The 72089-nt window shown below is 43.4% G+C and overlaps 2 protein-coding genes across 2 annotated transcripts in view; both read left to right on the forward strand.

The window, feature by feature from the left end:
- The first annotated feature begins 26457 nt into the window (after positions 1-26457).
- CHEK1 (checkpoint kinase 1) lies at positions 26458-45516 on the forward strand. Its single transcript, XM_082273494.1, has 12 exons — positions 26458-26554; positions 28867-29090; positions 34515-34579; positions 34990-35059; positions 37428-37616; positions 38602-38706; positions 39858-39953; positions 42296-42398; positions 43360-43543; positions 43685-43816; positions 44478-44579; positions 45073-45516. The coding sequence occupies exons 1-12, from the start codon at positions 26490-26492 to the stop codon at positions 45166-45168; spliced, it is 1431 nt and encodes a 476-aa protein (XP_082129620.1). The 5' UTR covers positions 26458-26489; the 3' UTR covers positions 45169-45516.
- Positions 45517-64266: 18750 nt separating this feature from the next.
- Positions 64267-72089, forward strand: part of LOC309568242 (uncharacterized protein) — a 49944-nt gene continuing 42121 nt past the window's right edge. Inside the window, exons 1-2 of the mRNA XM_082273908.1 lie at positions 64267-64785; positions 70480-70520. Of these exons, the coding sequence (XP_082130034.1) occupies positions 64525-64785; positions 70480-70520 (302 nt within the window). The 5' untranslated portion in view covers positions 64267-64524. The remainder of the gene's footprint in view (positions 64786-70479; positions 70521-72089) is intronic.

The following is a 72089-nucleotide window of genomic DNA, read 5'->3' on the forward strand; positions in this document are numbered from 1 at the left end:
CTACAGGGGGAGGAGTCCAGCGACGTAGGTCTACGTCGCTGGACGGGAACGAGCCACTTTGCCGCAGTACGCTCCATGTGAGCGGTCGGCAAGTGATTAAAGTGGATGTAAACTCCATTCATCTATCTGTAGTGTTTTCTTATCTCTCTTCAAAGCCCTATGTTCTGTTGCTTTCACCTGCTCCTGCTCCTTTCTTTTATCAGCATGACAACTTCTGACAAGTTCTCTGTCAACTGAGATAAAACCAGGCTGAATTTTGTGTCGGGGTGGGTGCTATAAATAGATTGGCAGAGAGCTGGTCTATTCTCAGCACAGCTCTGCATGATTGTGCCTGTGTGGAAAGGTGGTGTGTGCCTTTCCTTCAATCAGCTGTCTTACAGTGTATAGCCAAAGCAGGGACTAGGATCCATGTCTTCCCCTAGTAAAAGCATCTTCCACAGTGTAGAAAATACTGGCTAGGCACACAGTAAAGCCTTTGAGGGCCCCTGATGTTAACCCCTTCCCGGCCAGTGTCAGTACAGTGACAGTGGAATCAAGAGATGTCAGCGCTGCTAAATTTAAATGTGCATAATCCAATATGCTGAGGACTGAAATAAAGTGCTAATGTGCAATAAGGTGATTGGGTGCAATCCTGTAAACCAGTGGTCCTCAACTCCGGTCCTCGGGGCCCACTAACAGGCCAGATTTTAAGTATTTCCTTGGGGAGATGCAGACTACAATACTGCAATCACTGAGCAGCAAATGAGATCACCCGTGATGTAATTTAGTTATCTTGCAAATCTGGCCTGTTAGTGGGCCCCGAGGACCGGAGTTGAGGACCAATGCTGTAAACCATATAAACACAATTCCAGTATATTACATATACAATAGCACAAATACAAAACACAATTAATTAAAGTCCATATAAAGTGCTCTTGGTGCTTAAAAATTCACTCCTTAAGGTGCTGCAATCATGCTTGGAATGTGCTCCCCTGTGGTGTCCCCACTCGCCGGAAAGACTTAGTATTAAGCCTGTGTAATCATATGCTGCTCCTAGTCATGTCTGGGTTGGTGGTTATGCATGGTGTTATGTCTCGGTGTTGGCTGTTAAATGTTCTCCATGACCCAAATGAAAAAAAGGAATCTCCATGGTGAAGTACATAGCAAAAGTTTTATTGAAAATAAGTATCCGCTCTGGTTTCACTAGACGTGTTTCGCCCTCCCACAGAGCGTACAACGTCATTTCCGGTTGGTGGAACGCACGCTGGAACCACCATACCGTGCAAAACTAGGAGGAAAAGTGTGATTTTTAATGTAAGTGGATACTTATTTTCAATAAAACTTTTGCTATGTACAGTGCCTTGCGAAAGTATTCGACCCCCTTGAACTTTTCGACCTTTTGCCACATTTCAGACTTCAAACATAAAGATATAAAACTGTAATTTTTTGTGAAGAATCAACAACAAGTGGGACGCAATCATGAAGTGGAACAAAATTTATTGGATATTTCAAACTTTTTTAACAAATAAAAAACTGAAAAATTGGGCGTGCAAAATTATTCAGCCCCTTAAGTTAATACTTTGTAGCGCCACCTTTTGCTGCGATTACAGCTGTAAGTCGCTTGGGGTACGTCTCTATCAGTTTTGCACATCGAGAGACTGAAATTTTTGCCCATTTCTCCTTGCAAAACAGCTCGAGCTCAGTGAGGTTGGATGGAGAGCGTTTGTGAACAGCAGTTTTTAGTTCTTGCCACAGATTCTCGATTGGATTCAGGTCTGGACTTTGACTTGGCCATTCTAACACCTGGATATGTTTATTTGTGAACCATTCCATTGTAGATTTTGCTTTATGTTTTGGATCATTGTCTTGTTGGAAGACAAATCTCCATCCCAGTCTCAGGTCTTTTGCAGACTCCATCAGGTTTTCTTCCAGAATGGTCCTGTATTTGGCTCCATCCATCTTCCCATCAATTTTAACCATCTTCCCTGTCCCTGCTGAAGAAAAGCCGGCCCAAACCATGATGCTGCCACCACCATGTTTGACAGTGGGGATGGTGTGTTCAGGGTGATGAGCTGTGTTGCTTTTACGCCAAACATAACGTTTTGCATTGTTGCCAAAAAGTTTGATTTTGGTTTCATCTGACCAGAGCACCTTCTTCCACATGTTTGGTGTCTCCCAGGTGGCTTGTGGCAAACTTTAAACGACACTTTTTATGGATATCTTTAAGAAATGGATTTCTTCTTGCCACTCTTCCATAAAGGCCAGATTTGTGCAGTATACGACTGATTGTTGTCCTATGGACAGAGTCTCCCACCTCAGCTGTAGATCTCTGCAGTTCATCCAGAGTGATCATGGGCCTCTTGGCTGCATCTCTGATCAGTCTTCTTCTTGTATGAGCTGAAAGTTTAGAGGGACAGCCAGGTCTTCGTAGATTTGCAGTGGTCTGATACTCCTTCCACTTCAATATTATCGCTTGCACAGTGCTCCTTGGGATGTTTAAAGCTTGGGAAATCTTTTTGTATCCAAATCCGGCTTTAAACTTCTCCACAACAGTATCTCGGACCTGCCTGGTGTGTTCCTTGTTCTTCATGATGCTCTCTGCGCTTTAAACGGACCTCTGAGACTATCACAGTGCAGGTGCATTTATACAGAGGCTTGATTACACACAGGTGGATTCTATTTATCATCATTAGTCATTTAGGTCAACATTGGATCATTCAGAGATCCTCACTGAACTTCTGGAGAGAGTTTGCTGCACTGAAAGTAAAGGGGCTGAATAATTTTGCACGCCCAATTTTTCAGTTTTCTATTTGTTAAAAAAGTTTGAAATATCCAATAAATTTCGTTCCACTTCATGATTGTGTCCCACTTGTTGTTGATTCTTCACAAAAAATTACAGTTTTATATCTTTATGTTTGAAGCCTGAAATGTGGCAAAAGGTCGCAAAGTTCAAGAGGGCCGAATACTTTCGCAAGGCACTGTACTTCACCATGGAGATTCCTTTTGTCATTTGGGTCATGGAGAACATTTAACAGCCAACTTACTGTAAAGAATCCAGCCTGACGTCTGAAAGGGATTCTGCCGAGGAGAATGTAACTGTCAGGAGGTGGGGGAAGGTAAACAGGTGATTTCCAGGCTGGGGGGGGGGCACGGTCATTAACCTCTAATAAATCAGTATTTTTTTCTAGAAAATTACTTAGAACCCCCAAACATTCCCGATGTCCGCCGCTCACTCTGCGATCGGCGGGGGAGAGGGAGAAAGTCAGGCGGCTTGTGTAAACAAGCTGCTTGTCATTCTCCCCTGTGTATGACAGATGATCATAGGGTTCTACTATGTAGAACCGTTGATCACCGTTCATACAGCTGAAGCCACAGCCAATCACAGTAGAAAGCACGCCCCTAGGGACACACACAGCCCCTCCCTCTCAAATAAAGTTAACCCCTTCACTACCAGTGTATTTTTACAGTAACAGTGCATATATATAGCACTGATTACTATAGAAATGTCACTGGTAACCCCAAAAGTGTCAAAAATGTCAGTCAAGGGTCCGATCTGTCCGCCGCAATGTCGCAGTACCGCAAAAAAAATCACAGATCGCCGCCATTACGCGTTAAAAAAAACAACAACAAAAATGACAAAAATCTTTCCCTTTGTTAGTAAACGTGATAACTTTTGCGCAAACCAATCAAAATACGCTTTTTGCGATTTTTTTTACCAAACATATGTAGCATAAAACAAATTGGCCGAAAATGTTAAAAAATTTTGATTTTTACATTTTTTTGGGGGGGAATTTCATATAAAAAAATGTGAGAAATATTGTTATTTTTGCAAAATTTACGCTCTTTTTTTGTTTATAGCGCGTGATCAAAAAATCGCAGAGGTGATCAAATACCACCAAAAGAAAGCTCTGTTTGTGGGAAAAAAAAGGACGCCAAATTCATTTAGGTACAGCATCGCACGACCGCGCAATTGTCTGTTAAAGTCACGCAGTGCCGAATCGCAAAATACCCCCTGGTCGTTTAGCAGCCAAATCCTCCGGGGCTTAAGTGGTTAATGAAAAAAAAAAAAAAAACACAACATATACCCAAATTTGTTTGTAAAATATGAAAGATGATGTTATGGCGAGTAAATAGATACCTAACATGTAACGCTCGTAGAATGACGACAAACTATGATACATGAAAATCTCCATTGGCAACGCTTTAAAAAAAATGATAACGGTTACCAGTTTAGAGTTACAGAGGAGATCTAGCGCTAGAATTATTGCTCTCACTCTAACGTTGGCGGTGATGTGTGGTGGGAACACTGTTTACATTCGCATGCGCGGCTTAGTTATGCATTCGCTTCTGCTGGAGAGCTGGGGGGAGGGGGGCACTTTCATTTTTTTTTTTTTTTTTATTGTTTATTTGTACACCGTCCCTTTATTTATTTATTTTTGGAAAGTAAACATCCCCTGTGATAGAAAAAAAGGGTGACCGGCGGTCCTCTTTATGGAGAGATCTGCCATCTATAAGACCCCACATCCCCAAAAGGCAAAAGATCCAAAAATAAAAACATATTTTTTTTTTTTTTTTACTTTTAAATTTTTAAATTATTATTTATTTGGAATTTTAATTTAACAATTTCAACGATAACATTTACAATTGTTTGTTACTTCTGACTCATTGCTTGGTACATGTAACAACAGTTAAGAAAATTACAGGAGCACAAGGTAACAGTTAAAGGAGAAAAAAAATACAAAAAAATTGTATTTTTTTTAATTAAATCCATTTGATGAATAAAATCAGACCAATCAGGGTGCAGATTGCAGAAGCTCCTCCCCTCTATGGACCAGTTTGGCCAGCAGGGGGCTCTGTGTATGGACTACATCTCCCAGCATTCCCCGCTCTCCCCATAGAGCTCTTTGCTAATGTTGTGCAGATATGGGAACATAATTACCCCTCCCCACCTCCCTTATCCCCCCAATGGAGGGTCTCCGGGGGTACACACACTATTGCTAACTCCAGGAGCTCACATTATATTACTATAGATTAGGAAATAGAAACTCAGCCTGGCACTGGCCATTAACAAAGATGGCCGCCGGGTGATGGTAAGGGGGCGGACCCTTCACTTTGCTGTCATGGAAACCAGGAAGTAGAGTGATATCAACTGGGTCACATGACCCTCCTGCACGGCAGGCGTCCGTACTGGCGTCATGACGTCAGCGCGCTTAGCCTTCGAAGCCGAATGGGCGGGAAAAGCCGGCAGAGAGGAGATCTGAGGAGAAAAGTCACCCGGCCGGGTGTGAGGTGAGTGTGACAGAGGCATGAAGAGGATAGGGGGAGGGGCAGCTGCTGTCCCCGAGCAACAGAGTGTCTGTGTGTCCTGACTAAGGGGGGGGGGGGGCGCTCCTTCCCTCACCCACAGCCTGGTGCTGCCAGTAGGGGGACTTCCTTGATTTTTGTTGCCTCTGGGGATTTAAATGAGCCTGGAGGGAACTTTTGGGAAAAATCGCTGCCAAGCTTGCCATACGCGCTGCAATCTGATTGGATGATCCGCTTTAAGCACAACTAGGGCGTCTTGTGCATAAGCGTGTATAATGCGCCAACGCACGCGTTCATGTGACAGAAAATAAGGCTCCGGCCTGGTTCACGACATCGCGTGTCCGGATTGTGTGCAAAAATTGTGCTCTTTCCTGATGCGCACAGAAACGCGCTGCCCCTTTATAATATGTGCGGCGGTACATGTCCGTTTCCACGCATCGCCGAGCGTTTCATCACCTCCTCCAAACGCCTCTTCCCTGCCCCGGAGAAAAGCTGGGAAACCTCTTTAGCTCCAGAAGATTTACCCCCCCCCCCTTCATGACCAGGCTGTTTTTTTGCGATTTGGCACTGCGCCGCTTCAATACCGGGCAGTTACACCCCCTTCCTGCCCACACCAGCTTTCAGCGCTGTTGCATTTTGAATGACAATTGCGCGGTCATGTAACACTGTACCTACACCAAATCTATGCCATTCTCCCCCACAAATAGAGATTTATTTTGGTGGTAATTGATCACAGCAAGGTTTTTTTCTTTTTTTGCTAAACAAATAAAAAAAGACCCAAAAATGGAAATGATGGGCACTGGTGGGCTGCACTGATGGATGGAAATGATGGGCACTGATGGATGGAAATGATGGGCACTGGTAGGTGGCACTGATGGATGGAAATGATGGGCACTGATGGATGGAAATGATGGGCACTGGTGGGCTGCACTGATGGATGGAAATGATGGGCACTGGTGGGCGGCACTGATGATGGAAATGATGGGCACTGATGGATGGAAATGATGGGCACTGGTAGGTGGCACTGATGGATGGAAATGGTGGGCGGCACTGATGATGGAAATGATGGGCACTGATGGATGGAAATGATGGGCAGCTTTGATGAGGAGGGCACTGAAAGGGTCCCTGAGCCCTGATTGGCATCCCTGGTGGCTCTAGTGGCACCCCCCAAGGGTCTGCACTGGTATTTAATGCTCTCATTACCAGCACAGACCCCCCCCCTCCCTCCCTGTCAGGAGAGCAACCGATTGACTCTCCTCTATTCGCTGTCAGGCACGAACTGAGGAAAGCCAATCAACAGCACTTCCTATTTACTATGTGATCAGCTGTAATTGGACACAGCTGGTCACATGATAAAGAGCCTACGTCATTGGGCTCTTTACCAGGATCGGAGATGCAGCGAGCCAAAGTGACACACCATAAATGGAAAAAAGTAGCGCACAAAATCACTGTTAGATGACTCAAAAAGTTGTAAGCATACTGTCAAAGATACTGCTTGACAAACACTCAAAACGAATTTTTATAAAAAAGAAGAAACAATGTCCTTTCAGTCCATGAAATCCAGGGGTGCGTGAAGTTTGTTAATGGATCACCATCCACCACCAGGTGTCACACCAAAGAATAGTAAGAATGGCCACTCACCAGAAACCAATGCTCAAGTGTTCTCACACAAGAGCAAACTGAGCAGGAATGTTATATGGATATAAGATCAGAGTCTGTTCACCACTGCTGCATCACAATCCCTTGCACACACTCCCTCGGTATCACGGTATCATAGAGAGAAAGAATGGCTCCAAATAGTGAAGTACCGTTACCACAATTTTCCCTAAAACGTCTTTCAGGACAGCACCTTAGAGAGATGGCTCCTCCCTCTCCTCATCAGGAAACACCCCATCCACCAGATTTTAAAAGGAGGCTTCTCTCACCATTCGTCAGTTTTTGTGTTTCCTCCGGCCGAGGAACACCTCTGTGGGGAGCTGGGCTCTTAAGGTGCTATCCTGAGAGACCGGGCTTCCTACGTCCACCTACCCTTTTTTGGAGACGATTGCTTCTCCCATTCACGCGACCGACAGCAGTGCATGGGCTCCTTCTTCCTCTTCAGTGCTCTAGGCTGAGTCAGGACCCCACAGAGCACAGCCCTGGGAAGGCATCTTGGAGGAGCGGAACGATTTTTCTTAGACTTCCGCCGCCATTTCTCCGGATCGAGTGACGCTCGTCCGGACCAGAAGTGAGGTTCCGGAAAGGGCAGCGTTCTGCAGGGGGCATATGGCGTCATTTCCGCCGGACGCAGAGGAAGAAGGGAGGAGCAAGCTGGTGCCTTATTCCGGATCCGGTCCAGTGCAGGTGCGCTTTGGTCTCCGGAACCGGTACCGAAGCCACGGGTGATACCGCTGCCAAGCGATGGAAGCTTCATCAGCGAGTGGGACAGGCACAGGCACCAGTAAGGCCCAGGTAAGGGGTATCTTTATATGGCCTATCTTACTGTGGGGTCTCTCTCCATCCCTTTTTATCTTTCCCCCCGGTGGCTGGGGGCCTGTCAGGGCACATGGGACTTCCCTTAAAATGTCTTCCTGTGCACCTTTGGTGGCCCTGAGAATCAGGCTGACTCTTAAGAAGCATGTGTATGTTTTCCCATTTCATGTCTTCCAGGCTAAAAGCTCTGAAACTGGTTTCAAGAGAAAGTGTCCTTCATGCAAAGCAAAGTTGTCCGAAAGCTGGAAAAAGACACTTTGCCAGGGATGTATTGATGCACTAGTCAAAGAAGAAGCATCGGCAGTTTGTGGCGACTTAGTCGCATCTGTGAGGAAGGAATTGGATGCTACCATTCAATCCTTTCGGTCATCCCTGCAGGATCCTGCCCTGAGTCAGCCATCAGCCTCACTGTCCTCTCAGGGTTCACAATTGGTTCCTTCGGTGGGGACAGAAGGGGTTCCTTCCACCCAAGGAGATCATTCCCCCTCACATTCCAAAGAGGATTCAGAGGAAGAAGAGGAGGGAGGGGCACAAAGTAGGCCCACTAAATACAAACTATCCTTAGAGCAAGTAGATGGTCTTCTGAGGGCAGGAGCTCCCTGGAATAAGATGCCAAAGATTGATGCAGCCTTCTCCCAGGTTTCTAGGTCAACAGACCTAGCTAGGGCTGCAACTAACGATTATTTTAATAATCGATTAGTTGCAGATTATTTTTTCGATTAATCGATTAATCGGATAAAATCATAAAAAAACTCAATATGCCTTTTTTTCATTTATTTAAAATAATAATGAACAAACAGAGTGTTAGTGCCGGTTCACACTTGTGCGGTTTGCGAGATCGCATGTAATTCGGAGCGCACTGCTCCTAAATTACATGCGAGTTCAGCCATACACTTTGTATGGCTGAATTCGCAGCGCATCCGCAGCAAACTCGCACATGAGGCTTTTTTTTGAGCCGGAATCGGATCGCACAGTGGTTCACACTAGTGCGATCCGATTCTGTGCGAACTTGCAGATCGCACTGCAATATGCAATTGGGGGTGTCGTTAACTTTTAATTGACACCCCCTGCGTGTGAACTGCCAGAAGTGTGAACTGCCGGATGTGCGGATGCGATGCGGGAACACGCTGCATATTCGCAGCATTCCCGCATCGCACAAATGTGAACCGAGCCTAAGGCCATCGCATCCGCACATTTGGCAGTTCACACTGCCATATGTGATACGCAGGGGGTGTAAATTAAATGTTAAGGACACCCCCAGTTGCGATCGCATATTGCAGTGCGATCTGCAAGTTCGCACAGAATCGGATCGCACAAGTGTGAACCACTGTGCGATCCGACTCTGAGGCGGCTCAAAAAAAGCCTCATGTGCGAGTTTGCTGCGGATGCGCTGCGAATTCAGCCATACAAAGTGTATAGTTGAACTCGCATCCGCACATGAGATCGCATGTAATTTAGGAGCAGTGCGCTCCGAATTACATGCGATCTCGCAAACCGCACAAGTGTGAACCGGCACTTATACCAAAACTTTTTTTTTTTTTTTTAAATTAAGCTCCTATATACTGTAAATAATATAATAAATGCTTATCTAGATAAAAGTTAATATTCCTTATAAGGTGCAATATTATAATAGAAAAATAAGTGAATAAAAACGTCCAGGTCAGCCATAGATATGAAATAGGGAGCATAGAAAGACCCCCATATGTGCTATATGGACGATTTTAATCACTTATTTTTCTATTATAATATTGCACTTTATAAGGAATATTAACTCTTTTATCTGGATAAGCTTTTATTCTATTTTTTGGCGGGCTGCTTTGTATGTACAGGCAGGGCTGCTGTTAGAAACCACGGGGCCCCGTACAGCCTACCTGACAGGGCCCTGCACTGCAAAACTCGCATAGTGCTTGTGGTGCCATTAATTGTTAATGGCACCCCAAAAACAGTTAGCAGAATGTGGCAAACTTAAAATTAGGATGCCTTAAAATGTTCTAGAGCTTCTATGGTGCATTTGTCAAATGTAGCGCTGTCCATTTAAATAAATAGCCTGCCTTATGTGTGAAAAACAAGCTTAAAAAAAAATTAGTGTAGGAACATGCATTCCCACTACGATGTGAATGGGACCTCAGGGGTGCCAAATAGAAATGTCTGGTCAGGTGTATTCACTGGCCCCTAGCTCCAGCACTGCAGTGGTGGCCAGTGTCTACCAGCAGCAGGCACATTTCCCCCTCTCTCAGCTTTCTGCAGCTACATTCCCACTTACACCCTTCCAGCAGAATGACTTCTTTATTCAGGCCCTACAACCACTGCAGGTTACAATGTCTGCACACAGAGAACGGTGTGGAGGTTGGCAGAGCAGAGCTCAGGACTCAGGGAGGAGGTGGAGCAGGCAGAGAGTTTCCTATCTCCTCGATCTTTCTTCTTTGCAATAGATAACACTGCCGATTACAGGGGGAGGGGAGGGGGAGTTTCAGGACCTGGCCAGCAGTAACGATTTCATAGCAAATGCAGAGAGAGACTCTGCAGCTGTCCCTGACACACAGAAAGAAAGGGGGTTCCACAGCCTGGAGTCACAAGGCAGTACAGCCGACTCTCCTTTCCTGCAGATGCCCGGGCCCCTCTTCTGAAGTGACTGTTTCTTTTCTCCCTGACCTCGATATGACTCACTCCCTCACTGACGTCAGGAAATGGGCTGAGAGGAAAGGCAGAGAGGAAAGGAGGAGGGAGGGGGGAGGTCACGGAAGCCGTGCTGTGAGAGAGAGAGAGACAGTGTGTGCACGCTGCAGCTTCACAGAGAAGACGGAGCTCGCTGACAGTCGGGGAAAGCAGCACAACTAATCGACGGAGCAACTAATCGATAATGACAATCGTTGACAACGATTGTAATTATCGATTATTATCGATTTCGTCGATTAGTTGTTTCAGCCCTAGACCTAGCATTTGAAGACATGGGAGTCCTGAGGGATCCCATGGATAAGAAGATGGACCAGCAACTTAAGAGATCCTGGCAAACCATCATGGGGAATCTGAAACCTGCCATGGCAGTAACCTGTGTGTCTAGGAATCTGGAATACTGGCTTAGCCAGCTTAAAGCACACATCACAGCAGATTCACCTAAACAGGAAATTTTAGATTCCTTCTCCACGGCCATAGCCTTCATTGCTGACGCTTCAGCAGAGTCAGTGAAGATGACAGCAAGATCTGCAGCTTTATCCAACTCAGCCAGAAGGGCTCTTTGGTTAAAGACATGGCCTGGAGATACGGCTTCTAAAAATAAGCTGTGTGGACTTCCTTTTCAAGGGGATCTACTATTCGGGCCTGGGCTAGACTCTGTTCTAGATAGAACAGCGGACAAAAAGAAGTCTTTTCCTGTGAAGAAGAAACAGGCAGCAAAGAAGCTTTTTCGACCTCAAAAAGCTCAGCAAAATAGCAGACCCCAGGAGAAAAGAAGAAACTGGCCGACACAAAAACCCAAAGGGAAAGGAGGTGTTCTCTTCCATCCTCCTGTGTCAACCAACCAAACACAATGACAAAGCATTGCCGGTGGGAGGAAGATTGAGGGAATTCCTCCCCTATTGGGCAGCCATGACAGAAAGTCAATACATTCTGGATATGCTGTCACAAGGCTACAACATAGTTTGCAGAGACGCCACCCGAAAGGTTTTTTGTCACAAGCCTCCCAAGAGATGCAGAAAAAGCCCTGGCTATGATGGACCTGCTAAAGGACCTGAGGCGACAGGGAGTTGTCTGTCCAGTACCAGTGGAGGAACAACATCAGGGATTTTATTCCCACATATTTTTGATAAAGAAACCATCGGGGGATTTTCGTCTTATATTGAATCTGAAACCACTAAACAGGTCAGTTCTGTACAAAAAGTTTCGAATGGACTCAATTCTTACAGTCAGAACCCTGTTAACAAAAGGATGCTTCATGGCATCAATCGATTTAAGGGATGCTTACCTACATATCCCTATTGCCCCTCGCTCACAGAAATTCCTAAGGTTGGCAGTAAATCTGGGAAAGGAAATGCTTCACATCCAATTCAAAGCACTCCCTTTCGGGCTATCATCCTCCCCTCGTATTTTTACGAAGGTTATGGCAGAGTGTTTAGCCCCCCTCCGCCTTCAGGGAATCTCTGTGGTGCCCTACCTGGACAACCTGCTTTTCTTTGCCCCGTCAAAGGAAAAACTTCAAGAGGACCTGCACAAGGCAAGAGGTCATCTAGAGTCTCTGGGATGGATAGTAAATATCAAGAAGTCAAATCTCACACCGGCTCAACGGGTTCAGTTCCTAGGGTTTCAGATATGCTCTGTGGAACAAAGAATCTTCCTAGCAGAAGACAAACAGGTCAAAATACAAAATTTGGTAGCAAGACTACAAACAAATCAGTGGTGGTCGATCAGAGAGATCATGTCAGTCCTTGGAAATCTGACTGCATCAATTCCAGCCGTCCAATGGGCGAGGCTTCATTTTCGACCACTCCAATATTTCCTCCTCAGAATCTGGGATCACAATCCAGAGACTTTGGACTTAAAGGTAATGATCCCCACCAAGGTCAAGAGGTCCCTTTGGTGGTGGAGAAATCAGATAACCTTGTCCCAGGGATTGGCCTGGTCCTTCCCAACAGACCAGAGGTTAACAACGGATGCCAGCAGATGGGGGTGGGGAGCCCACTGGAACCAAAACCTGGCACAGGGGGTTTGGTCTCACACCGAGACAAGGAAATCCTCAAATTGGAAGGAGTTGAAGGCAGTCGGCCTAGCCCTAGCTGCCTTCTCTCAAAATCTTCAGGGGACTCATGTTCAAGTCCTTTCAGACAATGCCACTACAGTGGCATATCTAAACAAGCAAGGGGGCACAAGAAGCAAAACCCTACAGCTTTTGGCAACGGAAATTCTGCAATGGGCGGAAAGTCAGTTACTTTCCTTGTCAGCAATCCACCTAAAAGGTACACTAAACAGTGTGGCGGATTATTTAAGCAGGCAGAAGATCCGAGAAGCAGAATGGAGCTTGAACCCAGAAGTCTTTATGTTGATAACCAAGACTTGGGGAAAGCCAGAGGTGGATCTGTTTGCAACAAAAGAAAACGCAAAACTTCCACTTTACTTCTCACTCCACAGAAACGACAACTCTCTGGGAGTAGATTCCCTGGCACATCCCTGGCGGTTCAGGTTGGGGTATGCCTTTCCCCCCCTTCCAGCTCATTCCGTTGGTATTGAGAAAAATCCAAATGGAAAGAGCCTCAGTGATCCTGATCACTCCTTATTGGCCCAAAAGGGTTTGGTTTTCGACTGTCCTTCAACTATCAGTCAAACCTGCTTTTCAGCTCCCTCTTCGTCAAGATCTACTGCTTCAAGGTCCAGTCTATCACCCAGAAGTGGAAAAGCTAAAGCTCACCGCCTGGTATCTGAGGAGCAACTGCTGAAAAGGAAAGGATTTTCAGACGCATTAATTGCTACTCTACTTTCCAGTAGGAAAAAAGTCACAAGGAATATATATGCAAAAGTTTGGAAGACATATAATACCTGGTGTGAATCGAAAGATCAAAAATTGGACAGTATTACTTCAATTTTGGAGTTCCTACAGGAGGGCGCAGGAAAAGGTTTGGCAGTAAGTACCCTCAAGGTACAAGTTACAGCCCTGGGGGTATTCTTGGAAAGGCCCATTTCTTCAGAATCTTTAATCATCAGATTCTTCAGGGCCCTTACCCGCTCCAGACCAGTGCCTATCAGAAGCTTCCCCAAATGGGACTTGTCGGTGGTCCTTCAGGCCTTCACAAAGGAACCTTTTGAACCACTAGAAACGGTTACACTAAAAAACCTTACCCTCAAGACAGTCTTCTTGGTGGCAATAACATCAGCAAGAAGAATCAGTGAATTACATGCTTTATCAGCTATCGAACCTTTCTTGTCCATATATCCAGATAGGATAATTCTCAAGACGGATCCAGGGTTTCTCCCAAAAGTAGCTTCAACGAGAAACCGATCACAAGAAATTGTGTTACCTACCTTCTGTCCTAATCCATCAGGAGATAAGGAAGAAAGCTTTCACTACCTAGATGTAAGAAGGGTTCTTATACACTACTTGGAGGTTACTAAAGAGTTTAGATCATCAAACTCTCTTTTTGTTCTTTTCTCTGGCAACAAAAAAGGTCGCCAGGCATCAAAAGGATCAATAGCCAGATGGCTCAGATCCGCTATTTCAGAGGCTTACTCCCAAATGAAATTGTCTCCCCCGCAGGGGATCAGAGCTCACTCTACTAGAGCGTTAGCCACTACATGGGCAGAAAAAGCTGGTGCCACTCCAGATCAAATCTGCAAAGCGGCTACGTGGTCAAGCTACTATACATTTGCAAGACACTATAGGTTGGACCTTTTGGCAGCTGAAGATCAGGCTTTTGGCAGAAAGGTCCTGCAAGCTGTGGTCCCTCCCTAAATTGAGTAAGTCTCGATAATCCTCTCTAAGGTGCTGTCCTGAAAGACGTTTTAGGGAAAATTCAAGTTAGACTTACCGGTAACTTGTTTTCCAATAGTCTTTCAGGACAGCAGGAGGATCCCGCCCTATTGTATAAAATATATTGCTGTGATTAACCATATCTGTTTATGTGTTCCAGCATGGGCCGGAGGTACTCTTCTACAAACTGATGAATGGTGGGAGAAGCCTCCTTTTAAAATCTGGTGGATGGGGTGTTTCCTGATGAGGAGAGGGAGGAGCCATCTCTCTAAGGTGCTGTCCTGAAAGACTATTGGAAAACAAGTTACCGGTAAGTCTAACTTGAATTTTCATCACAGTCCCGATGAAATCAATTTCCTGGATGTCACTTGGATTTTCGGGTTCCTACTTTTTTCAGGGTACAAGCTACAGGAGTTCAGCAAAACAGAGTCTGTCTCCAGAGAGTCCACACTTGTTGACAGCTGTAAACCACTCCACACCCTCTCACTGGATTTCATCATGGACTGAAAGGACATTGTTTCTTCTTTTTTATAAAAATTCTTTTTGAGTGTTTGTCAAGCAGTATCTTTGACAGTATGCTTACAACTTTTTGAGTCATCTAACAGTGATTTCGTGCGCTACTTTTTTTCCATTTATGCATCTTCAAATATTTCCAGTATTTGTCTAAGTAGCAGCAGTGTTTGTATATTATAGCAGTCAAATGACTGACTCCTAAAGCGCAAAGATATTTTACTTGACAGTGGGTGTCTAAGTGTATATATTTGTTTGCAAAGTGACACACCGATCGCCGCTCTGCGCCCCCCTCCCGGTCTATCCTGCTGGATGTCATGTGACAGCCAGTCAGGATAGAGCAACCACTCCCTGGCCATCATTTTGCTATATGCCGGGTGGGAAGTGGTTAACTGACAATTGCGCGGTCCTGCGACGCCGTACCTAAATACAATTTATATATAATTAGTTCATTGGCGGACACTGCTCCATATCTTCTTGACCCTTGGGTTTGTGCTGCCCCCTACAGGAGTAGGACACTAGGTGGAAAAAAGTTTGACTACCCCTATAGAGCAGTCCCAGGGGGTATACTCCCTCTCTCTGCTATAGCCGCTCAGTTTTTTTTTTTTTTTTTTTGCCTAGTCAGGAGTAATGACCTAGCTCCCTGCTGGGATCACTGATCCTAGAATTTTTTTCCATTTTTAACTTAATTTTTTCTTTTATTTTCTGTTCCTGTGAGAACTACAGTCAATTTGGTTCCTGTGAGCACTACAATCAACTGCCGGACTGGTTTCCCTAGATCCTTACGGTCTGGCCAGCGGGCATAACTCGACCTCAGCTCTGCACTAGGTTGGCCGCAACATAGCCCACGCGCGAAAACGTAGATTGCAATACATATGTTACATATTGCCGCATGCGCCAGAGTGAGAGCAATAATTCTAGCACCAGATCTCCTCTGTAACACTAAACTGGTGACCTATAGGGGGCTTTTAAAGTGTCGCCTATGGAAAATATAGGTTACTTAAGTTTGTCGCCATTTCACAGGCACACACACATTTAAGGTTTGACATGTTGGATATCTATTTACTCGATGCCACCTCATCTTTTATATTTTACCCAAAATTGGGTAATTTATTGCTTTTGTCTGCTGTAAAATTAACTTTGGTGTATTTTTTACCTTTGCAGTGATACCATGTAACACAAAAATTGGAACTACCACTATTTTATTCCCTAGGGTGTCTGCTTTCAGAAAATCATGTTTTTGGGTTGTTTTTTTTTTTTTTTTTTTGTAATCTTCAGGCTGTAAATTATTTTTTTATGCATGTGTGCAAAAAAATGGCTCTGGCAGTGAAAGGAGGAGTAGAGACAAAGCTCTTTGAGCCATACTTCTCCTATGGGTCACAGGAGTGCAGTTAGTTCTACAGTCCTGAGTTCCATATTCAACCAACAAGTGGGCTAAAGTCCACTGGCGACTGATGTCACAGAGCCACGCCAGGCTTAGCAGGAATCCAACAATAATGTTGGGATGCTCCCAGAATTTTGACTGGCAGCTGGCTCAACCTCTTGGTGTGCCTCTGAGAGCCTGAGTCAGCCGCTCCCGCCGCTCCACAGCCCCCCTCTTCAGTGATCGCTGGAGTGGCAGAGCCGAGAGACTGACAGTCACTGATCTGTGGTCAGAGCGGACCTGAGAACTAAGCGATCAGCAGTCTTTGATCACTTGGTTTTCGGTGTATAGCTGATGGTGCAGATGAAGCCTGGATCCAGACTGCAGCCATCTAGGTGAGCATGTAGGTTTGTTTTTCTTTTTTTATATCCCACACTATTATTTGTTACTGGCTAATGCACATGCCAAACCTCATGGTGCTGCCTGGTTTTGGAGAAGGCTTGTGCATAGGGCAACTCATTGAAATGAATAGGTTGTTCTATACGCAACGCACGGAAAAGCATGCAGTGGTAGGTGTGACCCTAGCCTCAGGTATTTTTTTTTTTTTTTTTTTTTTGAGCTTTGTGTCTGTATTCTTTTTTTTTCTTTTTGTGAATTTGCAAAAAATTGCATGTCATTCCTGCAGGTTCCGTACGTTGTTCATATGCTACACAAGTCTGAAAGCAGGCTAAGCCTAATAGGTTCACGTATTGTATGTGCGTTTGCACAGAAACACACATTTTCTTGGGCTGCTGTCCCTGCAAGAAACATGGAAGAGAAGTCCCTGACCCCTTTTGAAAACGTTCCACAGAGATCTGCATGGTGCTGTGACACTATACAGTTTCACACACAGGGGCCCATATGTGTGGGTGCTAATTAAGTGGTTGTAAACCCTTCCATATACCCAGTGAAATGATTGGCCTCAGGTGATACAGAGATTAATCAAACCCTCCTACATAAGTTGTAGTTGTTTATCTGCTTCCATCTCTCCTCCACAGCCATTCAAAAGGCTACATTTATAAAGATTATCTGAGCTGTCACAGAAAAAAAAGTGTGAGGAGAGCTGATCTTTGCAGAGATCTCTGAGAGCTGATTGGAGGGATAGTGACACACTCCCTTCTCACAGGAACAGAGCTGAGGCTGTCAATCAGGCTGTGTGCTAGAGATCTTTCTTCTGTCACCTTTTTTTCTTTTGATGTCAGGAAAACTTGTCAGAAGTGATTTTTGTAGATAGCAGAGGAATGAAGCAGCAGACAAAATAGCTTTTGTCCTCTGGATTGAGACAAGTACACACAATATAGAGTGAAATGCTTTGTTCATTTTTCATGTCTGAGGTTTACAACCACTTTAACCACTTAAGCCCCTGAAGATTTTACCCCCTTCCTGACCAGGTCCTATTTTGCGATTCGGCACTGCGTAACTTTAGCGGACAATTGCGCGGTCGTGCAACGCTTTACCCAAATGAAATTGACGTCCTTTTTTTCCCACAAACAGAGCTTTCTTTTGGTGGTATTTGATCACCTGTGCGATTTTTTTCTTTACGTGCTATAAACAAAAAAAGAGCGACAATTTTGCAAAAATAATATTTATTTTTCACATTTTTTTTATATGAAATTCCCCCAAAAAAATGTAAAAATCAAAATTTTTTTTAACATTTTAGGCCAATTTTTTTTTTTTACCATATGTTTGGTAAAAAAAAAAATCGCAAAAAGCATATTTTGATTGGTTTGCGCAAAAGTTATTGCGTTTACGAACTAAGGGAAAGATTTCTGTCATTTTTATTGTTTTTTTTTTTTTTTGGCGACGATCTGCGATTTTTGCGGAACTGCGACATTGCGGCGGACAGATCGGATCCTTGACTGACATTTTTGACACTTTTGGGGGTACCAGTGACATTACTACAGTAATCAGTGCTACAGTGCTATACATATGCACTGTTACTGTAAAAATGACACTGGCAGTGAAGGGGTTAACTTTATTTGAGAGGGAGGGGTTAAGTGTGTCCCTAGGGGCGTGATTCTAACTGTGATTGGATGTGGCTGTGTGTGTAACAGCAGAGATCTACGATCCTACATAGCAGGACCATATGATCTGTGCTGTTACACAGGGAAGAATGACAGGCGGCTTTGTTTACACTAGCCGCCTACCTTTCTCCAGCTGTACCGGAGGATCGCGAGTGAGCGGCGGACATCGGGTCCGCCGCTCACTCACGCGCGTGGGGGGTTGGGTCCGTGAGCAAGCGGGAGCGCGCCTCCGGCGGCGCGCGATCGCTCCCTAGAGCCTCACAGGATAGTGACGTACCTATATACGTCACTTTGCCTGTGAGGGGCTGACTGCCGCCGTATATAGTCGGGCGGCAGTCGGCAAGTGGTTAAGGTCTCATTGCACGCTGGACATTTTGCGATCTCTCCTAGACTACCTTCCTCCTGGCAGCGACGCTTTGCCAGAAAAAACACTTAATGCCTGTGTACGCGTTTAGGTACATCAAGTGCTTGGGCATTCATTTCATTGACAGGAATAATATATTATTTTGGCCATCAAAATGAATCAACACTCAAGCACTAAACTGACACGTAGCGCTCTCAGCAAACAACCTAGGACACCCATAGATGCATATGTGCACTGGCTGGAAGGTAAAGAGGATTTCCAGCTGTTATTGTGTTTATTAAAAGTTGGCAGTTACAAAAGTGTATCTGCTGACTTTTATTAATCACACACTCGCCTTAACACTCACCTGTCCCACAATCAAGCTATGCGGTTGCCCGAAGCCTTGATTCTCTCCCTCTCCTCTCTGTGGTGCCGGTGTTCCGTGAGAAAAACCTAACCGTGAGAAATACCTACCCTCGTCACTTCTGGTGGGTATGAAATGTTCACGGCAGTGTGTAACGCGCCGGTTACATTAAAACAGTTCGGCTGCAATATGAGTCATCTCCGCTCCTGTCCCTGTCACTTCCCTGATCTTGGCTAATATAGAAGCGGCTCTCGGCTCCGTGATTTATCTTTTCATACACACGCCGCCGATTTTATATTTACTAGCCCAGGGAAGTGCCAGGAACAGGAGTGGAGATGACTCATATTGCAGCCGAGCTGTTTTAATGTACCGGCGCGTTACACACACTGCCGTGAACATTTCATACCATCCGAGCATGCGCACTTGTCATCTCCTCTGCTTTTCAATGACGTATCCGGGGCTGTGAGCATGCGCACTGCTGCGCTGCTCAGCTGTTCCTGACAGGAAGTGACGAGGGTAGGCATTTCTCACGGGGTAGGTAATTCTCACGGAACACCGGCATCACTAGTGTGGGCACCCGGCTGTGACAGCTTGTCGCTACACAGGGGGGTGCGCATGCGCGAGCTGAATGGCCGGGCAATCTTCTGGGACCTGTGATGTGTCCCAGGAGATTGCAGGGAGGTAGAGAGATTTTCCGCTCTATCCCCCCCTCCCCCCCCAAAATGATATGCCAAATGTGGCATGTCAGGGGGTCAGGAGTCCATAAAGCGGAAGTTCCACTTTTGGGTGGAACCCCGCTTTAAGGCTCACCCATCCTGCTGCTGCATATATAAAGTATGTTACAATGAAGGGACGAAGGTAATGTTTAAAAAAAAAAAAAAAAACTGAAGCGCTGTAACAGCATTGCACTGCCCCCACACAACCATCACCAGTGGACACACGTTATACCAACCATACTGTGCACCTGCTGGAGTGCACGGGCCCTTAGATTTACCAACAACTATGTTATATGAGGACCTGCATTATATATCCAGGCAGACCCTTGTACTACTTAGTAGTTGGTAGATTGAAAGCGATTGTACATTTAGATTGTATTTTTGTGAGGAGCTTTAGGGTACATTCACACTTGCAAATGCACCCTGTCTGCAATTACATATGAGAGCCCAAGCAGGGGGTTCCCACGATTAGCTGCGAGTAGCCAGCCCCTTTGAAAGCTATAGGAGGCTGCTGGCTCTTTAGCTAATCGCACCCACTCACATGTAATGTCTCAAGCAGTGATTCATTGCAAGTGATCGCTACACGAGAGATTACATGCAAGTTGGCTGTTGCTTTCAATTGGACTGGCTACTCGCAGCTAATCACAGGAACTCTGAGCTAAAAAGAAAAGTAAATACAACTCGCGGCATACTCTGACCCATTGAGCTTAAAACATATATAATTATAAGGTACCAAAATAACCACCAGGGGGGTGTAAAGGGCTGGGAAATGGCCCTCACAGTAACCAAATTGTAACAAAGCATATTATTTACATATGTAAACAGACATGTCACACTAGGTGATGCTTATGATAAATAACAATGTGATAAAATAGAAATAAAAACCATAAAAATATCTCATAACCCGGAGGTAGCATTCTTTTCTTTACACTAATTGCTAACTATAGCTAATGGCTGTGCTGCCATCTTTTATAGTCTCTGGGAGGGAGGGGCAGAATCTTAAATGAAAAGAGGGGCGCAAACCAGCCTCATAGTGTAGAGCTTTATTGGTGTAGTCAATTGTAACATTTATAATATGCACAGTGAAAGAGAGCCGGATCGGCATATAACAGAGCTGGGGAACGCCTTCCCTGGTTCCTCCCTAATCAACGTAGTAATGGCATTTTTTAATAAGACCTTTCAGTTTTTAATAAATACCTAATTTTATATTTAACTACTTCCAGTCCAGGCATTTTCTGCCACTTTTTGTTCACTTGGGACAATCAGTGTTTTTTGCTTAACCACTTTACCACCGGAGGATTTTCCTGCTTTACGTCCAGGCCACTTTTTACGATTCGGCACTGTGCGACTTTAACTGACAATTGCGCGGTCATGCAATGCCGTACCCATACTAAATTTATGTCCTTTTTTTCCCACCAACAGAGCTTCCTTTTGGTTGTATTTGATCACCTCTGCGCTTTTCAATTTTTGCGATATTAATAAAAAAAGCGACAATTTTGAAAAAATAACAATATTTTTCTATTTTGACAGTTAAAAAATATCCAATATATTCAATTTTTGTCATATATTTAGGCCAAAATGTATTTAGCTACATGTCTTTGACAAAAAAAATTCTCAATGAGCGTATTTTTAACTGCTTTAAGACTGCTTTACGATTTTACCCCATTCCTGACCAGGCCATATTTTGCGATTCGGCACTGCGTTACTTTAACTGACAATTGCGCGGTCTTTCGATGCTGTACCCAAATTAAATTTATGTTCTTTTTTCACCACAAATAGAGCTTTCTTTTGGTGGTATTTGTTCACCTGTGAGATTTTTACTTTTTGCGCTATAAACAAAAAAAAAAGCGACAATTTTGAAAATAACATTTTTCACATTTTTTTATATGAAATTCCTTCCCCAAAAAAATCTAAAAATCAAAATTTTTTTAACATTTTAGGCCAATTTGTTTTCTGCTACATATTTTTGGTAAAAAAAAACGCAATAAGCGTATTTTGATTGGTTTGCGCAAAAGTTATCGCAGCTACTAACTACGGGAAATTTATGTCATTTTATTATTATTATTTTTTTTTTATTTTAACTAATAATGGCGGCGATCTGCGATTTTTTTTTTTTTTTTTTTTTTTTTTTTTTTTTTTTTTTGCGGGACTGCTACATTGCGGCGGACAGATCGGACCCTTGACTGACATTTTTGACACTTTTGGGGGTACCAGTGACATTACTACAGTAATCAGTGCTATAAATATGCACTGTCACTGTAAAAATGACACTGGCAGGGAAGGGGTTAACTTTTATTGGTGATCAAGGGGTTAATGTATGCCTGGTGCTTACTGACGTGTGGGGAGAGGGGATTGTGTGACACAGGGACAGATCGCAGGTTCAGCTATGCTGAATCCTGCAATCTGTCCCTGCCTGTCACTTAGGAGATCCGCTCGCTTTGTTTACACAAGCGGGCGGATCTCCACACTCGATCCCCGACGATCAGGGAAGAGCGGCGGTGATCTCCGCCGCTCCTCCCCTGGCCCGACTCCCGCTGTGACTGAATACAGCAGAAGCGAGCCTCCGGCGGCACGTGCGCGACGTCCACAAGGGGAGGAGACAATAATGAACCACTTTGCCGCAGTAGGCTCAACGTGAGCGGTCGGCAAGTGGTTAAATAACTTGGAACCCCCCAAACATATACTTTTTATAGCAGGGGCACTATAGCATATATTGGTGGGTTTTGCAATTTTATTTTTTTATTTTTTTTGGTATTTGCGCAGCGGTTTTTCATCTATAGGCTACGCTTTACAGGTTACCACTTTAGAGTTGCAGAGGAGGTCTGGTGCTATAATTGCTACCCATTATGTGCGTTTGCCTTTGTTTTTCAATTATTCATTTTTATTTTTACACTGTTGCTTTTATTTTATTTATTTATTTTTTAGTGCAGTCACAAGGAAAGCCTGAGAGAGCTGGGGGGTGGGTGGGGGGCGTCCACTCCCGCTGCTTGTAGTAGCTAGCAATAGAGCTCCTGGTGAGCCTCTTTGATCGCTATTACCAGAGAGCCAACCGCCACCCCCAAAAAAAGAGGATACCGGCATCGTTCCGGTATAAGCACCCGAAAGTCCAGCGATATACGGGCACGTCGCTGGACGGGAAAGTGGTACTCGCCCAAAATTTCAGAGATCCAGTAAATAGAGAACCTGACTAGGATACTAAAAGAACAGCAAGAGAAATATTAGAGAATCTAGACTTTTTTAGTAACTGCGATACTTTAACTGACAATTGCGTGGTCATGCAATGTTGTTCCTAAATTAAATTTGTAATATCCCTCCCACAAATTTTTTTTTTTGGCAAAAGATTTATTCGATCTGAAGAGAAACCAGAGTATCCCACAATTTTTTTTGGGTGGTATTTGATCACCGCCTGCATTTTTTTTTTTTCTTTTACATTTTTGCGCTATAAACAAAAAAAAAAGACAGTTTTGGAAAAAAATATATTTTAACACCTGTTAAAAATACTGACGTCTGCCGCTCCATAGAAAAGAATGGAGGTTCCAATCAGGTCCGCCTGAAAAACTGACCTGATCTGAATATCCGTGTGAAAGGAGCTTTGCACTGCAACCCAGCCTAGCGCTGTGCTGCAGCACCATGCTGCTTTTTATCACAGCCCACTGGCCCAAATCTCAAGGCATGGTCAGGCAGCACAGGGCACTGCACCGCCCGACATTGTGCTGAGTAAAGTGTACGTTTTGTAACCTTCAAATAAAGTTGGTACAAATAAATTTTAAAAATAAAAGGCGGAGTGCTGAATCATGCACCACACTGCTCCCTAGCCAGCCGGCGAATCAGAGAGATTGGAGTGTTGAATCACGCCGTCTGCTTTGTGTTTTAGCATTGTACATGTGTGAATTTGCCCTTAACCTTTTGAGCACCAGAGCCATTTATTAAAGTTGCAGGTATCAAGGGCTTTCAAAAACATTACCGGGTAATATAGCAGTTGGGAATGTTTGTACTTATGTCAAGCCATCTTCTCAGCTTTCAAATGGAAGTGATTTTGGACTGCTATGAAGTATCCTTATTGCTTCCACAACCCCTGTACCATGGCATCTGTTTGCTGATCTTCCCTCCGAGGAATGGACCAGGAAGCAATATGTGTTATGTCATTTCTTGGTCCAGAGCTGTCAGTTCCCTGAGCGCTGGCTGGGAAAGCAGCTAATGGGGCATGATCTGTGGAGTCTAGGGGACTTAGGTTAAATAGACCCCTGATGTCTCAAAAAAAAGCTGTCACAACCTATATGCTATCAGTTAGGAGGATATTGGTCCCCTATGTGATAGGAATAATCCTATGAAAAAAATCTTTAAAGAGATTGTAAAGTTAGAAGGTTTTTTATCTTAATGCATTCTATGCATTGATAAAAAGCCTTCTGTGTGCAGCAGCCCCCCTAATACTTACATGAGCCCCATCTTTATCCAGCAATGTTGCAGGAGTGTCTTGAGTGCCTGAGATTTTCCCTCCGGATTGGCTGAGAGGGCAGTGCAGCGCAATTGGCTCCCGCTGCTGTCAATCGGAAGAGGGGTGGGCCACGGCTCAGTGTCTGAATAGATACACGAAGCTGCAGCTTGGCTCTGGTGCCCCCATAGCAAGCTGTTTGCTGTGGGGGCACTCAACAGGAGGGAGGGGCCAGGAGCAGCAAAAAGGGACCTGAGAAGAGGAAGAGAAGGATTTGGGCCACTCTGTGCAAAACCACTTCACAGAGCAGGTAAATATAACGTATTTATTTTGAACCAAAAAAAAAAAAACTAGACTTTACAATCACTTTAAACATTTAAAGTGACAAAAAAATGTCAAACCACCCCACAAACACTAACACATGTGTTGGAGTGCCTGCCTATGAAAACCATGATTGCACTAAACATTATATATATTGCTGCAAACACTAATGCGAGCAATAATTCTAGGGATAATATTCATGATTTAATGATCTAAACTGATGACCTGTAGGGACGCCTATAGACCATTTTGAGTAACCTTTTTACTGACTCACATTGTTTTAAGGCTTGACATGAGGGGTGTGTGTGTGTGTGTGTGTATCGATTTACTTGGCTCAACTGGCTTCTGTATCTCACCAAACAATTTTTTACCAAAAATATGGGTTTGATAAACCATTGCGCTAATTTTATGCGACATAATATAAATTGCAATGACCACCATTTTATTCTCCGGGGTCTTTGCTTTCAGAAAAAAAAAATTGAAAATGGCTCCAGGACTGAAGTGGTTAATATCAGCTAAAAGTACCGGTTCAGAGAGGCTTTTGAAGGCTCCCTTTCTGCTATCACAGCATGCTTCAGAGCTACAGATAACAATGCTGAACACTGAAGTCACAAATGGGCTTTCCCATGTATAATGGTTCTGCAGGAGCCTGGTGCCACTGTAATGCAGCCATCTGTCCTCATGTTATTCTGCAGCTCCGCATTCTATTTCCTGTTCCTGCTGGTTCAACCTCTGCTCTTCTAACCTCTTAGAAGCCACCCCATGCAGCGCGACCTCAGCGTGGCTTGCAAACGACTTATCTAATACAAAGCCGATTCCAAAAAAGTTGGGACACTACAAATTGTGAATAAAAACAGAATGCAATGATGTGGAAGTTTCAAATTTCAATATTTTATTTAGAATACAACATAGATGACATATCAAATGTTTAAACCTCCTCCATTTCTCTCACAGCCTATTAATAAAAAGTTTTGTTTTGTGCCACAGTAAAAAAAGAAAATGCAGGTAATTGAAAAAAAATATTCAAATGTGTTAACTGTTTTTGTGTACAAAACATTTGTGTTGTAAAAAACATCCTTTTTTTTTTTTCTTAACACATAAGTTGGTTTACAAGCTTCAGTGTGCAAATAAGATTTTAAACAACTCTGTTGTTGGGTTAAAATGAAAAGGTTGCAAAACAGGACCTGCAAAAGTAGGGGGGCCTATACTGGGCCGGCCTGCTCCTTTCTCTGATCTTTGCTCTGTTCAATAACTGACTGCCAAGAAAACTTTTTTCGCATTCAACATTTCGGGAGTAAAATGCAAACACACTCCAAAGTTCTGCACTTCCATATCTACAACCCCCCCCCCTTCTTAAGACAAGCAGCTGTATAAGAATGCTAAGCTCTTCAGGAGCCTCTACTGTGTCCTATAGTGACGTAGGAGACCAGCTAGGAACCCACAGAGCAGGGACTAGGCATCTGACTGACCAGGAAGTGTCAGATGTTAAGAGGCTGCTACTCTCCACAAGAGTTAAGCCTAGTACACACGCAACGATTATCTGCCGACCGATCGTCCGTCTTTTGTCCAGAGGTGTTTTGTTGGTTGGAATGTGCCTAGACTGCACACGAATTTTCCCACCCGACAAAATTCTACTTCAGAAGTGATGTCATGTGTTGGTTTGCTTTCTTTGTGTTCTTTCTTCTCTGAGCATGCCCAGTCTTGCTCATAAGATTTTTCCCTGTCAAAATCTGTACTGACTGCACGAAAATCGGGCGTTATGTTGACGGCCAACAAAACTTTTATAGCATGTACACCAGATTTTTTTCGGCCGAAAAGTCTGAGTCGGTTGTCGGAAGCATCATACTAAAAAGCCGAAAATCGGCAGATTGGACGTTGGCCGAAAATTCCCTGCCAATTTTCGACGCGTGTGTACGGGGCTTAAGGATTGGAGGAACAGACAAGCAGAATCAGCGAGTATAAACCATCTACTTTTGCAGGCCTTGCTTTGTAACTTTTCTAACCCAATGACAGTCACTTTAACATCTTGTCACCTTATAGCTACAGCTTGTTATACAAACAGAATTTTTTTTTTTTTTTTGTGTTTTTTTTTTATTTATTTTTTTTTTTTAAAACCAACCTTTTTTAATTTTCTACAGTGAATCGGCCCTACATGAGTGATAAAAATCATGGCCGTTCCATTTGTTGAAGACTGGGATCTGGTACAGACACTAGGAGAGGGGGCTTATGGAGAGTAAGTATTACAATAAGCAGAATACATTTGGGATTCTTTAGTTGTTTTGGATCAGCCTTTCTCAACCAGCGTACCTCCAGAGCTTACTATGGATTTTTTTAAAGTGGTTGTAAACCTCAGACATTGGAACAAAGCATTTCCTATATAGTGTGTACTTGTCTCAGTTGAGAACATTAAGTGTCATTACTGTCCCCTGCTTCATTCCTCTTTTATCAGCATGAATCATATCTGACTAGTTTTTCTGACATCAATAGAAAAATGGTGACAGGGGACGGACCTCCAGCAAATTGACAGCCTCAGCTCTGTTCCTGTGTGGGAAGGGGTGTATCAGCTCTTTGTCCCCTTTTTTTTCTGAACTCTCAGACAAGCTTTAAAAATTAGGACCTTTTGGATGAAGAGAAGACTGCAAATAAGACAGGTACTGTCTACAACTTATGTAGGCTGATTTGTTTAATCTTTGTGTATCACCTGAGACCAGTCACTTCACTGGGAATATGTAAGGGTTTACAACCACATTAAAGAGGATGTCCACTCTGTTTAAAAAAAAAAAAAAAAAAAAAATAAATGAATAAAAGTCAGCAGCTACAAATCCTGTAGAATCCAGAGCTGTCCTCACCCAGTCTAGTTCTTAACTATCCTTCAGGTCCTCAGCATCTGCATCTGAACTGTGGGCAGCCAGCTATGTGGCTTTCGGCTTCACAGCCGGCTGCACACTGCGCTTGTGCAAGTCCCATTGTGAATGGTCCTGCAGCCTTCTGGGACCAGTGACGTGTCCAGGAAGACTGTAAGGGGAAAGGAGAATTTCTGCTCAGATCGCCTAGGCGATTTAAAGCGGAGTTCCACCCAAAAGTGGAACTTCCGCTTTAGGTATTCTAACCCCCTGACATGCCACATTTGGCATGTCATTTTTTGGGGGGGGGAGCGGGTACCTAGTTTTGACAGGTACCCGCTCCCACTTCCGCTTGGAGCGCCGCGGCGCCCTGAACGGCAGTTCTCCTCTCCCCCTCCCTCCCTGCAATCTTCTGGGACATGTCAGAGGTCCCAGAAGATTGCCGGCCAATCAAGACGCGCAGCGCGACTCGCGCAGTGGGTACCCGGCTGTGAAGCCGCAAACTGTCACAGCCGGGTGCCCACAGCAGTGATGCCGGCGCCGCCAAGACCAGAGGGAAGAGGATCGAGGCTTCGGGTGGCTGCATCGCTGGACTGTTGGACAGGTGAGTGAAAAGGCTGGAACTCCGCTTTAAGTGGAGGTGGGAGCCGATACCTGTCAAAACTAGGTACTTGCTCTCGCCCGAAAATGACATGCTAAACGTGGCAGGGGAGGAGGACTTAAAGCAGAACTTCCCCTTTTGGTGCAGTTCCACTTTAACCACTTCCCGGAGATTTACTGCTACAGGGTGGCCACGCTGTGCAGAATCACGTGTGTATGTATGTGTGTGTATATATATATATATATATATATATATATATATATATATATATAATTTTTTTTTTTTCTGCTATAAAACCTATCCAATGAAAAAAATATAGGTTCTTTTTAAATTTAGTCAAATATGTATTCAGCTACATATTTTTGGTAAACAAAAATTCCAATAAGCGTATATTGATTGGTTTGTGCAAAAGCTATAGCGACTGTCAAAGTGTCAAAAGATACTTTTGAATAAAAGGAAAACAGGAAAGTTAGCCCAATTTTTATATATAATGTAAAAGATAATGTTACAGCTAATAAATTGATACCTAACATGTCCACACTCAAGGAATGCCGACAAACTTTTGTACTTCTCTATAGGCGATACTTTAAATTTTTTTTACAGGTTACCAGTTTAGAGTTAGAGGAGGTCTGGTACTAGAATTATTACTCTCGCTTTAATGATCGTTGGCGGGGTGGGCCCCTCTCCCGCCTCCCATTAAAGTGATCCCGTGGCATACCTGCTGCTGGGACTACTTTTATGTGAAAGAGGACCGCCGGCGGTATAAGAAAAAAATATTGGGGTTATTGCAGCTGTCTGCTGCCATAACTCTGGTATTTAACTTTAAAGTAGCGACGTAAATACGTGGCGGGGGTCCGGAAGTGATTGGGCTCTACAAGGTTGACAAAAGCTTGTTTTGCCCCTAATTTGTAATGACTCTGTTACCAAAAAGGGGAAGCACTTGTTCAAGCTGCCATATTTTTCAGTGCAGGTTTGAGAATTTAGTTACCATGGACAGCTGACCCTTAAAAAATGTATTTATTTGTCTGGCAGATTTTTAAATGTTTGGAATGAGCCTTTTTATCATGAGCAGCTTAATATTTGGAATTATTTTCCGGTCAGAGTACAGCTAGCTGTGAACCGGAAGACTGAAGAGGCAGTGGCAGTAAAGATTGTGGATATGAAACGAGCAGCGGATTGTCCAGAAAACATAAAGAAAGAGATTTGTATCAATAAAATGCTCAACCATGCCAATATTGTCAAGTTCTACGGGCACCGCAAAGAGGGCACTATTCAGTATCTGTTCCTGGAGTACTGCAGGGGAGGGGAACTTTTCGATAGAATTGGTAGGTGCTCATTTCGTTTACTTTTGTTATGCACAGCTCATTGAAAAGAAAACTGTTGAAATATATTGATCAAAAATGTATGTGTATAAAGTTGTAATATTTAGTGAGAGAAATAGAACACTACTGTTTGCAGCACAATCATGTGTAAGAATTTGTGTAAATTTTTTGCACCTACATACAGCATTTTTAATAATTTCATACTGATGCCTAGGGAACAAGGGGAAAAAGAGAGAACCCCATTGGTGGGTTGTTTTTTCAGGGGTAGTTTACAGAAGTTTAGGAGGCAATACTGAGACTGGAAAAAAAATAAATAAACCAAAACACAGGCAAAGTGGGATTTTGCATTGATTTACAGTTTTAGGCTTTTTTTTTCTTCATTGAAATTCTGTGTGGCTTGCAGTTGGAGTGGTCCCATTTACTTCAATAGGTGAGCTTGACTGGCAGTGCTACCTGCTGAGTTAAAATTGCCACATCACGGTGCACTGCACCAGTGTATACTCTCCCAAACAACTGCCACGTTCGTCTAGAGTTGAATGGTAAAAATGTGGATCAGCTGCCTATTTTGTTTTTTTTTTTTTGTTTTTTTTTTACCTCCCCATGCCGTCCATGTGAAGGAAGCCTTCATAATCATTCAGCAGCCTCACATATATTTCTTAGAAAAATTTTGTAGAACAGTCAGTATAAACTTGCAGTATATAGTGTGGGGGTGATGTGGACTCTTAAGTGGTGACATATTGATCTGAGCACTCCAAATACATTTTTGTATGCAGATTTTTATAGTCTCTTTAGAACAGCCGTGATTAGTAGATGTGCAGCTATACTCAACCTAAATGTGGCATGGCAAGAAGTGTACTTTCCTTAATCCTTTGCTTGCCAAGGATGTGTCCTACAAATCATGGCAGACAAGGTGTTAACATAAGCATTGCAGTGGTGGGCATGTTTAAAATTGATCAATAGCCTCTGCTGTTTGCTGTGTCAGTGATATGTAAAGCATTTGATCACTTCTACAGACCGCCCAAAAGTGAAAAATTGCAACTACCGGTCCTCTGTTTTCAGTGTGTGTAGAATTGTGTAATTATATTATAAAATGTTCAAAATTTCACTCTTCCGGTGTCATGTGACTCAGTGTTACAAGGTCTCAGGTGTGTTAAATGTGGTGTTATTGCTCTCACTCTCTCATACTGGTCACTGGAAGTTCAACATGGCACCTCATGGCAAAGAACTCTAAAGATCTGAAAAAAATAATTGTTGCTCTATATAAAGATGGCCTAGGCTAAAGAAGATTGCCAAAACCCTTAAACTAAGTTGCAGCACAGTGACCAAGACCATACAGCGGTTTAACAGGACAGGTTACACTCAGAACAGGCCTCACCATGGTTGACCAAAGAAGTTGAGTGCACATTCTCAGCGTCATATCCAGAGGTTGTCTTTGGGAAATAGATGTATGAGTGCCGCCAGCATTGCTGCAGAGGTTGAAGGGGTGGGGGGGTCAGCCTGTCAGTGCTCAGACCATACGCCGCACACTGCATCATATTGGTCTGCATGGCTGTCATCCCAGAAGGAAGCCTCTTCTAAAGAAGATTCACAAGAAAGACCACAAACAGTTTGCTGAAGACAAGCAGACTAAGGACACAGATTACTGGAACCATGTCCTGTGGTGTGATGAGACCAAGATAAACTTATTTGGTTCAGATGGTGTCAAGCGTGTGTGGCGGCAACCAGATGAGGAGTACAAAGACAAGTGTGTCTTACCTACAGTAAAGCATGGTGGTGGGAGTGTCATGGTCTGGGGCTGCATGAGTGCTGCCAGCACTGGGAGCTACAGGTCATTGAGGGAACCATGAATGCCAACATGTACTGTGACATACTGAAGCCGAGCATGATTTTCTCCCTTCGGAGACTGGGCCGCAGGGCAGTATTCCAACATAACGACCCCAAACACACCTCCAAGATGACCACTGCCTTGCTAAAGAAGCTGAGGGTAAAGGTGATGGACTGGCCAAGCATGTCTCCAGACCTAAACCCTATTGAGCATCTGTGTGGCATCCTCAAAACGGAAGGTGGAGAAGTGCAAGGTCTCCAACATCCACCAGCTCCGTGATGTCATCATGGAGGAGTGGAAGAGGACTCCAGTGGTAACCTGTGAAGCTCTGGTGAACTCAATGCCCAAGAGGGTTAAGGCAGTGCTGGAAAATAATGGTGGCCACACAAAATATTGACACTTTAGGCCCAATTTGGACATTTTTACTAGGGGTGTACTCACTTTTGCTGCCAGCGGTTTAGACATTAATGGCTGTGTGTTGAGTTATTTTGAGGGGACAGCAAATTTACACTGTTATACAAGCTGTACACTCACTACTTTACATTGTAGCAAAGTGTCATTTCTTCAGTGTTGTCACATGAAAAGATAGAATAAAATATTTACAAAAATGTGAGGGGTGTATTGTCGTGAGATAGATATATATATATATATATATATATATATATTACACTCCTTTAAGTTAAGGAACACTTTTTAATCAGAGTATAGCATCAAGTAAGTTTAAACTCCTGGGATATTGATCTGGTCAGTTAAATAGCAGAGGGGGTTGTTAATACGGTTCAGCTGCTTTGGTGTTAAATTAATAAAAGGTGCACGAGATGGTCAACAATGAGACGACCGCCAACACAGGAATGGTTTTACAGGTGGATGCCACTGACATTTGTTTTTCTCTACTTCTCTTTCCTGACTTTTCGCTAGTTTTGCATTTGGATAGGGTCAGTGTCACTACGGGTAGCATGAGACGATACCTGGACCCTATAGAGGTTGCACAGGCAGTCCATCTCCTCCATGATAGCACATTATTATGTGCCATTGCCAGAAGGTTTGCTATGTCTCCCAGCACAATCTCAAAAGCATGGATGAGATTCCAGGAGACAGGCAGTTACTGTAGGAGAGCTGGACAGGGCCAGAGAAGGCCCCTAACCCTTTAGCAGGACCGGTATCTGCTCCTTCGTGAAGGAGGAACAGGATGAGCGCTGCCAGAGCCCTACAAAATGACCTCCAGCAGGCCACTGGTGTAAAAGTCTCTGACCAAACAATCAGAAACAGACTTCATGAGGGTGGCCTGAGGTCCCGACATCCTCTAGTGGGCCCTCTGCTCACTGCCCGGCACCGTGGAGCTCGACTGGCATTTGCCATTGAACACCAGAATTGGCAGGTCCACCACTTGTGCCCTGTACTTTTCACAGATAAGAGCAGGTTCCTCCTGAGCACGTGACAGACGTGAAAGGGTCCGGAGAAGCCGTGGAGAATGTTATGCTGCCTGTAACATCATTCAGCATGACCAGTTTGGTGGTTGGTCAGTGATGGTCTGGGCCTCTGGGGAGGCATATCCATGGAGGGACGCACAGACCTCTAAAGGCAAGACAATGGCATCCTGACTGCCATTAGGCATCAGGATGAAATCCTTGGACCCATTGTCAGACCCTAGGCTGGTGCAGTGGGTCCTGGGTTCCTCCTGGTGCACGACAATGCCCGGCCTCATGTGGCGAGAGTATTCAGCCAGTTCCCAGAAGATGAAGGAATTGATACCATTGAATGGACTCCACGCTCGCCCAACCTAAATTTGATAGAACACTTCTGGGACATTTTTTCCGTCCATCCGACCCTGCCAGGTTGCACCTCAGTCTGTACAGGAGCTTGGTAATGTCCAGGTCTGGGAGGAAATACCCCAGGACATGAGCCGTCTTTCATTAGGAGCATGCCCCGATATTGTCAGGCATGCCCCCCCCCCCCCCAGCTGTTGTCTCCCTGCCCCTGCATCATCCTAGGATATGCGATTGGGATGTCCCAGGATACTGCAGGAGATGAAACTTGTAATTGTTTGTGCATGCCTTTTTTGATTCCCTTTGCGAGGGTGCTGCCCACGATTTGTCTGATTAAAAACAACAGACTCTGTAAGAGTCTCTAATGATGTGAGACCCATCTACCACAATACTCCTGCTAGCCCGAGACTTTGTGAACTTAGTCCACACTTTAGGTCATGTGATGGAGGTCAGTAGTAACACTCTTTAATCAAGAAAGAGGTACTTTGTTGTTAAAAGTAACGCTCTCAAAGCAAACTCAGTACTCGAAGTCTATAATCTTTTTTTGTTAAAGAAAAAATAAATAAATTAATTTCCAGACGCCCCTAGCCGCAGCTGTAAACAAAAAAAAAATGTCCATTGTGCATGAGGCCTTATACGTCTCACTGGTGTGATTGTGAGAGCAGCAATTTTATTTTAAAAAATAATCTTTTTAACATAGAACGTATGCAACATATTTATTTTTAGGGTTGGGTATAGATAGCTTAAAGTGGAACTAATCCCCCCTCTTTCCTTTTTCAGCCAAGGAAGCTGCCATTTTGGCCTCTTTGACCTGCAACTGCCATGGTTTGACAGTTTTTAGTGGAGAACACAAGCTAATGTGACTGTAAACCATTACCAGCATGCCGGGAATGTAACTGCTTTTTGAAAACATGAAATCGATGTTTAATTCTGCTGTAAAATAATACTTTGAATATACTAGTAATAGTGAAGAAGTGCTGTAATGATTGATATAAATTTGCCCTGTTTAGTTGATAGGGCACTAATTGTTAAATCACCTGGGTTTTTTTTTCTGACCTTCTGAATATTCTTGCTGACAGACCAAAAGAAGAGTGATCACAACCCTTTATTACTGAAATCAAGAAATGTGTAACTCCTGTAGGCTGGATTCACACCTATGCATGTTGCCTTTGAGAGTTTCTGTAGTGCTTTTTGCTGTGCTTTCCACGTTTTTTGCTGCAAATTTGCCGTGTTTTCTATTTTTTTTGGGGGGGGGGGGGGATTTGTTGGGCAGATTTAAAAATGCAAATCGCGGTAAAAACGCACTCTGCAACTTCTCCATTGAACCAAAAAAGCCAAAAAAAAACGGGGCACCGTTTAAAAGTCCATAACCCTTTCCAAAAACCTAGGAACAAGAATGCATTGATGTGAACGTGTTCCATAGGAACCTATGTTAAAAACAAAATGTCCTGCATTTCTGCAAAAAGCATGAAAAAACGCATTGGTGTGGATGGAGCCTTAGGGTACTTTTAAACCAAATGCAGTGCTTTTTTTTTTCTGCATCAGAAAAGCATGGAAAGTAGGTTATATGGGAACCAATGGCATAGTTCACACCAGTTCCAGTGCTTTTGAGTTCCAGAAAAAACGCACAGCATGCTGCTTTCTTTCCTGCACAGAACTGTACTGGAATGTGGTAAAATGGATCAAAAAAGCGTTAAAACCAAGCATGCAGAAAAGCATGCGAAATTGATCTGAAGGACGTTTTTGTGGTGTAAATGGGAACCTTATTCAAAGTTGTTTTTGTGAATTGATTGCTCTTTGTTGGTAATATTTCGTGATTTTTGTGATCTGTTTTAGAGCCAGATGTGGGTATGCCAGAGCAGGAGGCACAGAAGTTCTTCCAGCAGCTCATTGCTGGCGTGGTAAGGGAAGGGAAGCTTTGCTGCTTTCGTTTACTGGTCTATATGCACATAATTAACTTGTTTTTATAGTGTATTAATGAATTGTTTTTTTTATTATCGGTGTTGTAAGGTCTGCCGACACAATTTGTCTTCTGTTTTTTACAATTTGTGTTCTAATTTTTTTTTTTTTTTTTATCTGATCTTTTTTGCTTTTTAATTTAAAAAAAAAAATTATACGCTAAACATTTTTGCGTCTTAAGTCTAAAGCAGACGTTTCAATATTTTTTATTTTTACCATAGAATTTCCATTCTTTTAGTCTAAATGAAATGTAAATGGGCAATTCTTGTATTCATATTTGCATTCCCTGTTACATATCTTGGGAGGTCTTTATGTCTAATTTCACTAGCGTGTGTCTTTACTATTGTATTAGGAATATCTTCACGGTCTTGGAATTACACATCGAGATATAAAGCCTGAAAACTTGCTTCTAGATGACAGAGGTAGGAAATATAACGTTTCTAATAAGGTAATAGTGAATGCTCATGTTGTTCATGAAGGTTTATGTTCTAACCTTTTTGAAGTTTTGGGAGAAAAATCCACTGATGGATTTTATTTCAATCTTATGTGTCCTATGCTGTGTATGTGTGTGATATATTTTTTTTTTTCCTCCCTTCAAGTAACTTATTCAACTTTTTTTTTTTTAATACAAAAAAGAAAGCGACAGAGCATTCCAAATATAGTAGTCATTATGATACACATCAGTCACAAAAATCAGCAGACATTAGAAGAATGTAATGTTATTCAGTATTGTATTATTATTATTATTCAGGATTTATATAGCGCCAACAGTTTGCGCAGCACTTTACAATGTGAGGGAAGACAATACAGTTACAATACAATTCAATACAGGGGGAATCAGAGGGCCCTGCTCGTTAGAGCTTACAATCTAGAAGGGAGGGTCAAGTGAAACAAAAGGCAATAACCGTGGGGGATGGGCTGATGGTGAAAATGGAGGTATATTTGTTAAGTGTGGGTTGGATAGGCTTCTCTGAAATGGAGGGTTTTCAGAGATCTCCTAAAAGCTAATAGAGTAGGAGATAATCGGACAGATAAGGGTAAGGAGTTCCATAGGATTCGAGAGGCTCTGGAAAAGTAATAAGCTAATGGGTTAGGCTCCATGTACACGGGACGCTGGAAATGGCCGTTTAGGAGCAGTTGGGCGTTTTTTTCAGAAGCCCCTGAACCCATCTAAATTTTATCTTATCTGTCCATGTACACCAGGTCGTTTACAGTCATTTGCAGGCAGTTGCGTTCAGGGACTTTTTTTAGAACGCAATTATTTGCGTTCGAATGTGTGTTTCCCGGAGTTTCAAACGCAAAAACGCGACCGAACGCGATGACCCGCGTTTAGCGTTTGCGTTTTTCCATTTTAAAAAGGAATCATTTTTTTGACCTCTAGGAACGGTTCTAAACGCAAACGCCCGCTAAACGCGGGTACAAACGCGACCGAACGGACGTTTCAAACGTCCTAAAAATTCCAGCATTCAAAGGGACTTTTAACAACGTCCCATGTACATGGACCCTTAGTTAAAGCGGACTAGGAATAAAACTGATATCACAAAATGCAGAAACTTGATGTATTAAATTACTGCAAATCAAACCTAGAAGAGGTACGTTGAGCACCAAAAATAAGAGGTATCACCAGAGTCTACTCAAGGAGACTACAATTTATTGAATTTGTTTGGGCACCCTTTGTGCGGATGTGTCAGCTTTTCTCTCTCAATGTTCTGGGCCGCTTGTTTTCATTCATGGACCGATGGAAGGGTAGGAAAAAGGCATTTCTGGGCCACTAGTTTGTGGGCCATAGAAAGCAAACGTGTGATCAATAATTTGAACGTCTGAGATATTATTCCTTTCAGGATATCGTTTAAGAGTGCAATTTTTAGGTACACAAGTCATTAACTGTTTAAAAATAAAAAAGAGGTCCAATACCGACATCATTTAGGACACCTCCAAAGCATGTGATTTAAAGTACCAGTGGTAACTCCGACATCAGGGACTATTGGGAAATGCTGCTCTTCCCCATGAATACAACTATAGGATGGACTATGAACAATTGGGTGGGTTTTTGAGTAGGCGATCAGGAGAAATGGCTTCAGGCCATTGATTATCATTCTAAGGGTCCTAGGTCCTGCCCCCATCCCCGTCTACACTGCGGATTAACATTAGCACTATAGGCTGTCACTAGAACGCAATAGAGGTCACCTATGAGTCCCTTTTTTAGTTAATTGTGCAGATGCCACCATTGTTAATAATCAAAATGAATTATGAACTAAGGGAATAGTATGGGATTATGTCTGCAGGGCATGACCGAGTTTGAGATATTGAAAGTATGAGTGTTTGGGCAGGTGATCTCACTGATAACTTTAAGAATGATGATAAAACATTATTATGGCATAGTTGGTGAATGAAGAGGATGCCAGCTGGTTTCCAAGTATCAAACCCATCTAATTTGGTTAGTTTTAGGAAAGGCCAAGTTGTTCCACAGTGGAATGTATTGAGTAGACCCAGTGTGTGCTCAGTAATTGTCTGGGTAGCCTTCCAGATTTTATGAATAAGGAGAAGTGTGGGGAATTGCTGCGAGGGAAGTTGCCCAGCTTCTAGAATAGATTGGGAGAGAAAGGTGGTAAGCAATCATTTAGTGACTTTAATGGAAAAAGGAAGAACTTCTGAGGTTTGGAAAAAATCCTTTTTGTATTGTAGCTACTAAAGGCAATAACTAACCTGTCCTAGAACAAATATTTAGCTTTTTTATTTTTTTTTTTCTTGTATATACTTTGCTCAGTAGACTTTGTATGTGTTTTTCAGATCAGCTTAAGATTTCTGATTTTGGCTTGGCTACTGTGTTCAGACACAATGGGAGGGAGCGTCTACTGAACAAGATGTGTGGAACGCTGCCCTATGTAGCACCCGAGCTTATAAAGCTGAGAGCATTTCATGCAGAACCTGTGGATATTTGGTCATGTGGGATTGTTCTGACAGCAATGCTAGCTGGAGGTAATGTATACCAAGATACCAGCATAGGACAAACAGTACAGTATCAAACTAGCAAGAGATGAAGACAAGGCAAAATGTGTGCATTGGTAAAAATATACAATGTTGCTATTTTTGTTCAAAATGGTACAAGGTGTGTAATTGTATAAAGATAAGATACACATAGGGGTGTGCCTGGGCACAGCCTAATCATCCTGTGTGGTGCAGATTCCCTCTGTTTAGAACCCTGATATTTCACCAAAGCCTCCTAACCAGGCCCCTAATAAAATTGTATAAAATAAAAACTGACACCAATCTCTTGGCTTTGGGATACACACTATACTGCAATAGGCTGTGCACACCTAAGAACATGCACGAACCGCTCCTAAAAGAATGCTCAGCAGAAGATTCCCGGTTTTGTTCCCTTAAGTAAATGCTTTCTCAACAATCTTTTTAGTGTCTCTTTTCGTTTTGGATAGAGCAAGTGAGGGTTGTAACCCTTGTCCGATTTTTTTTTTTTTTTTTTTTTTGCCATCTGTGTCTCATTGTGGAGATTTCCCTTCACTTCCTGTCCCATAGCCAAACAGGAAGTGAGAGGAAATCTCTGCAAATTAACGGAATTTCTTGGGGACCCCCAGATCATCAGGACTAGTGTCCTCATTGGAAGATTTCCCCTCTGTTACTTCTCTGGGGGCAACCCAAAGTTTGAGATTTTCTTTTACTTTCGATGATGATGGTAATCAAGACAAATTATAGACGGCAGAATCTCCTTAAAAGGGACACAGACAGCAAAGAAAAAAAAAACCTGACAAGCGTTTGAATCCCTCTACACCCTATCCAAAGCCTTTAGTTCTACTTAAAAATATTGTTCCTAACCTTTACTACAAAAGGTCTATTTACATGACCAACACAAATACTTTTTCAAAGAACTGTACTGTATATTCTGTTATAGGTTGGTTTGTCCATTTTTAAAACCTTTTTTCTTTCATACTTTTCTCACCATATGTAGAGCTGCCATGGGATCAGCCTAATGATGCATGTCAAGAATATTGTGACTGGAAAGAGTCAAAACACTACCTTAATCCATGGAAAAAGATTGACTCCTTGCCTCTTGGTAATCTTTTTCTTTACATTTAATTTTCTTGTTAATGTTTCTACAAACAAAAATTTACTTTAAATATTAAGGAGTTTTTAAAGGCAGAATATTTTTTACCTTAATGCATTCTTTACAATAAGGTAAAAAAAACCTTCTGGGTGCAGCCCCGCCCCCCTTATACCTACCCGAGCCCCGTCTTGATCCAGCGTTGTGCATGAGAGCAGCGGCTGTTCCAAATCTCTCTCTGTCCTCCTTTGGCACACACAGCAGTGGCAGCCATTGGCTGCTCCTGCTGCTGTCCATCACAGCCAGCCAATAAGGATAGATAGCGGAGGGCGGGACCAAGCAGCGCTCTGTGTGAATGGACAATGTCCATTCACAGGAGTGCTGCTTGAAAACGAGCCTCCTTGAGTGCCCTCATGGCAAGAGGCTTGCTCTTCTTGATTATTACAACAGCAAGAAAACTTCAAGTCCTCCCTTTTTTTTTTTTTTTTTTATCTTTTTTAATTCAAAGGTTATATAGAAATGAGTAAGAGTTTTTTTCTTTTAAAAAATGTTCTTAAGGCCCCTTTCACACTTGTGCGGCTTGGGACTACAAAGTTGCACGACAAGCCTTACCCCATGATTTCCAATGAGTACCGTTCATATCTGTCCGACTTCAAGGTAGTCCCTACACTTCTTTGGTCCGACTTTGATGCAACTTGATTACACCGGAATTGCTTTGGAATTGCGCAGTACTATTTTCTGATCTTGTGTACGGGCCATAAGTCCTAAAAGCTTGGTTGTCAGTAAATATTTTATGGTAGATACATAACACTAGGGGGAATAACGGATCTAACATTGTATTTGATCTACAGAATAAAATTATGAACCTGTTTCTTTTTGTACACACACACACACACACATATATATATATATATATATATATATATATATATATATATATATATATATATATATATATATATATATATATATATATATATATATATATATAATTTTTTATTTTATTTTTTTCTGGCACCTTGGGGCTTGCATTAGCTGGCTTAAAACAATGTTTCTGTAATTAGCTGTTTCAGCTAATATTGTAACTTTATTAGCAGTGAAAAAATACTTAAACACTTTTTTTTTTTTTTTTGTCTACCTTTTTTCTTTTTTTTTTTTTTAAGCTCTGCTGTGTAAAATCCTAACAGAAAATCCCAGTACGAGGATTTTGGTTCCAGACATCAAGAAAGACCGCTGGTTTAACAAACCCCTGAAAAAAGGTAAGGGGGAAGGGAGGGTAGAGGGAATGGTTAGAGCAAGAGCAGGGAGTGTCCAGCACCTCAGATCAGACTCCTCAATGAAAATGATAGACTGGTTAGAGTAACCACAGAGAGTCATGTGGGTTCCCCCCCAATAATTGGAGATATGGGTTCCAGACCTTCCTAAATTTTATGACCTTGTCCTGTAAAACTGTTGTCAGTTATTTGTTAATTACATACCAGGCCATCTTGGTGTTAACCTGTGCTACATTCGGAACCCCAGATTTCCAATTTCTCACCAGGGCCTTTTTGGCGGCAGTGAAAATAAGATAGTCTAAATTGGTTGGCCGTGTATTCAGCTGGCTTCAGGTTGAGCGACAGCGTATAAATTAGTTGGTATACCAGCGTCCAGAGTCTTTATATCCTGGAACACTCCTACCATGCATTTACCAAGGTACCAGCCGAACCACAGCCCCAGAAACAACGGTCAAAGGCACCTCAGTTGAGTTAATATTGGCCTCCAAAAAAGCTGAATTGGATCTACCTATGTCTGACCAAGTCTCAAACTGAAACCATTGCAGCGGGGTCCCTAAATCTGCCCCAGCCCCCCCAATTGAACAGTGTAGGATGGTTGGTCAGACATGTCTCTGGATAGTCATGATTTGTAGATCAAATAAAATAAAACGCCTTTCGCCACAGTTACATAATTGGAGGTAATGAAACCAATCCCCTCCAGGGTTAGGAGGTCTTGGATGCGATGGAAGCCCGAAGGGACTAAAGGAAGTGATATGAAGTAAGGTGGTAGCCAATGGAAAATGGGGATATCAATGTCCCCTGAAAACTTATTTGAATCCCAAATCTTTAGTGTCTTAACCGCTTGCCGACCGCCGCAAGTAGATTTACTGCGGCGGTCAGCCCCGGCCAGGCAGAGTGACGTTAATTAACGTCACTAGCCTGGGAGGGTCTGGGGAGCGAGCGCGCGGTCACGGACCCCGCGCGTGTGACCGGCGGATCCGATGTCCGCTGGTCACTCGGCGATCGTCGGGGAAGAGGGAGAAAGTCAGGCGGCTGTCAAGGGTCCGATCTGTCTGCCGCAATGTCGCAGTACCGCAAAAAAAATCGCAGATCGCCGCCATTATGCGTTAAAAAAAAACAACAAAAATGACAAAAATCTTTCCCTTTGTTAGTAAAAGCGATAACTTTTGCGCAAACCAATCAAAATACGCTTTTTGCGTTTTTTTTTTTACCAAACATAGGGAGGATAAAACAAATTGGCCGAAAATGTTAAAAAATTTTGATTTTTACATTTTTTTTTGGGGAATTTCATATAAAAAAATGTGAAAAATATTGTTATTTTTGCAAAATTGACGCTCTTTTTTTGTTTATAGCGCGTGATCAAAAAATCGCACAGGTGATCAAATACCACCAAAAGAAAGCTCTGTTTGTGGGAAAAAAAGGACGTCAAATTTGTTTAGGTACAGCGTCGCACGACCGCGCAATTGTCCGTTAAAGTCACGCAGTGCCGAATCGCAAAATACCCCCTGGTCGTTTAGCAGCCAAATCCTCCGGGGCTTAAGTGGTTAATATGGGGTTGGAGATGTGTTTACACAGATCCGGCAGAATCCATAGGAGTGTGTCTCACAATAATGTGTACTTATTTTCATAAAGGTGAGGTATTTTTGAGTCAATGAAATTTAAAAATTATAGTAACTAGGCTAAATTAGAGAACCTTTATCCTTGCCTTAAAGCTTTGTGAGTTGTGTGTTCTCACTGAGTTTGGTCTGCATTTACTAACCTCTATATCAAAGACTTTGGATGAATTGTTCAAGTAATTTAGAGGGAAACATTGATTTCTAGTCCTTGGCGGTTGGCATTTGTTCATTTTGTGTGCTATTTGTTAAAGAAATATCATGGCTACCTTTGCTGAACTATCTCACAATTCTAGGTGCCAGTCTGCTGGCTTTATGTCTTCATTACTTCCTCAGGCACTCTCCCTAACAAATATACAAATTAAGAAAGTGAAAACAAAGTAATTATCTATTTCTAAGGTCCGAGCCCTTGAAAGTATAGAAGCATTTTCAGATAGGTCAACATTGGCAGTCTTCACCGTTTTCTTTTATTTTCTTGACATCTGAAATCCCGTCAAGATGACGACTAATTGTAGTTGCTATAATACATGCCTAAAAGCACCTGCGATTGCTTGCACCGCAGGGCTCTCTGGATATTACCTTTACCAATAAATCTCTTGTCTTCTATAGTCTATGGTGGGTGAATTTATGTACCGTTAGCAGTATTTAGTATGTTTCTGAACAGCGTTATCACCATTTTTTCTTTCTTTTGTTTGCTTTTTGTCCTCCCAATAGGCCTGAAAAGACACCGCGTATGCTCAGGGGGTGCAACAGAAAAATCAGATATTTTCAGTAAACACATACGTAGTGATGCGGACAAGTCTCTTCTCTCACACAGGTCAGTGCTTCTTTCAATACCCTTTTCATTTAAGAGCATTTGTTGGTGAAAGCATAAAGGTGTAATTGCAAGCTAAAGAGAGTTTTTAAATGTTACCCCTGTCCTGGGTTTTCGTGTGCTTTAGTTTACTGCACAACATTTGTATGTTAAATCTGCATTTTTGTACACATCCTTTTTAAATGAGGCCCCTGTGTTCTACAGAATACAGTGTATGATTTTAGACCTGCATAAGGATAAAATCCAGATCTCTCATACAAGAAACAAGACTACGCAGAGGGAATTCATTTGTTCTAGACTATTTTTTACAATGGCTCTAGCACTTAAAAGAGAAGTGCGGTATTGAAAGAAAAAAAAAAAACCTACATACCCATCTACCTAATGCAGCATCAAACAATGCTACAAGCTGCCCCCCGCTGGCTCAAAGTCTGAGAGCTGAGCAATCGCATGACTGTTGATCACTGTTTTCGCGTCTGCTCTGAGCAGTGAGTGATGACTGTCAATCGCTGCTCTCTGCTCTGTCCCTTTGGGTCACAGGGGTGAAAATATAAGTGCACTTCTGTGACCCACATAAGAAGTATAACCAAACAAGTTAACCATACTTCACTTTTGATTTTTAGTAGAGGCCCCACACTTTCTGTGCACAGTGCTGTTCTATTCTTTCCACCCCCTGCCAGAACACTTCAGTCAGTGCTCTCAGCCATTGGCTAAAAACCCTGATCGGGAGCCGGTCAGCTGCTGGTTTTCCAATATGCTTATCTGACAGAAGCCTGGCAAACGGCTGACTTCTGTCGGACCGTCTGCCATACACAGGGGCAAAATGTTTGCTGGTTTTTATTGAGACTATTTTTAAAAAAATTTGAAACCATTTGAAAAAAAATATTTTGGCTTGACCCTTCCATGAAAATACTCTTCCTATTGTTTACTATTTTACAAGGCAGTAACCAAGCCTGTTGCTTTGCAGTGATGAGAAGACGACGTATTCCAGCACACAGCCTGAGCCTCGCACAGCCCTCCCAGCATGGGACAGTAACTCCTCTAATATAGACAGCCTGGTGCAGGGTAAAGGAATTAGTTTCTCTCAACCAGCCTGTCCAGAAAACATGCTGCTAAGCAGCCAGCTGCTGGGCACTCCGGGTGCCTCCCAGGTAAGCCTAACATAATTTTCTAACAATTCTCATATTTCACTTTATATAGGCATTCGTTCATTCATCTGTTAAATTGTATCTTGTCTGAAAATGTTTTTCATTGCTGTGAATTTTATAATGAACCACTAAAACCACCCACAGAACCCATGGCAGCGTTTAGTGAAAAGGATGACCCGGTTCTTCACCAACGTCAATGCCGAAAGTACTTATAATAATCTGAAGGACACTTGCGAAAAGATGGGTTATGTGTGGAGAAAAGGCTGTGCCAATCAGGCAAGTTCATTAATCATCTTGCTAAGTTATTGTGTATCCTTATATTCTAAATTAGAAAATTGATGCGCAATTTAGGGATGGTCAGGGCCATCCTATATGTGTGAGTTAATAATTGTAAGCAAATATCATTTAATTTAAATATTGCTTTTATATGTACCTGAAACCTATTCTTTTGTATTGGCTTCTCATAATCCCCTTCACACCAGAACATGATCAGTACTGTTAAGCAAGTCATGTTCTATTGTACTGTGCAATTGTAATAGTTCAGGTACTGGGAACCTGCTTACTGAGGGGAAATCTGAGATAATATAGTTTTCAGAGGAGAAAGTGAGGGGAAAAAAGCCAATATTTGAAGATGTCATCAAAACTGGAATAGTCGGTAAATCTTCAATGAGGATGCTTGACCCACTGGCATTGTTCTAGGGGGGGATTTCCAGCACTATGAAGAAATTTTCTTTCACTTTCTCTTGTGTCTGCAGCTAAGGAAGTGTGACTGCAGAAAACAAAAAAGAAAATTTTTTTTTTTTTGCTTTTCTCTACTATATCCAAAATGAAAGTGTGGAATGGATTTTTGGCTTCAGATATAAGTTTGTCCTCGTGTCTGTAATTTCACATTTTTAATTTATTTTTTTATTATGAACTTGTTTTGTTTTTGTACCAGGTGACACTTTCAACAACTGACAGGCGAAACAACAAATTAATATTTAAGGTTAATTTGGTGGAGCTGGAGGAAAGAATATTACTGGATTTTCGCCTTTCGAAGGTACTTTATTTTTACACAGTGTTGTGCTAATTGATCAGTGAATCTTTGATCGAATACCCAGTTTGGTCATGTACGGACTACTGAAATTTGATTGCACTCTTGATAATTTTATTTTGTGTTTTTAATAATAGATCCCAATATTTTTTTTTCTTTACGCAAATTGTAGCCCTTTTGTTCATAGTTAACCCCTCTGTGTTGCATATATGCCTTCACTAACTTTTCCTTTTGAATATATTAGTTGCCCTTCTAATATATATTATATATATATATATATATATATATATATATATATATATATATATATATATATATATATATATATATATATATATAATGCGTGTGTTTGGGCTCTAGGTAATTTTCTAGCAAAAAAAAAAATTTTACATGTAGGAGCGAAGTGTCAGAATATGCTTGGGGAGGAGGTGGTTAAAGGATCAAATGTAATTTTGATTTAAGCTGCCGTCTAATATTAACGAGTGATTTTATTTTCCAGGGTGATGGTCTGGAGTTCAAGCGTCATTTCCTGAAGATAAAGAAAAAGCTGGAAGACATAGTGGCCATTCAGAAAGTTATTGTGTCTGTCACCTGATTGTGGAGTTCCCAGACTTGCGATAATTTGTTGCCAACCCTTCTTGCCTTGCTGTTAAGGACCAGTTCTGGACTCCTTTTTATTTCTGTTAGGACCTGTAGTTGGGGTCATTGGAAGTACAGGAGGTCATTTGGACTGCTCCCAGCTTACTTGGAGAAGGAGGAGTTCTGTATTTCATGGTGCTGTCAGATTCACCGTGGGCTTCACACGTTTCTTTGCCTTAATAGGAGCTTTATTTGGGCTTCCTTGGCACGTTTGGTATTTTCACACAGTTTGTGAAGCATACAAAGGTTGCGGCCTACACATAAACCTTAAGTTGTTCCATATCTCTACTTACTAGTGCTGTGGTGTGCATGAATTTTAAATTTCTTGTTGCCCTTGGTAATATATATTTTGTTATATCATGAAGAATACTTCATGTTCACAAAAATCCTTTCACAGTTAATACTCTTCAAATGATTGTAGGCAGTAACCAGAGTTAAAAATGTAGAGTTGGGCCCTGAGGCCATCACAGTGATTATATATAAAACAATGTGAATGTTTAAGCCATTTGTAACATAATTATTATATGTAAATAAATACATCACTTTGGGGAAAGTTCTGTTCCGGATCTTTTTGAGCACGTTGCATGTTCTCCCAAAATACCGACTCCTTGATTTTACTTACATTGCCTGTGACCGTGTTTTTTTTTTTTTTTTTTTTTTTTTTTTTCCCAGAGAGTGAAAGTTACCTTATCAACTGCCTGACCTCACAGTGGGGGCGATTTACTGAAACTGGAAAGTGCAAAATCTGGTGCAGCTCTGCATGGAAACCAATCCGCTTCCAGTGTTTGTTTTATTTTTTTTAATCAAAGGTTAATTGTACCAGCTGAAGTTTGAAGCTGATTAAAAAATGAGGTATTGGGTCGAGGCGCTGCCCTAAGTATTGCCTTCAATTGTGCTGGTTGTAAATACCGTGAGTCCTTTGATTATTGTGACAAATCTCCCAACGTAATTGGTGACTAATTGGATACTGTAAAAGTGCTAAACAGTGTCATACAAAAATCATATAAAAATGACCGTATTGATCATACAAATCCTTATAATAATGTGCAAATTATCGCAAACCAGTGCAAATTATCGCAAGGACAAAAACAACTTGCAAAAAATGCAATAAAGTGCAAGTGCAGAGTGTTCAAAATATATTAAATATTCATGCAAATAGTTTGTGTTCTTAAACTCAAATTTCAAAAATGTGGTTCCCTTAAAAATTGTTGCTGGGCTTGCTGGCCCTTGTAGTGCTATCCATGGAGTGTCATTGATGTGAATCAACACAATAGAATAGAAGTGTCTCAGTATGCAGTGAGCTTTGGTGTCTCCACTTGTGCCCCCCACCTGGTATCACACTTACCATAAATCTTACCGCTTTGAACAGGGGTGTATCACTTTTAGGTAAGTGTACTGGTGTTTGTGCCTTCTCCACGTCCATTCACTGATGTCCCCCCCGCCCTCGCTATATCATCCTTTTAACACTCCGCTACTGGTGCATCACAGTTCACTACGCAATACAGCTAAACAAACAGTTTCAAATTTTGCATGCCCAGTCCACTGCTTTATTTCCTTGCATGCTGAAGCTGGTGTGTTACTCCCCAGGAGCAACTTGAAGTTGCCGGATACAAACTTCTGTTAGCATGGAATTCCTTCAGAGCTTGCCGATATCCATCCTCCCCGAGCCCAGCTCACCGCCCAGAACCTCCACCTGCACCGACACCACAGATCCCGACCCCTGAAGCTGATTGGCTTTCATCATGCGCAGCTGCACCAGATTTTGCATTCTCTAGTTTTAGTAAATCATTCCAGTGTCTCCTAGCTTTTAAGAGTTTATAACCGCATCCACAGATTCTAGTAGTTAAAGACCATCACTTGGCTCATTTATTAACTATTAATGAGGTTTAATTCCAATAGTTCAGCTTTAAAGCGGAGTTCCACCCTGGAATACTTTTTTTTAATAAAAATACCCCCGGGACAGTCGGGGTTAGTACATTCCACAATGGCTAGCCTCTGATCTGTCCCGGGTTGCACTTACCTTTTTAGGACAAATACTTACCTTGAAAAAGTATTGTCCAGCGTTGCCATCTCAGGTGTGGGCAGCTTGAAGCCAGCGCGATCCTCTTCTGCGTCCTCTTCCGTCTTCTTTGGTCCCACGATGCACTGCACCGGCCCCGACGTCACTTCCGGTGCGCGTGCATCATCCCTCCACAGCTTCTGGGCATGCCCAGAAGCTGTTTAGAAGGGAATGACGCCCCCCCCCCCCCCCTGGAACTGACGTCTGGGCCGGTGGAGGCGCAATGATTCCTGGGAATCATTGCAAAGCCAGGAAGTGACGACGGGCCATGGCTGCCGAGGGGAGGAAGAAGGAAGTAAGGTAAGTATATTTTCTTCTCTACGAGGTAAGTAAAAAAAAAAAATGCGATTATCCATTTGTTTTTCAGGTGACCCGGAGCGAGAAGATGGAGGTAAGTATCATTTTAGGGTGGAACTCCACTTTAAAGTAAATCTGCTATACAATTCTTTTCCTCCTAGTTTATTGAAGGATACAGAACTAAATTCATAAAGGACACCCAAGGGCAGTCCCAGGGGGTATACTCCCTCTCTGCTATAGCCACTCAAGTTTTTTTTTTTTTTTTTTTTTTTTTTTTTTCTGCCTAGTCAGGAGTAAGGACCTAGTTCCTTGCTGGGATCTCTGGTCCTGGCAAATTTTTAGATAGGAATTTTATTCCGCCTGGATTTTTCCTGTGAGATCTACAATCAACTGCTGGACTGGGCAAGGGGCTGGTTAAACTAGATGCAGTGGTCACCCCAGTCTGGCCAGCGAGCGAGCGTAGACCTCAGCTCCGTGCTAGGTCGGTTGCGACAGCCCCACTGGACGGGGGCTGGCCTGCGAGTTGAACGTCTCGTGAGGTCACATATGAGTGGGTCTGGGCCCGAGTTGCAGCGTTCCTCCTGACCGACAGCCCCCCATTTTGATGAAGGGGGTTCCATCTGGAGTGGTGCCCACCTGGTACGGTGAGTAGCTGTCCCCCCCCCCCCCTCCCCCTGGAGGCTTTTTTGGTGGACGTGGGCCCCTCCTTGGGACAGTCAGACCCCAGGTTCCCCCTTGCCGAGTCCCTCATCATGCCCCCCAACCCTTTCCACATAGTCTGGGGCTGTTTGGGTGGTCTGGCCACTTTCCAGGGGTGGGGGCAGGGCGCTGACTGGCGATGGGGGGGGGGGCGGGGGGATGCGCCGCTGGCGTCTGGACGATCGACTGTGCGAGGGGTAGGTTGTACCTGGCGGGGCCTCCTGCCAGGGTCCCCTGGCCTGCCTGGATCTGTCCTTGAGGCCTGGTCTCCCAATCCTGTGTCCCTGTATGCCTCGTGGGGCCGCCATTTTGTTGTAGCCTGTGCGTTCTATACACGGCGGCCATGTTTGTGTAGTCCGGCGGCCATTTTGCTGCTGTTTGCCATTAAAAATAGTGGCGGCCATGACAGTGGAGCCCTTTGGGCGACGATTTCAGTGGTGGGAGCCCCTCTTCATTCCCTGGTGCTGACTTTTGGATCATTTTACTTCTTGATCACCGCACGTGTAGTGTAGATTATCCTGACAGCTGCTGGTGGGGTCCTCTCCCTCTCTGCTGAGGATTGCTTGCTTTGTGCTTGGCGACCGGGTTGTGCTACCAGCACAGTGGGGGTTGTCTCTTTGCAGTGTTTTACACTTTTTTGTGGGGTCTGGTGGATGCACTGATTGTATCTGTGCGTGAAACCCTGAAGATGGAGGATGCAGCTGAAGCTGCGACAAAGGCACAGGTACCCTTTGGCACTGACAAGCCATCCAGAGCGGCAAAGAGGTTTCCTTCCCCTGCCTATTTTGACAGAATTGGCGCTAAAGTGTGGGGTCCCTAAGCACTTTACTAGGCGTTACCCCTATGAGGAGCCCCTTTTTAAGAAGTGGAATGTGCCGCTGGTCGTGGACCCCCCTGTTTCCATATTAAACAAGGTAACCATAATTCCGTTTGAAGAGCCCCTGGCCTTTAACGATCCGGCTGACCGGAAGGCAGAGGCTGTGGCCCGCCATATGTACACTCTGGCACTTCTGCAATGAGGCCGGCATTCACATTGCCCTAGTGGTGCAAACTCTGACCGAGTGGGCTAAGCTCTTAGACACTGTGACCTGGAGGGAGAACAGCTCCCCCCTGCCTTTGCCGAGCTGGCGGACCAGCTGGTCCAGGGGCTGCAGTTTATCTGTGATGCCTTTTTGGATGCGGCTTCCCTGATGGCTTTCCTCTGTTTTGGCGGTGGTCCTTTGGCTCAAGTGCTGGTCTGTGGATCAGACTTAAAAAAAAATTGGCTTTGACTGATCTTCCTTTCCAAGGAGATCGTCTGTTTGGAGCTACCCTGGATGACAAAATTAAAGGTCTCAAAGGGGAGAAGAGTACTTTTTCTTCCACAGGCTACGAAGGGCAGGGGAACCTCGTAGTAGACGTAGGGCCCTCCTCAGCTTATAAGTCTTTTCGTTCCTCAGGGTCTATTGACAAGGGATTGAAACCTTTCAGGGCCTCTTCAGGAGGATCCAAATGAACCTGGTCTGGCAAGCCAAGATCGGGCTTCTCCAGACCCATGGACAAGGCTCCTTCAGCATAAAGGTACGCCCTCACCTGTATCGGGGGTGGGGGGGACATCTTTGGTTTCCGGACCCGTGGACTTTCTCTAGTGCAAGACAAGTGGGTCCACAAAGTCATTCGGTCCGACTACAAGATCGGGTTTCGCTCTTATCCCCCGGCAAGGTTTTTTCCTTCCAACTTGCGCCTGTCCCCGGACCGCTTACAGGGTCTGTTTGAGGCGGTACAAGATTTGTTCCTTCAGGGGGTGATTGTCCCAGTTCAGACTTCGGAACTTTCTCAGGGGTTTTACTCAAACCTGTTCACTGCTGAACTGCTTTGTGTGGGTACAGAAGTTCAGAATGGAGTCCATTCAAACGGTGGTGGCATCCCTGCGTCAGGGAGATTGCCTTGCCTCTATTGAGATCAAGGATGCCTACCTTCACATTCCAATATGTGCCAGTCACCAGCGTTTTCCCCACTTTGCTGTGGGAGATGAGCATTATCAGTTTGTGGCGTTACCCTTTGGTCTTGCCTCTGCTCCTCTGGTCTTCACAAAAGTGTTAGCTCCGATGCTAGCCTTGCTACGCCAACGGGGGTACATAGCTACTTGGATGATCTCCTTCTGCTAGCGGAGTCTCCTCCTGCTCTGGTGGAAAACCTGGAGATCACAATCCTTACTATACTTTTTGGGCCATTACCATCAATGCTATCCTTGGTTGTTTGCACGCAGTGCTATTGCCATATTATGAACATCTTCTATTGCATGCACCTGACCATTGGGACACGCACCCCAGTTTTTCTCCTACACCTGTCCCTGACCTTTTGCTCCTCCCAGGGCGGGGGCAGAGTGGTGTGGGCGGTGCACACTGGCTATATAACTTCCTAGGAGTGCATGGTGGGTCAGTGGCTATTTTTGGCTCTGAGGAAGAGGGTCCTCTCTTGAAACGCGTAAGCCACATCAGGTTTTGAGGATGCCATCACTCTATCCTGCAGTAGAGTAGTGTCCTGGAAGCGAGCGGTGCACATTTCCTATATGCTTGTTCATATCCTACATTTGTGAGTATATTGTACGCTACCCTTCTTAGATTTTAATAAACTTTTAAGTGGTAATGCATAAGGTCGGGGCGCCCTCCTCTTGTTGTTTTCTTGTAGTGCCTTTTGGATACCCTTGGTCCTGGGGGGGGGGCAGCAAGACCACTTTTGCTGGCTTTGACGGCTTGGCTGTTGAACGCCAGGTGCTGAAGGATAGGGGTTTATCGGAGTCTGTGATTTCTACCCGTTAAAAGCTTGGAAATCTACTTCTAGGACGATCTACCATCATACGTGGAAGATGTACATTGCGTGGTGTGAGTCTCTCTACGGGTTCCTCCTTGTCGGTGGCTCAGATCTTAACCTTCCTTAAACGGGGGGGGGGGGGGGGTTTGAACAAAAATTGTCCTTGAGTATTAAGGGCCAGATGTCGGCTTTGGCGGTCCTCTTCCAGTGACCTTTGGCCACACACTCCCTAGTGCGTACCTTTCTTCAGGGTGGCCGACATTTGGTTCCTGCGGGTTCCGTTGCCGCCTTCGGATCTTAATTTAGTGCTTTTAGCTTTGCAGAAGCCGCCTTTTGAAAATATTCTGGAGATTCCCCAGCTTACATTGTCCCAGAAGGTGGCCTTTTTCGTGGCTATCACTTCTGCACGCAGGGTGTCAGAACTGGCGGCGTTATCCTGTTCACCTTACCTGGTGATTCACAGGGATAAGGTGGTTCTTCGCCCCTGTCTGTCGTTCCTTCCAAAGGTTGTCTGACTCATTTGAATGAAGACATTGTGTTGCCTTCCCTGTGTCCCAGGCCTAAACATCCAAAGGAAATTGCCTTGCATGCCTTGAATGTGGTCCGGGCAATTAGGGTGTACCTGGCAGCTACGGAGTCTTTCAGGAAGTTTTGACTCTTTGTGGTCACAAATGGACCTTAAAGTGTTGTCCGGTTTCTCTGTGACCATTTTCAGATGGATCAGACAGACGGTGGTTCAGGCCTATTCCATCAGGGGTCAGGTTTCTTCACTCTACTAGGGCGCTTAGTGCCTCCTGGGCCTTCTGTCATCAGGCATCAGTGCCGCAGGTTATCAAGGCGGCTACCTGGTCGTCGGTGCACACTTTTTTTTTTTACAAAATTTTTATAAAGTGGATGTGTTGGCATCTGCGGATGCTTCCTTTGGACACAAGGTTTTGCAGGCTGCTCTTTAAGAGGATCTGTTCCTTTTTGAGGGTGTATTGTTTTTTTTAGGTGGGCTCCGGTTGTTTGGTTGGGCCCTGGTTGGCTAATGTTTAGCCTTTTGGGAATTTTTTGATTGTTCCCACCCTTCATATTTAACACTGCTTTGGGACGTCCCAATGGTTAAGAATACCAGTAGCTGTGTCAGTCAATGAACGAAAATGAAAATGGGATTTTTGACTTACCGTAAAACCCATTTCTGATGGGTTTTTTTTTTCTTCCTCTACCTAGTGTCCCACTCCTGTAAGGGGCAGCATTTTTTTTTTGTTAAATTTTTATTGAAAATGTAATATAATTCACAAAGACAATGGTACAACATCAAGATTGACAAGAAAATAGTGCTAGAAAAAAAGAAACATCAATTGGAATATACGCATGTATAAACTACTATACAAAACACGCAATATAGGTAAAACGAATGTAGTCGTCCCAGACCAAAGGTCTGACGCAAGGGCTGTATAAGTACCTCAGTTGAAAAGAAAAAGTGGAAATGAGGGGGGGGGGGGAAGAGAAGGAGCAGAGGAAGAGAAGCAGGATATGGAAGGAGGGGTGGAAAAGAGGGGAGGAGGGGGAGCCGGCTGATGATGTATAGATCAACATGTAATGCAATACACACTTTAGATCAACCGAAACCTGTAGAGGAAATATTGATGGTTCAATTTCAAATGGGGGATGTTTCTGTAAAGGCTATCCAACAGGACCAAGTATTATAGGATTTGGCAGAGAGATTGCGCACCAGGAGCTGTGTCCGTCAAAGAACATCAGAGAAATGGATTTTACAGTAAGTCAAAAATCCAATTTTTTGCTAAAAATCATTAGCAGATAAAAACAGTGCATTTTACAAAATTTCTACTAAATGTAAAAGCTAAGCTGTATTGAGGTAATAAATAGCCACCATTTGTACATTTTAGATTGCGCCTTTTTGCAAAATGGTGAAAAGCAAGCATACGCAAAAATATAAATATCCAAATTTCTCTAAAAATCGAGAGGTTTGTTACCACCCCCAAACCATATATTTTCTGAAAGCATTGGAGTAAAAGAAAGCACATGGCCTGTAGAATAAAAGGAAAATCCTACTGATTTTAACACCCTGTGATATTTGAGCAAATGTTTATCAAAACCAAATATTCGCTTAAAATTCTCTCAAATCATTTTTAGCAGATATGAACACAGCAGGTTTTACAAGCCTAACCTGTATTGAGTTAGTAAATATTTGTACATTTTTAAATTGTGCCTTTTTACAAAATGGTGAAAACTGAACGTATGTAAATAACCACATTTCTCTAAAAATCTAAAGGTTTTCATTGTTTTTACAATTTGTTAAAGACCCCCCCAAGCCATCTATTTTCTGAAAGCATTGGACTAAAAGAAAGAAAAAGGTGGTTTCTGATTTTTAAGGCTCCGATATTTGCTCAAATGTTTACCAAAGCAATATTTTTACTAAAAATGCAATAAAATCATTATTCGCAGATACAAACACAATTTTTTCAAAATTTCTGCTAAATTTCTACTAAATATAAAGGTTTAACCTGTATTGAGTTAATAATAAATGTGTACATTTTAAGTTGCTCCTTTTTGAGAAATGGTGAAAAGGGAACATACCCAAAACTATAAATAACCACATTGCTCTAAAAATCTGGAGGTTTTCATTTTTCACTTTCAGCTTTGAGATGTTAAGAGATCCCCCCAAACTATAAATTTTCTATAAATTTAAGGAAATAGTCTTGTGGCATTGAGTCAATTGATTTTTTTTTTTTTTGACTGAGGATCTCTTGTACCAATCAATTACATGTGCTAATGCCAAAAGGTTAAAAAAAAAAAATGTCTTTCCACTTGGAGACCTGCAGACGGGGCCAAGCCTTCATGCTAAAATTGAATTTGTTCATGGGCTTGAAAGTTCTGGCTTGCCAAAGCTACTTGAAGTTAGCCAAGAAGGATGTCATTAGAGGGGCGAATTGGAAGGGGAGGAGGGGAATACACTTATGATGTGGAGGGGTTCCCCTTTGTGTTGATGGGTTCCTACTCTTGTGAAACTGAGCAAGATGAGTACTACCACCTTGAGTGCTCTTGACGATCTCACTGGAACATGCGCAAAACAAACTCTGAATGGGAGTCATGTGGGCACCTTCTTTATGCAATCACCCTAGTTGGCTGGCCAACTAGAATTTAATCCAGCACATCTTGTGGATAACCAGCAGTGTTGCACTTAATTGAGAAACCAAGTGACTGGGATCCAGTGCAGTGTTGCACAGATGCTTTGCCCCTATTTCTATTCATTAAGTAGATGAGGTGCTGTGGGAAAATTTGTGTTCGATCTAGTGCAGAAGCAGTACCTCAAGAGTCTGCATGACCAGGGCCAATGTCTAAACAGCCATCAGGAGGAACCTGCTTCAGATTACAAGGGCCTGGTAAGCAATTACAGATTCTTGTCTGTAGACTTCTTAAAGGGGGGGTCATCAATTGGGATGACACATGCTCTTTTTCTTTTTTTTAGGTTCAAAATGGGGGAACTTAATTCCTTTTTACAAGAAATCAATAAGGAAAATCTTTAGTTGAGCACTTAGGGGTTTAGGAGCTTAGAGCAGTTGTAATATGGGTTGAGGAAGAAAATCAGTCCTTTTATTTTCAAAGTCTTGATATCTGCATGGATTAGACCTGAAACGTTCTAGCTTCTGGGGGCATTGAAAAACCACCGACTGTTCCTCCTCATGAAGTAGAGGAGAAGCCTGCGCTATAGAAATTGTATATTTTTTGGCCTGGGAAACACTAGATGATCCGAATCATAGCAGGGGAGGGGGCTCTTCCCATGATTCCCATCCCATATGAGAGTGTAGGTAAGTTCATAAAATCTTCATAAGAGAGGGGAGCCTTTCTTTAGCCAGCTCCCCTGAGGTCTCTAATGAAGGCTCAGAGGTGGACACATAGATGATTTGCTCATTACATTGTTGAACATGGGGCCTCAGAAAATGGTCTGCTTTGGGGAGGCAAGAGCACCTGCTCCCCTTTTTTGTATTGCACTTGTCAAATTAACAAATATTGACTAAAAGCAAAAGGGTGTGTAGGGCCCTTTTTAAAGGGATAAATTAAACCACAAATCAGTGCAGTTATTGCAGCAGTGGAGCCCAGAGAACTGGTAGATCTGGTCTCTAAAAAGCCCCATCAACTTCTGTGACGTCGTCCAGGAGTAGAAAGGGCCCAAGAAGTCTGGAGGCATCAGTGCTACCCCAGAGCCATAGCCTTCAATAAGACGCAGCTCTACTTACGAGAGAGGGCAAGTCTTGAGAGCCAGTAAAGGCTTGCAGGTCTGGTAGCTCTGGAACTTGAAGGGAGCTGTTGCAGTTACCGCACAGAATCAGGATCTGGCACTATATCCAATTGGGAGCTGGGTGAGCTTCTTAGGGGTTTGATTAGCTGACCAGAATTAATCTAGAGTACTCTGTGGATGATCATCGCACGTAGACTAGTTGCTAAGCAATTGGAATCCAGTGCAGCATTGCACAGATGTTTGCTTATATAAACTAGTCTGTAAAGTATACAACGTGCTGTGGGGCATTTTCTGTGAAAGCACTGTTTCGAGGAATGCCTATAAAGGGCTGTTATAGTAATGTACTGGTTTTCAGAACAAGCTGGAGAGAGACCGTTTTAGATGAAGCATGAAACCATGGGGAAAAACAAAACTAAATGTTGAACAGCAGATCTGGGGAAAGATTTCTTCCACCACATGACACTAGGTGAAACTGGGTTGTTAAGCAGGTATTATAGGTGTATAGCCCCTAAAACCGTGGTTCTCAACTCCTGAGAAGGCAATTCAAACTGGGGCTGGAAAATAACAAATGGGGGGAAAAGGAAAAATCTTGGAGCAATGGGGCAACACAGACAGTCGGGCAAAATAGTGCCACTTCATAGCCCACCGCTTCAGTAAGGTATACTCGCTCATTCACGCTCCCCTGCTGCCTTTCCATTGCAGGAGTCCACCCTTTTTGGTATTGATTTTTGTCACTCTGCCCCTCCGCGCATGAAATTGTTTGAGCCTGAGGACTTGGCTGCTCAGGCCCAAGCGCTGCCGCAGGGGGGAGATCACATAACCCCCCTTCTATCTCCAGAAGCCTTGCTCTTTTAGAGTCGTCCTACACGTTACAATCTGAATATAGAATCTTTGTACAATCAACTAGATTTTCCAAAATTGAAATATGAGGACCTACCTATTCTATCCAAAAGATTTGTATCCAATCAGGCAGGCCATTGTCCTACATAGTTGGCTGATCTAAAGAAGATTGTACAGACTAATGTGTATGGTGATCTTTAGACTAACGAAACAAGGGTTTTGAGGGAATAGGGAGGCAGCAAAGGAGCGTGGATCTTTGAGCATATCTTGTTGGGGGGGTGGGGCTACCAGGTGGCGCTTTCACTTTGACTTGAATAGACAGGTGACTGTGTCTATTTAATCGCTGCATTACATTTCTTCATAGCAACCTATGGAATTTCTTGCTATGTTTAGAAAATAGAATGTCATTAAGGTGAAAATGTTATGACTCCACGTGAGTCAACTCTGCATCAGAAATACTACATGCCATTCCTGGTGTGTACAACATTGAAAAATAATTCTACATATACACACCTCCTACCCTGAGGCAGTGAGTAGGGTGTTGCGATGTGCGTAAAAGCTAGAGCATTTTCTCTTTATTTTCTATTTCTGCACTAGAACTTTTGACTGCTTGCTGGGAAAGGACATTGTCTGGCATTCCTTTGCACACCTGTTTTAGTCATTCTATTTAAAATCTGACACCTAATGTTGGGGATGTCTATTTGCGCTTCTCGATGTTATTAAAATACATTTCTCTTTCATTCATTGATGGACACCGCTCCTGATCCTTCTTAACTATTGGGTTATACTGCCCCTACAGGAGTAGGACACTATGCAGGAAAAAGCTTGACTATGCCTATGGGCATTTCCAGGGTGTATACACCCACTCTCAGCTATAGACACTCAGGTCCTTACTCCTGACTAGGCAGAAAAAAAACTATTTCCTCGCTGGTGATCTCTAGTCCTGGCAATTTTTTTTTTTCCTTTTTAAATTGATTTTTTTTTCTTCTTTTTAAATTGATTTTTTTTTCCTATCTTTGTTTTGTTCCTGTGAGAATCTTTAATCAATTGCTGGACTGGGCAATGGACTGGATAATCTAGATCCAGAGAGTCCCCCCAGTCTGGCCAGCGAGCTCGCGCAAGCCTCTGCTCCACGCTAGGTCAGCCGCGACATAGCCCCACTGGACAGGGGCTGGCCTGTGAGTTAGTCTCGCGAGGGCGCATATGGCCTGGCCTCGGCCTGAGTCGCAGCACTCCTCTTGGCCGACAGCCACCCATATTCTGATGGAGCGGTGCCCACTCTGTTCCTGGTATGGTAAGTAGCTGTCCCCCCTCTACTCCTGGAGGGTTTTGGGGTAGACGTGGGCCCCTCCCTTGGATGGTGGGAACCCCCCGCTTGAGGCCTGCTAGGCGCATCCCTTGGAAGGGGTGGTGCTGTGGGGGCGGTTCATTTTTTTGATGACAGCCTTGCCAACATTGTCTGCCCCTTTTTAGCGCTGCGGGATCATCAGGGTACCCTGCCTGCGCATCCGTGTTACGGCGGGCGGCCCCCTTTTATTTCCTATAATGCAGGCCTCTATGGAGGGGCTTGGAGGGTGACCCCCTTGTCCCCTTTTTGCGGGCTCCAGTAGGTGGTCCATTGATGGGTCCTTGGTCAGCATCCCCTTTTGCGGGATCGCAGTCGGCGGCCCTCCCCTGATTGTTACATCAGATCCTGAAATTGTTTCGGCCGCTGCGAACATGAGTGCTCAGATAGGGAGGATGATTCCTCTGCTCCTCTAGCAACGCATTAAAAGGCGCTGGTGGATGCACTGTTTGTGTCAGTGTGTGAAATTTAAAAAAATGGAGGTTGCGGCTGATGCTGCGTCAGAGGCGCCAGTCCCTTTCAGCACCAACCCCCCCTCCCTCCTGTGGGTCTGGCAGTGTTTTGCCTTAACAATTCCAGTGGAGGATGCACTTGTATGGATAAGTGATTAGAATCTGTCTCGAGCTCGGTTTCTGTTGGCAGGTCCTGCTCTTTATCCCACCTTAGCAGTAACTAGCTGATTGGGCAAAGTTTCTTGAAAAGGATCTTGTTACTGCTGCGCTTGATCCCCTGGTCATAGAACATTTGGAGCAAATGGTTGTAGTTTAAAGATACATTTGTGACAGGCTGCTGGAGTTTTTCCTGTCTTCTCATGCATGGGTCTCTTGTCGATACACATCTGAAAGACAGTGTGGTTAAAGTGCTATACTGCGGAAGCCTTGTTTAAAAGTCTGATCCAAATCCTCTTTGAATCTTCCCTAGGTACTATTATCCGTGGGGGGACATTTTATAAACCTTTGCGGACACTTGAACACTTTACATCTCAGATGCTAGGTTAAAGGTAGGTCATATCCAGGATTTCTCACCTCCAATCATCCTGTGTCACCACACAGATTAGAATATATCGATCTAGCTCTCTCCGGTATTCTGGGTCAAGGTGTTATTGTGTCCAGTTCATGTGGCAAAACCATTTCAGAGGTTTTACTCCTACCTGTTCCTAGTTCAAACCCAAAGGGGGAATTCTGAACATCTTGGATCCCAAAGATTTAAATGTCCTTATTCGATCTAAGGAATTTCACCAGGTCTGTCATTGCCTCATTTCACCAGGGAGACTTGTATCTGTGAATATAAAGGATGCATATTTGCATGTCCCCATCAGTTTGTGGTCCTGACAAACAAACATAGTGTACCATGCCACTTTCTTGAGTATCATAACTGGTCCACTGTTGGATTTCAAGTTTGGATCATAGAAGCAATCCCCAGACAGCTATCTGAAGCAAAAGGTTATGCCAGCGTAAAACTTTTTGGATATATACCCTTGATTCTCTCACACCTAATGGTTTAAACGAAGAACTAGAAATTAACACCATCTTGTAACTAATATTGTATTTATACTATATTTCATTACTTATCTAACATTACTCATTTCAGGTACCCTCTATCTTTTATCATCAGTTCCTCTTTTATATCTTACATAGTTTATTTGATCAAGACGTCATGCAGTAAGTACCCCCATTTTTTGCTGTTGGATTACTCATGTAGTTGTCCGCACAAATCTTTTATATAGTCATACTTTTATAGGTTTATATTTGTGTATTTTTACATTCAGGTATGTATGTATATATATATATATATATATATATATATATATGTATATATATGTGTGTGTGTGTGTGTATATATATATATATATATATATATATATATATATATATATAATTAATATTTATATATTTCTCATTTTTATACTTTTATATTTATATCTGTTTGTGTCTATACTTTTGGGTATTCAATAGTTTTTTATTGAGTTTAAACAAAACAGTACAAGAATAAAACCTAAAATAGAAAATATAGAAAAAAAGGGGGGTGGGCATACAGAAGAGTACCATGCATCAGAACAGTGCATATCAAAGCATGACTCATAACAGTATTAGCAACTAGAAAGTCAATTACAAAAAGGTAAACAGTAAATACCACAAGTCCCAAGACTAAGTCCCCTCAAAAGGAGGTACATCAAGAGTCCAGGGGACTCACCAAGCCCATTAACAGACCGGCCAGCAGGGGGCCCCGTCCCGTCCCAGACACCCCGAACGGGCGCAAACTGTGTCCACGAAAGGGCGAAGCCCCCCCCCAGCCCTCCTCCCCCAGAAGAGGAAACCAGTGGGCTCCCACCAATGGCCAAATAATAGATATCAACCCAGACCCATAGCAGGAAACCCAAACCATAACTCTGAAGCCAGAGCTAACATCGCCTCTCCTGCAACCAGGCTGTGTCTATACTTTTGGCACGCATACATTCATAGAGATTCCTTTCAATAGAGGTGGTTCCTTCCTTAGCTCATATTCTACATGTGTATATCTTTATATCCCTTGTGCATTATCTTATTCTGTTCTGTCCCATGTTGCAGTGTGTAAGGTATCTCTCTACATATCGGATTCCAGCCACAGCGCACCACGACCACCATCGGACCTTGTTCCAGCAGATGAGCTTTTAATTTCATTTTATAAATGTGGTTTTACTATTGTACGCTTTGCACCCATTTAATTACTGCACTTAGAGGTCCTCTTCCTGTTTCCTTTTTTATCAGGCCGTTTGTCAGCACTTCGGCTTTTCACCAAGGTGCTGCCTTTTTCAGAAAAACTTGATTCTAATTTTTGTCCTCCCCAATGGTCCTTGGAAAGGGTGCACTAGCTTTTCACTCCACCATCTCTAGTTAGCTCATACAGACTATCATCCAAACTAATGGTCTCATGGATCAGGCTCCCCTCTTTCATTTCATTGCACACTCTACTAGATCTGAGAGAGCCTTTTGGGCTTTTCGGCAACAAATGTGTGAGGCTGCCACCTGGTCTTCTGTTAAAAGGCTCTCTAACCTCTCTACCAGGTGGACGTTAGGGCCTCATCTGATGCCAGCTTCGGGTATAAGGCCTCCTTTCATATGGGCTGGATTTGGTTTTGCTCTTGCTCAGCAGGGGTTCCATCCATTAATCCCCTGCTGAGAGGAGCAGCCAGATGACAGATTTGTGCCTGCTCTGCTCTATGGGCAGCCAGATGTAAATGGACCAGCTGTCTGTTTATACCCGACTGCCTTCTGATCTGATTGAGCTAGATAGAGGGGATTGGATATCCTTCCTTTTTTTTTTTTTCTTTTTGTTTTGCAGATTGGACAGTTTAAAGTCTGTTTTACATCCGGCACTGCATAGAGGAGAATGGAGGGTCCGATCAGGTCCAGCTGTAAAACGGTCAGCCAGACCAGATTGGAACTCTTGCGTAAAAGGTGCCTAAGATCCTTCAGGCATCTCATTAAGCTGTAGGTAGTCCCGGGTTTAGTAGGCTGTAGGCAGTCCCGGGTTTATTTTATTTTTTCTTGGGCCTTTTAGCTTTTGGATGTCCAAAGTGTGAATAACTTTGTGTCCCACAAAGGATAAGAAAGAAAATAGGACTTTTGTACTTACTGTAAGCACACCCCTTTCTTGGGTGTATTGAGGGACACAGGTCCCACACATCTGTGTTGTATGATCATACTCGTACTCGTACTGCTTGGTACAGAACTGAGGCATGCTGGTATTAGGAGAGGGTTATCCTGGGCATTCCTACTAATTATTTTTGTTTGTGTCCAGTCCTTCTGTAGGCGGCAGTATAACAAAAAAGTGAATGGCTGTGTCCCATAAAGGACTCCAGAAAAAAGTATTTTACGGCGAGTACAAACATACTATTCTATTTTTTTTATCCTAAAAACAAGGTTATCTTTTTTATCAAAACTCAGCTAAAAACATTTTTTGATATCTTATATAAACCAAAGCAACTAAAAACTGTTTAACGGTGCCTAAATGTCTGGTCCTTGCATACACCTCTATATTAACAGCTGTCCTCTTTTGATGCCTAGTTGAGCAATTTTGATGCTAAACAAAATGGCATCCATGATGCAATAGACTTTTCCTGATCTGATTCTGCTTTGTTAATAAAGTGTTACTAAACCCAGGAGCCTGCATTCACTATATCTGGTCTTCCACAGTACACATAGCATGAAAATGCAATTATTTTAGTAAAAATAAACTGCTAAATACCTTTTTTCATAAGCAGTACAGTATATAGCAGTCTTGTGACTTCTATTAATGTCTGGTTAAAACTTGTAGGAGTTTTCATTCTACTATGAGGCTGCAGGACCCCCCACCCTCTGTCTGGACAGTGCTGATTGGCCCTGTGCTGATCACATGCACCCTCCTTAGAAAAGAAAAAAAGCAATTCACATCAAACTGAGCATGTGCAGAGTGACTCCAAAGGCTCTGCCCTATCAGGAGATGGATTGGAGACAGTGCAAGAAGGGGGAGGCTCAGAGAAGACAGGATCAAGCACAGCCTTTTTACACAATGCGTAGGTTTTACTCCATAAAGAGGAGCTCCAGCTACCTATCAAAAAAAAAAAAAAGTCAGCAGCTACAAAAAGTATTGACACAGAGAAAGAGATGTACACCACTCAGGCAGTTGGAACTTCACAGCCAGCCATGGGTGCATTACCTCGGATCGCCACCGCAAACAGGATACAAGAGAAATGGCCGCACACCAAGCTATGGCTCACCATCAAAGGCTTTATTAAACAAGGATGCAAGGTACAGCAAAATGGATGGTAGACATGTTTTACACGACTCACAGCGTGCTTGTTCACTACTGTATCATAGTGAACAAGCACGTTGTGAGTCGTGTGAAACATGTCTACCACCCATTTTGTTGTACCTTGCATCCTTGTTCAATAAAGCCTTTCATGGTAAGCCATCGCTTGGTGTGCGGCCATTTCTCTTGTATACTAAAAGTATTGCTGCTGACTTTTAACCACTTAAGCCCCGGAAGATATGGCTGCTCAAAGACCAGGCCCTATTTTGTGATTCGGCACTGTGTGACTAACGGACAATTGCGCGGTCGTGCTACGCTGTACCCAAACAAAATTGACGTCCTTTTTTTTCCCACAAATAGAGCTTTCTTTTGGTGGTATTTGATCACCTGTGCAATTTTTATTTTTTGCATATAAACAAAAAAAATGCGACAATTTTGAAAAAAATATTTTTCACATTTTTTTTACAAAAAGGAAAAATCAAAATTTTTTAACATTTTAGGCCAATTTGTTTTCTGCTACATATGTTTGGTAAAAAAAATCACAATAAGCGTATTTTGATTGGTTTGCACAAAAGTGATTGTGTTTACTAACTACGGGAAAGATTGATGTCATTTTTATTGTTTTTTTTTTTTACTAGTAATGGCGGCGATCTGCGATTTTTTGCAGGACTGCGACATTGTGGCGGACAGATCGGACCCCTGACTGACATTTTTGACACTTTTGGGAGTACCAGTGACATTACTACAGTAATCAGTGCTATAATTATGCACTGTTACTGTCAAAATGACACTGGCAGGGAAGGGGTTAACTTTATTGGTGATCAAGGGGTTAAGTGTGTCCCTAGGGGTGTGATTCTACCTGTGGGGGGCATGGCTTGTGATGTAACCACAGAGACATACGATCCTACATAGCTGGATCGCATAGCCTCTGTGCTTACATAAGGGAGAATGACAGACGGCTGTGTTTACATCAGCCGTCTGTCTTTCTCCCTCTGCAGTGGGAGATCGTGAGTGGCCGGTCGACAACAGAGCCGCCGGTCACTTGCGCTAGCTCCCTAGCGAACGTGCAGAGGCGGGATCGCGCCTCCCGCGGCGCGCGCTCGCCTCCCACACGTGGCTGAGCAAGTGACGTACCCCAGCGTCACTTTGCCCAGCAGCGGCTGCCTGCCGCAGTATATCTGTGGTGGGCGGTCGTTATGTGATTAAAAAACAGCCACTCACCTGTCCCACGGTGCACTCAGCCCAGCCATCTTCATCCTCTGTCCTCCCTCGGCGACGCCGCCATCTTCACTATGGGCATCTGGCTGTGACAGCTTGCGACTTCACAGCCTGGTGCCCGCTGCGCATCGTGAGTGGTTGATGCAGTCTTCTGGGACCTGTCAGTGTCCCAGAAGACTGCAGGGGGGGGGGGGGAAGATGCACTTCCGTTGCACAGCGCTGCGGCGGTCGGAACAGGTGTGGGAGCAGGTACCTGTCAAAATCGGGTACTACCCCCCGCTCCTCAAAACTGCCAATTGTGCAAGAAGAGTGGGGGAGAAGTCCTTAAAGCAGAACTTCACCTTTTGGGGGGAGTTCCGCTTTAAGTTCCACAGTGAGTACAACAAGCATGCTTTGCTGCATACACACACTGATTTTACTTTTGTGGGTTTAGTAACACTTTAAGACCATAGCTGTGCCTTAGTTTACTCTGTTAGTTTTGGTAGTGATTTATATTGGCAGAGAGTAGTGACCAACCCACTCTTAGCTGTTCTTTCCCTCCAGCACAATCAGCAATCTTCAGCCAAAACATTCTTGATTTTCTGGCTCAGCAACATTGATGGAATAGATGGCAGTTTAGCGAGGGGGAAAGAATTGTAAAATGTGACACTTAGGCAGTGGAATGTGACAGAATGTTGTGATCTAAAAAGAATGAGAGAAATTATCTGTAGATGGGAGTATAGGCCTATGGCATGTCGTTTTTAGAAATTCGACGAGGACAGACCTGGAAGATCCAGTATTGGCTACCAGCAGAATAACTTGTTCCCTAGGGGAGAACAAGACGTAGAACTAGGCTGTGCATGTTTCTGGTGATATATTTACCTTTAGAATGCCTACTGCCCTGTAAAAGCCTAAATGGAGCTACTGGATTGAAGAAGATGTGTGTTCGGAGGTACATCATGTGCATCGCCTCTGGAAGACTTTGGTACAGACCTGTAGGATATATGCCAATATAACTATTTACTTCTTGAAGGATATTGCAGAAATCTGGATCCAGCTCAGAACGATGCATCCGTTTAAGTCCTTTCTCCTTATTGTGTTCCTGGGCTCCGCCATGGTCTATCTCTGGAGTTGTATAAAAGGATTGTTTGGTGTAACACAGGTCATTCCTCACCTAACCTGGAAAATGGAATATATTATGTCCGTCTTTGTGCTGATTAATGGATTTTTTTCTACTTATTTATCTGTGATATTTCTGTGGATGTTTAGTATTGTGTGCATTTATAGTACAGATGAACTAGAGAACAAAATGAGGAAAAGCGAAACGGTAAGTGCCATAGTTTGCTTGTTTTTCAAATAAAGTGAAAGTGTTCTGAGAGAAATAAATAAGCTGGCATTGCTGACCTGCCCTAAACCTTGTAAAGGTTGATCCATGGAATATCTTGGGGGATCAGGAAGGAATTTTTTCCCCTGCTGGAACAAATTAGATTAAGCTTTATTGGGGTTTTCTTTTTGCCTTCCTCTGGATCAACTGTTTGTGTGTGTATACATATATATATATATATATATATATATATATATATATATGTATGTATATATCAAGTATCGACCGATATCATTTTTTTATTGCCGATACCGATATTTTGGTCATCGCATATCTGTATGGGCCGATATTTTCGTACATTTAAGAAAATGTTTTTTTTTTTTTAATTTGACAGGTACTCTTGTAGAGGGATCTGGGGGTCCCCCAAACCCCTCCTCTGCACTTAAAAACATTCAAAACGCCAAGTTTGGCTGTTTTGAATGCTGTCATTTTTTTGAATCTGGCGCCAGTACCCGGAAGTGATGTCATGACATCACTTCCGGGTTTTTGCATGGAGACCCAATCAGAGCCGAATGCGGCTTTGATCGGATCTTCGACGGCCATGCAGGCTGGTTGCCTTGGTCTCCCGGTGGGACAGGAGACCCGGGCGAGCTGTGGAAGGCGGGGGGAGGGGGACGTCCCCTCCCGCTCCTTGTAATGACAGCCGAGCGGCTTCTCAGCCACATTGGTTGTCATTACAAGACAGCAGATTGTTGACTGTGGACACTGGTACCGGGGTGATGCCTCTAGCTGCAGGCATCACTCCGGTACAAGCACTTTCCGAAATATCGGTAATATTATCCAGCTTGGTGGCCGATTCCAAAAGATCAGGGAAAGTGCATATCGGGCCTCGATATATCGGCTTTGGCGATAATCGATTGATCTCTAATAAATAAATATATATATATATATATATATATATATATATATATATATATATATATATATACACACACACACACATACAGGGTCGCTAATAGGGGGGACCACCAGTCCTCCTGTAGGAGGCCCGGGCAAACGGGGGCCCCAACAGCACGGAGAATCAGTGCGGTCGGACAGAGGGGCAATTACAGAAGGATGCTCTGTGCGGCCCTCTGCAGCAACTGAAAGCCAGTTTCTCCCCCCTCCTGCCAGCTTTCAGCTGCTGCAGGGAGACAGACAGACACAGGGCATCATTCCTGTAATTACTCATTACAAGCCTGGTATTCTACCACCTACGCCACCAAGTCTGCTTTCCTGTAATTACTTCTCTGACACCGATCACCCTTCCCCTGTTCTGCCTGCTTCTGACCCCCCCCCCCCCTGTGTGCCCCCCTTCCACTGTGCCCCCCCGTGTGCTCTCCTTTCACTGTGCCGGCCCCCCACAGCGCTGCAGGCTGTCATCTGCTGTAGAAAAATAACAAATTGTAAAAGAAAAATGAAAATTAAACAATGTAATGAATCATTTAAAAAAAATTAAAACTAAAATTGTAAAAAAAAAATATTTTTATAAAAAAAATAATATATTAAATTAAATAATATATTAAAATATTTTTTTCTTATGTAAAAAAAAAAAAAAAAACAATTAAAAATGGCTAATTCACACAGGTTCTTTGTTATGTTTGTGTCCGCTAATAATGATTTTAGTGTAGTTTTAGTGAAAATACTGTCTTGATATATTTGGGGAGGGCCCTGCCAGGTAGGCTGTATGCTGTACGGGGCCCCGTGATTTCTAACAGCAGCCCTACACACACACACACACACACACACACACACACACACACACACACACACACACACACACACACACACACACACACACACACACACACACACACACACACACACACACACACACACACACACACACACACACACACACACACACACACACACACACACACACACACACACACACACACACACACACACACACACACACACACACACACACACACACACACACACACACACACACACACACACACACACACACACACACACACACACACACACACACACACACACACACACACACACACACACACACACACACACACACACACACACACACACACACACACACACACACACACACACACACACACACACACACACACACACACACACACACACACACACACACACACACACACACACACACACACACACACACACACACACACACACACACACACACACACACACACACACACACACACACACACACACACACACACACACACTTTTATTTCTCTATTGTTGAACTGGATGGACTTGTGTATTTTTTTCAGCCAGAGTAACTATGAAAATACTAGCTGCCTGGCTGTCATGCGAATACAGGGGGTTTCAATACCTTGAGTCACTGACCTGGACTAACAGTGCATGTCAGAATTTCTGACTTTGCTTGCTTATTGACCAGCTTTTTGAGTCACTACGACAGCCAAGCAACTGCCATGTTCAGAAATAAGGTCAGCAATGGCAACATGCCTTTTACGCAGCGCTTTACATATATATTTTTCATTTTCATAAGTCCCTGCCCTCAGGGAGCTTACAATCTGAGGTCCCTAACTCACATTCATAGACTAGGGCCAATTTACCTACCAGCATGTCTTTGGAATGTGGGAGGAAACCGGAGTACCCGGAGGAAACCCCCACAGGCACAGGGAGAACATGCAATCTGCATGCACGTGGTGCCATGATTAGGATTCGAACCAAAAACCCCTAGTGCATCTAGGGGGAAGTGCTAACCACTTAGCCACTGAGCTGCCCATTATGTTAAAACCTACAGATTTAGCATTCATGTCTTGGTTTTTGCAAGATTAGGAGAGGTGGTTCTATTAGGAGAGGTGGTTCTTTGGTTTTATTGCTACTTGTTTTTTATAGTGCCAACATGCTCTGCAATGCATTTTAATTTGGGGAAATTACAAAATATATACACTCAGGGTTTAGCATACATGTGTAAAGGAATAAGGTCCCTTTCACACGGGCACCTTTCATTTGATCAGCAGAGGATCTGTCCATGGATCCGCCGATTGGAGCAGAGCGGGCGGATGACATGTCCATGTCTGTATAGTTTGTGCAGAGCAGACACGGACAAAGCCCACTCTGTTTTATGGGCAGCTGGGTGAAAACGGACTCCGCTGTCTGTCTCCACCTGACTACCTCCACTCTTACATGGAGGAGAACCAGATCCCCTTCTGTTTATGAACTGGATCGGAGGTAGGCAGGTGTAAATGGACACAAGTCTGTGTACACCTGCCGGTCCATAAGGGTGAATAAACCTTCAGATCAGGCATGCTTGAAAAACTGAACGGTAATGTGAAAGGGGCCTAAGAATAAATTAGGCTCTGCCTCACTAGTGCGACTGAAATGCAACTTATTACACGATGGCAAGAAAGTCACATCAAAGTAGCGCAGGAACTTTTTTTTTTAAAGATGCTGTGACTTAAGCGGCAACAAATAGAACGGTGCCCATTCAAATACATGGTTTTTGACTTGTCATGCGACTTCACATGTTGCAAGTCGCATGAAAAGTTGCACTAGTGAGAACAGAGCCTTATGGTGCCCATACACTAGACGAATAAGCATTCGAAAATCTGTCATTTGGACAGTTTGTTTTTCGTCCAGTTAATGGGCACAAATCGAAAATCGGTTGTGACGTTTTTGAGACAAAAAAATCAAAGGAAGAGTTTGGAAAACTTCTGCTGAATGGACGATAAATTGAAAGGTTGTGTTTCTCGCCTGTTGAATTGTTGGTACTGCGCATATGTGACCCAGAAGCCAAAAAACGAACGACAAACTGATTCATGTATGTCCACTGAACGATTTATCGTTCGAAATCCAGTCATTACAAGATGGCAATATTCTTTGCTCTCACGACCGTGTGTTCATTTTTCGAAAAACCTATTTGAATGATTTTTTTCGAGTGGTGTATGGCTAGCATTCGTCTGTAGCGGGTAAACAGCAGCTTATTGCTTATAACTTGCTTCACCTGTGCTGTTAGGAGATCTGGATGATTAGTCTCTATTCACACTGAATGCGGCTTTGAAATCACGCTACTTCAGCACGATTTGAAAGCCACTGGTCAGTGCGATTTCATGTGTGGCTCTCCAACATCTGTGCGACATCAAATACAGATGCCCATGCAAGTTGCACATGAAATTGCCAAAAAGTGCACAAGAACCTTTTTCAAAATAGGTGCAAGCCCAAGTCACACATATTTGAACGGTTCCATACGCACAAATAGGGTGCGACTTGTCATGGGACCTTAACCACTTAAGGACCGCCCCGCGTACATATACTGTGGCAGGGCGGCGTTAAGCGCAAAATCACATACCTATACATGTTGTTTTCTTCAGGTCTGGGGCGTGCTTGGACACAGCGGGAGCCGATCAGCAGGTCCGGATGACCCCGTGTCCGCTGGCGCCCCGGGATCATTCCATGTAAACAAGGCAGATCACCGTTCTATCAGAGGGGAAGATGGAGATCTTGTGTTACTGCTAAGCAGGAACATGGATCTCTGTCTTCCCCCAGTCAAAGCACCTCCCCCACACAGTTAGCACTCCCAGGGAACACAGCGTACCTGTGCGTCGTTGAGTTCAAAAGCCACTGGATGGCGCCATCGTGCCCTGATTGGCTAGCGGGGATGTCAATCAATGGGTCTGGCGGGCCTGATATCTGCCAGCCACCCTCGATCATCCCCAGGAGAGGCAGAACGGTGATCTGTGTATGTGAACAAGGCAGATTGCCGTTCTGCAACGGGACAAGAGGGAGATCTTGTGTTCCTGCTAAGCAGGAACCCGCTTCTCTGTCTACCCCCCCAGTCAGTGTAACCCCCCACCCCCTAGGCACACACTGAACCCTTTGATCGCCCCTGATGTTAACCCCTTCCCTGCCAGTGTCATTAGCACAGTGACAGTGCATTTTTTAAGCACTGACTACTGTATTGGTGTCACTGGTCCCCAAAAAGTGTCACTTAGTGTCAGATTTGTCTGCCGCAACGTCGCAGTCCCGCTAAAAATTGCTGGTCGCCCCTATTACTAGTAAAAACAATAAAAAAAATAAAAAGTCCAGAAATGTATCTCATAGCTTGTAGACGCCATAACTTTTGCGCAAACCAATCAATATTTTATTATATATATATTAAATATATAATAATATAAATTTATTGGGATTTTTTTTACCAAAAACGTGTAGCAGAATACATATTGGCCTAAATTGATGAAGAAATGTGATTTTTTCTTTTACATTTTTTTATTGGATGTGTTTCATAGCAGAAAGTAAAAAATATTGTGTTTTTTAAATTATAGTGCAAACCACGCCCCCCCCCCCCCAAAAAAAAAAACCCAGAGGTGATCAGATACCACCAAAAGAAAGCTATATTTGTGGAAAAAAAAAAGAAATTAATTTTATTTGGGTACAGTGTCGCACAGATGCGTAATTGTCAGTTAAAGCAATGCAATGCCGTATCACAAAAAAATGGCCTGGTCAGGAGGGGGGGGGGGGTAAATCTTCTGGCAGTCAACTGGTTAAACTGTCAAATCTCATGACAAGTCACCAGGGCTTAGCACTGCACAGGGGAATAGGCATTATTCTCTTTTCTATGATAATAAAATTCCCCATAGACAAGTTATAGAATAAAGCAGAGCTTGTTAATTCTCTCTTCTTGTTTTATAGTTGACTGAAAAGCAAGATAGAAGATTTCCAAGCAATGAAAAGTGAGTGCTGTGTTTCTGCTACAATCGAGTGTTTCTCATGTACAGTCTAATGCCATTATTCTGAAAAACAATGCAAAGAGCCAGGACCAAAGTGTAGTAACCCATAGCAAGCAGTCACTATCCATGTTGTACTGTGAGGGAAAAAAGTATTTGATCCCCTGCTGATTTTGTACGTTTGCCCACTGACACAGAAATGATCAGTCTATAATTTTAATGATAGGTTTATTTTAATAGTGAGAGACCGAATAACAAAAATATCCCAAAAAAAAAAAACGCATTTAAAAAAAGTTATAAATTGGTTTGCATTTTAATGCGTGAAATAAGCATTTGATCCTCTTATCAATCACCAAGATTTTTGGCTCTTCTTAAAGCAGAGTTCCAGCCATTTACTCACCTGTCCAACGGTCCAGTGATGCGGCCGCCGGAAGCCTCGATCCTCTCCCTCGGCGCCGGCATCACTGCTGTGGGCACCCGGCTGTTACAGTTTGCGGCTTCACAGCCGGGTACCCACTGCGCATGCGCGAGTCGCGCTGCGCGCCGTGATTGGCCGGCAATCTTCTGGGACCTCTGACGTGTCCCAGAAGATTGCAGGGAGGGAGGGGGAGAGGAGAACTTCCGCTCAGGGCGCCGCGGCGCTCCGAGCGGAAGTGGGAGCGGGTACCTGTCAAAACTAGGTACCCGCTCCCCCCCCCAAAAAATGACATGCCAAATGTGGCATGTCGGGGGGTCAGGACTCCCTAAAGCGGAAGTTCCACTTTTGGGTGGAACTCCGCTTTAAAGGGAGTGCTCCTAATCTCAGCTTGTTACCTGTATCAAAGACACCTGTCCACAGACGCAATCAATCACATTCCAATCTCTCCACCATGGCCAAGACCAAAGAGCTGTCCAAGGATGTCATAGACAAGATTGTAGACCTACACAAGACTGGAATGGGCTACAAGACCATTGCCAAGCAGCTTGGTGAGAGGGTGACAGTTGGTGCGCCTATTCGCAAATGGAAGAAACACAAAATAACTGTCAATCTCCCTCGGTCTGGGACTACATTCAAGATCTCATCTCTTATCTTGTCAATGATCTCAAGGCAGCTGGGACCATAGTCACCAAGAACACAATTGGTAACACACTACATCGTGAAGGACTGTAATCCTGCAACGCCCGCAAGGTCCCCCTGCTCAAGAAATCACATGTACAGACCAGTCTGAAGTTTTGCTAATGAACATCTGAATGTTTCAGAGGAGAACTGGGTGAAAGTGTTGTGGTCAGATGAGACCAAAATTGAGCTCTTTGGCATCAACTCAACTCACCGTGTTTGGAGCAGGAGGAATGTTGCTTATGACCCCAAGAACACTATCTCCCCCCCCCCCCTGTCAAACATAGAGGTGGAAAAATTATGCTTGGGGGGTGTTTTTCTTCTAAGAGAACAGTACAACTGCACCGCATCAAAGGGTCGATGGATAGGGCCATGTATCATCAAATCTTGGGTGAGAACCTCCTTCCCTCAACCAGGGCATTGAAATTGGGTTCTGGATGGGTATACCAGCATGACAATGACCCAAAACACACGGCCAA

This window comes from Pelophylax lessonae (genome assembly GCF_965119305.1).
Source record: "Pelophylax lessonae genome assembly, chromosome: 12".
NCBI lineage: Eukaryota > Metazoa > Chordata > Amphibia > Anura > Ranidae > Pelophylax > Pelophylax lessonae.

What these genes read in the sequence shown, in the direction of transcription:
- CHEK1 (XM_082273494.1), top strand. Translation starts at nt 26,490, where the DNA reads ATGGCCGTTCCATTTGTTGAAGACTGGGATCTGGTACAGACACTAGGA. An exon ending in GGAACTTTTCGATAGAATTG is followed by an intron (nt 29,091 to 34,514) that starts GTAGGTGCTCAT and finishes GATCTGTTTTAG; the next exon opens with AGCCAGATGTGGGTATGCCA. An exon ending in GAAAAGGCTGTGCCAATCAG is followed by an intron (nt 43,817 to 44,477) that starts GCAAGTTCATTA and finishes TTTTTGTACCAG; the next exon opens with GTGACACTTTCAACAACTGA.